The sequence below is a fragment of the Colletotrichum gloeosporioides genome (genome assembly GCF_011800055.1).
Source record: "Colletotrichum gloeosporioides strain Lc1 chromosome Unknown consensus_99, whole genome shotgun sequence".
Taxonomy (NCBI): domain Eukaryota; kingdom Fungi; phylum Ascomycota; class Sordariomycetes; order Glomerellales; family Glomerellaceae; genus Colletotrichum; species Colletotrichum gloeosporioides.
Genome location: NW_025544744.1, coordinates 427,928 through 486,144, shown reverse-complemented (window position 1 = coordinate 486,144; position 58,217 = coordinate 427,928). Strand labels below are relative to the sequence as shown.

The 58,217-nt window shown below is 37.2% G+C and overlaps 1 protein-coding gene across 1 annotated transcript; it reads left to right on the top strand.

Moving 5' to 3' along the window:
* Positions 1–39,534: 39,534 nt before the first annotated feature.
* On the top strand, positions 39,535–41,110 carry GCG54_00015289 (uncharacterized protein; the record flags this gene model as incomplete). The annotated part of the gene is made up of 2 exons (XM_045415097.1): positions 39,535–39,997; positions 40,068–41,110. The coding sequence occupies 2 exons, from the start codon at positions 39,535–39,537 to the stop codon at positions 41,108–41,110; spliced, it is 1,506 nt and encodes a 501-aa protein (XP_045257466.1).
* Positions 41,111–58,217: the final 17,107 nt, after the last annotated feature.

Genomic DNA, 58,217 nt, shown 5'->3' with positions numbered 1-58,217 from the left:
TAACCCTAACCCTAACCCTAACCCTAACCCTAACCCTAACCCTAACCCTAACCCTAACCCGAACCCTAACCCTAACCCTAACCCTAACCCTAACCCTAACCCTAACCCTAACCCTAACCCTAACCCTAACCCTAACCCTAACCCTAACCCTAACCCTAACCCTAAGGGTTACTTTTAGTGCGATCTCTAGATAGAAAAGTGCTTAGATAGCGCCTATTAGGTTACTCTATAGTGTTATAGGTTTTAGCCTTATTATTATTTTAATATAGTTCTAATTATCTGCTAAAGGGTTAAAAGGGGTTTAGGTTTTATTAGTTATTAGGTTTAAGATATAAAGGATATTATTAATCTATTAAAGCTAGAACTAAAGTATAAGTTATATTATTAGTTAGTTAGTTAGTTAATTAGTTAGTTAATTAGTTGCTTAGGTGTTTTAGTAAGACTTATACTATTAAGAGGAGCTAGGAGGCGCTATAGCGTAATAATAAGATAGATTTATTACTTAAGCTTTAGTTTCCTTTTTCTATATATACTTAGCTATAACTGAGGGTATTTAGTGAGGATATAGTTTGAGATAGTATTAGAGTGTAGGTTTAAGGAAGGAAGTGTATAGAAGGGGTAAAAGAGAAGAGAGGAAATACCTAAATAAGAGATAGATAGGTTTTAAAGGTTAGAATATAACTTATATCTTATATCCTACTTCTTATTATTTAATCCTATCTAGATATATTAAATATTATATTACTAATTCTATAGTTATACTAATAGGTAATAATAGGCTGCTAAGTGTTATTTTTTTAGAGCGTTATAAGGTAGTAGGTTAGTATACTTTTTCTCTTCTTTATAAAGCTTAGAGTTTAGTATATAATAGCCTCTAACCTAGATATACTATTAGTTTTAGTAGATATAGTTATTAGTTATTCCTATTTTAATTTAGTAACTACTAATAATATGTTTATTAGTAATAAGAGGTCTCTAAGATTATGCTATATATTATAGTAGTTCTTAATAGAGTTAATATATTAGTCTATATTGCTTTAAAGCTTAATAAGTATTTATTTAGGGAGGGTGTTAGTATTATATAGTTTATAGATCTATTAAGCCTCTTTATAATTAACGTTAGTACTACTATTTACGCTTATATATATCTTTAAGGCTGCTGCTTAATATTAGTTAGCTATTATATCTAAAGGATACCTATTAATAGTAGATTAGTTATAGAATAGGAGGATAATATACTATAGTAGGTTTTTAGTGTTTATGCTTAAGTAGGATGCTATAGTATTTAGCTGCTTTTAGAAGATAAGGGCTTTTATAAAGTTAGCTAGATCTTTATGCTAAACGCTTATATATTAGAACTTTTTAACTAAGTGGTCTAACTACTTTAAAATAATCTTATAGCTATTTATATCTTATGCTTAGCTAAATTATATATCTAAAAGCTTAACTTTAGCTAGCTATAGAAAATATAGCTTTATAGTATATATATATATAAAGTAGCACTTATTAGTATTAATATAGTTTAGGCCTATATTAGTATAGCTTTTAGTTAGTGCTAAGATAGAGGATATCTTAAAAATAATATATTACTTAGCTGCTATTAATATAGTAGGTTTAATATTAGTTTAGGATAACTACCTCTTTTTTAGTAACTAGTTAGTAGTAGGGATAGTGCTACTACTAAGATAGAGGTTAAAGCTTATTAATAAGGCTAGAGTTATATCTCTAGTAATATTAGTAAAAGGTATAATATAGCTAAAGGATAAGCTATATAAGTAGGGATTAAAGGCTAGAGGGTGTAATTAGTCTAAAGATATATTTAGAAGAAAGAAGTATATATATTTAGGTAGATATTATATTATAGATTTTTCTTATTTTATAGCTATATATTATAGGTGATATTATAGGTAGTTATTTCCTTAGGAGCTAATCTTAAGGTAATATAAGTCTATAGAGGGTAATAAAATTACTACTTATTAGTAAAGAGCTTTATTTATATAATAGCTATTAGTGTTAGTAAACTAGTGATATAGTAGGGAATAGTAATAGCTACTAGCAGCTAGTTTAAGAATAGATATATAACTATAAATATTATAGCAATAGGGGGCGCTAAGGTGTATATAGGGAGGCTAGTCTATTATAAGTGAATAGAGGTGTTAATTAAGGTAATATCTAGAAAGAAAGTAGAAGGTATAAATAGTTACTTAAATAGCTTGCTGCTCACTTTATATATATACTATATAGTCTAGGGATATAAAGGGGCTATATTAGAGATGAGAGGGATAATTAGTTACCTATATAGGTTAGTATAATAGGTAGCTATATATAGTGCTAAACGAATTAGAGTTATTATATACCTTAAGTAACTATAAATAAGCTTACTTAAGGCTGTTATAATATATACTTAGTATTAGATATTTTATTATAACACTCTTAAGTTAAGGGTATAATAAGTTAATAAGAAGAAAGGGTTGTTATATAAATAGTTTTATAACTATAGCTGTAGATTAATAGTTAGCAGTAGGAGGTTAGCTAATAGGATAGTACGTCCTTTATTTATTATAATAAGAAGCCTAATAGTTTTATTTATATCTTAATAGAGCTTCTAAGAATAGCGCTAATAAGTATATCCTCTATAGACTATAACTTAGTAACTTTATATAGATAACTTAATAAATTAGATAGTGTTTATAAGAGTTTAGTTAATAGATACTATAATAAATAGAGGGTTCTTAAGCATAATACCTATTATAATTACTATAGATAAGGCGTCTAAAGGCTAGCTCTTAAGTTAACTAAGAGTAGCTATATATAGAGGAGGTACTATAGGTAAATAAGTGAGATAAGATAAGGTAATATAGCTGCAGTTAAAAAGGTATATAAGAAATTAGGTATAAGGTGAGGTGATAAGTAAATAGAAAGGAGAAAGATTAATCCTACTATGCTTATATACCTATTTACGTTTATATATTATACACTTTAGAAACCTCTATTAGCTAAGGGATCTCTAAGTTCTTTAAATATATAGTTTTTAATATTAATTAACCTCTTTTTTATTATTTCCCTATTTATTATAGCGTGCACTATATAAAAACCTATACTGCTATAGTTAGTAAGATTAGGGCTATTAATTTATATATTCTTTATTTATATATACTTACTTTTTATTCTATATTAGGTGAAACTTCTATAATATTATAGAATTTATAAATAACCTTATAGGAAAATAACTAATTTAATTCCTTAATATATACTACTAAGAAAAAATATTAGTTAAGAGCTTTAGTTTTAGTAATTAAAGAAGTATCTTTAGCTTTTAGATATACTTTAGATTTATAGAGATATTTATAATTAAAGTTAGCTAAAAACGTATTATAGTAGAATACTTATGAAATTATATATTTATATTAATAGTAGCTTTATAGGTAGTAAATATAGATAGATGTAACTAACTAGAGGTTATAGAGCTGCTCTAAAAAGGAAAATCTATTAAACTTATTAAGTGAGGTAATATGCTACTTAGGTTTATATACTGCTTAGTAAGAATAGCTATATTTTTTCTAATGAGGATAGTATATATATATTAGGTAAAGGTTTATAGTGATTCCTACTATAAAAGGATGTTTTAAGGTATACTTTTAGTAAGGACTTTAAAGGATATATAATTTAGGTATTTTTATTTAATTATATAGTTCTTCTATAAATTTAAATAGAGAAAATTCTTATAAATAAACTTTAAGGTATTAATAAATATACTGCTATTTAACCTTATATCTTAAGGTACTTTAGGTGAAAAGTATAGAACTTCTCTTTATAGAACTTTACTTAAGGTCCCCCTATCTATTTAGAATAAGCTTTAGTAATATTAGTTATATATAAGAGAAATATCTATTAATATACTTAAGAGCTTACTAGTTTAAAAGCTCCCTTTTTAGAACACTAAAGATAAAAATAAGTAATAGACCTAAAGTTTAGTTAGAGATATTAAAATCTCTTAACTATAATTAACTAGCTTTATACTATACTATATCTTTTTACTATACTAGCCTTAATAGATTCTCTTGCTTTTTATAAATAGCGCTTTACTTTCTAGCGCTAGTAATAGCTAGAATATATTTTATTTAATAGATAGCTTACTTACTACTACTCTTAAGGCTTAGCTTATAGTTATAACTAAGACTACTTATATCTTTAAACCTATTACTTTTAGGTAGTAGTAATATCTAGTTATCTTTATATATATTTAGAACACTCTAGTTAGGGTGCTATTATAGAGATAACGCTAATAGTTAACTTATTTTGAAGTTATAATGTAGATAAGGCTTTATTAGATCTTATTAGCCTAACTTAATGCAGCCTATTCTTTTACTTTATTAGAATTAGGTATAGGTTTAGAGGCTAATAATAAATTTAAGCTAAGTAGGTTTAGTGTAGGTAGAGGTTAAAGTAGTTATAAAAGAATTAGTAATATAGGTCTGCTTTTTTATTATAATAAATACTATTATATTAATTACTATAGGCTATATATAGACTTAGGCTAATATTACTACTGCTATAGCTATTTAATCCTATAGAGATCCCCTTTATATCTTTAATATCTCTAGTAGGCTATTTAGCTAAGGATGCCCTTACTACTAAAAGGCTTTACCCTCTAGTTCTATAGATTTATTATTATCTTTTTTATAAGGTGTTAAGGTGATTAAAAGGTAAAGGTTATTAGAGAAAGCTTTTAGCTAGTTAAGCTTTAGTTCTTTAATAAAGCTAGTCTATAGGGCTAAAGGCTAGGTTAAATATTTATGCGATTATAAAGGAAGTAATAGTATAAGTCTATTTATTTATAGTGTTAATCTGATCTATTATAATAAATATAGCTGTTTTAATTATTATATAACTTTTAGTAAGTAGGGTAAATATTATCTTTAATAGGAGAGTTTATGCTATATTAATTATAGTATAGTTTAGAGTATAAAGTAGATATAGTAAACTTTATCCTCTAGAAATAATAGTTAAATAGATAGCGAAATAGGATCTATATAGGTTTATAGGTTTAGAGGATAGGACTAGCTAAACTAGTTAACTTCTAACTTTAGGAAGAATATAGTATAAACGTATAGGAATAAATAAATATATTAAAAGCGGCTAGGTAGAACTAGTAGTAAGTAGTTATAAAAGGGATAGAAAAGGGTTTCCTTATTTAGATCCTTTTAAGTATTAAAGGAAATATTTTTTCTTTTAGTAGATTCTAAGAATATTTTAGAATAAGATGAGAATAAGAGTACTAAGAAATAAGCTATTTTAATATATTAATAGATTAAATGCTTTAGAGTTACTACTTTTCCTTTTATAAGGAAAGTGCTCTGCTAATTAAAAGTTCTACTTAGTAATAACTTTCTTCTATTAATATATTATTTAAAAATAAGGCTTTATACCTCTATTTCCCTCTCCTATCTAACTAATTTACCCTTCCTATTATTAGATTTATCTCTAATTATTATCTATACCTTTTACTTATTACTATTACTATAGACCTTTTGAATATTATATAGAGGTATATAGATAAACCTAAGAAGCTAAACTACTACCTTAGCAAGCTTTTAGTTAATATAAGGAATATAGCTACTAGCCTCTAAATTGAGGAGTTAGTGAAGGAGTTAGTATAGGGGCTAGAATCTTATAGTATAAATCCTAACTCTCTTAGTGAGCTTAGTTAGTAGATATTATAAACTAACCTTATATTAATCTATAACTATAGTGAAACTTTCCTAAAGGAGTATTATCTTTTATACTTTACTAGTAGGCTATAAGTTCTTAAGTTTTTTGTAGTTTTTCTAGATGTTACTAAAAATTATTATATAATAACTTAATATATAATAGTTCTCTTAGACTTTATTTCTATAGATTTAGACTTTATTTTTATTTCTATAGATTAAGGTTAGATTATATATCTTTATAAGTATAATATAAAGATAGAGGAATAGGATATATATACTAATTACTTTTAACTTATCTATATAGTTATAGATTTTAAACTACTTAATGCTACTGCTGCTCTAAATATTATAGGCTTTTATTATTATATTCTAGAGGAGTATAATAATATTAAGAGAATTGATAAAAGTGTATAGAAGTATAATATAATTATTCTAAAATAGGGGGTACTATAGAGAACTAAAAGGATAAAGTAATTTTAGTAGATATAATTTATAACTTAGTAGTTTTTACGCTATATCTATTAATATTATTAGTAAATCTAAAGTAAAAATAGAGCAATATACCTAGATAAAGCTTCAGTATATTATCTTAAGCCTACTCTCTCTCTCTCTCTCTCTATATATATATATATATATATATATATATATATATAAGACCTTTTATAAAGATAAAATATATTATTTCTATTTTTATTATCTATTATACTATAAAGGAGGGTTGAATTAGATAGGAATATAAGATATATTAATTCTTATAGAAGTTAGTATAGAACTAATTATTTTATCTTCTATAGCTATTATCCTAAATGAGAAGGTAGCCTTATTTAGCTAAGAGGACTAATAGATTAAATAATAGTTAGAGAAGTTTAAGAGTATTATTTCTAATATAGGTTTTTATTTTAGATCTTATAGGTGGTTTATAGCTAACTATTATATTTTTAGGATACTAACCTTATCTTTATCACTATAGCTAAAGATATCTTAAATAGGATATATACTAGGGATTAAGAACTTTATGAAATGTTGTTATATATGCAGGCTAATATTATGAGGGCTATAGGATAGCTAGTGTTTATAGCTATATATATATAGGCTTACTAGTTATAGGATAAAGATTAAAGATACTAAGAAGGTTTAGGAGGATTCTTATAAGAGAGGGCTTAAGGATAGTGAGTTAGATAGTATTAATATAGGTTTTAATACTAAGATTTAAGGCTAAGTAAAGATTAGTAGGCTAGTAGTTATAAACTAATATCCCCTTTTCTATTTATAGAATAATTTATCCTTTAATTCCTCTCTGCTTAAAACTAGCCTCTATTATATATTATAAACTATAAGATATATTATATATAATTCCTAAATATATAAAGGTAGGTTAAAATAGTACTCTTAGAGAGTATAATAAGATAATAATAAAAGTAGATTTCCCTATTTACTACTTAATAATATGAAATAGTTTAGTATAAAAAATATAGGTTAACCTTATTTAGAAGAGTAATAACTTAGACTAAGAGCGTTTTTAGTATTACCCTCTTTTAGTTAACTACTAGCTTTTTAGTTTATATTTACCCTCTATAGTGATAGTTTTAGGTATATTAATAGATAGAGTAATAAAGAAAGCTTTTATAGACTTAGCCTTTAAAAGCCTCTTAGGATACTATATAGCTTTTAGTTATAGTAGGCTAGGTGTATAGCAGCTAGCCTATTAGATATATAGGATATATATAAGCCTTTATATAGGTATATAGAAGCTTAGATAATAGGGGGAGATAAGGAAGTTTAAGGTAGAGATAATAGAAGTATTAGATAAGAGTACTTATTAAAGTCTATAGGTAGTATATATATCTTAGATAGGGGACTACTTATAGGTAGTAATAAAGTGTGTGAGGATAAGTAGGTTAAGTATTAGTATTACTATAGATAATATAAAGTTATATAGGTAATCTCTTATACTTTATATAGTGGTTTATTAGTATTTAATATATATTAGCTTAATTAGAAGGGTAATAAAGAGGGTTAGATAGGGGGAGATAGGTTACTAAGAGTAGTAGTATAAGAGGATTACGCTATAGCTTAGATTCCTAAAGCTTAGAGATATATTAGTAACTCTTTAGGAAAGATTATATATAATATAGATATATTTATAGAATTATCTATATCTAAGTCTAAGCTACTAAAGGATATTTTAGGCTTTATACTTTAAGTAGCTAGCTAACTATTAAGTAAGGTTTTTACTCTAGTGACTCTTAGTAATAGCTAAGAGTAAGTAGCTCTATCCCTATAAGCATTATTAACTACGTTAAGAGTATAAACTAAAGCTAGCTGAGATATAACTACTATATAAGGGGAGGGTGTATAAGGAGAGTATAAGGCTTTACGCTAGTTATTAATATGCTCTATAATAAGTAGGTAGGAAGAGAGAGTAGAAGGGAACTTTAGATATAGCGATTTAGCTCCTATTATATAATAACTTATAAATTTTAAAGGGCTAAGGGATATAATCTAAGATAAAGTTAGAGGGTAGTAATAAGCTATAGCTTTAGTAGAGAGGGTAATGTTATAAGTTTTATATTTCTATTTAATATACTATATAGGGGATAGGTTACTAGAGGGGGACTAACTGAGGATATACTTTATCACTTAAGCTTATTATACTACTAAGGCTAGTGTTTTATATATATTTATAGGCTTTAGTTTACTTAAATAGCAGTTTAGTAATAAAAGGATAATAATTAGGCTTAACTGCCTCTTATTTTATTTTTAGGTGGTATATACTAAATAGGTTATAGAAAGAGGGATATTAGAGTTTAAGTCTAATAGGTTTATAGGTATCTAATAATAGTAGTGTAGGGGTGCTAGCTATAGCTATAGATAGGGGGTTATATAGAGTACTAAACCTAGCTAGTTAGAGATATATTGCTATAGATATTTAGCTGTTAGAGGTTTACTCTTAGTGATTAATAAGTTTATAAAGACCTTTATTACTTTTGCCTCACTTTAATACCTCTTTTATATAGCTATAGTAGCTTACTACTTTTATTAATAATTTCTTTCTATAAATTTCTATTTTCTAACTTTATACTCTTTATTAGATTTTATGAGGATCTTTTAGTTTTAATTAGTACTATAGTGGAAGTTATTACTAACTTACTAAGATATTAATATAGTTAGGTATAATAGATTGTTACTTATATTAAGGCTAAGTTAGGGGTGATTAGTCCCTTAATATATAATATTTAGCTCTATTTAAGCTACTAAGTATCTCTATTACTAGAGATAAGGGTTGAGATAATACTTTAGTTAGAGAGAGGGAATAGGGGGGTAATAGTAGCTTTATCTAGGGGATATAGCTTCCTTTAGTAGTATATACTAATTCTTAAACACAGATTTCTAGCTTTATTTTAGTATTATATAGGAAGGATAGATATATTTTAAATTATAACTTTTACTTTTAGTAGTAATAATAACTATTATATCCTTATATTATAATATTCCCTCTTAAAAAGAGTAGTTAGGTAGTATATAAAGTATATAAAGTAGATAGAGAGGTATAAGTTTTATTTAGGGAAGGGTGAGGTATATTTAATATCTACTATATTAGATATAACTAAGATAAAACATAGTAGTTATTTAGTATATTATAAAAAGGATAATATTAGGGATAAACTATAAAGAGCAGTAAATATCTATAAGATTATAGCTATAATAGAAGAGATAGAGAAGAAAGGTAGAAGAGAAAAGTTATAACTAATAGGGAAAAAGAAGGGCATTTAGTTACTTTATAAATAAGGGTATTTAGATTAGAAAGGTAATAATATAGTTTAAGGGTAATGTTCTTAGACTAAAAAGTATAAACTTTATATTCAGCTATAGTATAATAAATAAGCTAGAAGTAGTAACTAAGCTTAGAATGCTTCTAAGTATAATTAATATATCTTTTATTATAATTCTATATAGGAAGAAGATTATAGTAGGGAGTATAGGTATTATATAAGTAGAGATTAATTTTAACTGATTTTATTAGCTATAAAAATAGTTTGAATAGTATTACTACTTATAGTACTTATATAAGGGTCTCTTCTAGTTAAGGTATTAGCTACTTTAGTAGTAGAAAGGTGTTAGGATTTATTTAGGTAAGTAGGTTTCTAAAATAGTATATAATAAATAAAAATAGTTAAAATTAGTAGCTGCAGCTGAGATATTAAGAATTTAAAGTATAGTAAAGTGTAGTAAAGTGATCCTTAAGAACTTAGTAATAAGGGTAGTAAAAGCGATAACTATAAACTATTTTAGGCTAATAATTTTAGTTATATCTAAGTAAAAGAAAAGTAGGAAAACACCTTGCTATATTATGTTATAATCTATATACTAATTTATTATATTATTATATATTAATTATTATAGTAAATTATATTTATTTATTATTATTAACTTATTCTTAGTAGTTTTAAGTATATATTTGAATAATCTATAGAATATAGCTATACTATATAATACCTACTACGTATAGACTAATACTTTTTTCTAGTAAAAAGTAATTTTTACACTTTATAAGGAGTAGGAATTAGCTGGAGCTTTAAGTAGTATAGTTTATTTATACTTTAGATGTAATATTTATAATATAGACTATATAGATCTATACGAAAGAAGCTTTTTAGAGGTGTTACTATATTAATACTTTTAGATTAACTATTATACTATTATTCCTTATATTTATAACTACTTTGCTTGCTGTTATAAAGCTATATTCCTAGGAGGGTTACACTTTAATACTTTTTAAGCTGTTATAGGCTTTATATAGATTAACTATTATATATATAGCGTATAAATACTACTTTAGGAATTTAATATAGGGCTTATTATATATTATCTAGATATTAATAATAGTGATATATATATAGATCTAATAGTTAAAGTTTATATTATATTAATTATCTTAGTAGTCTTAATAAGAATACTTAGAAGTATTATATATAGTAATACTTTCTAATAATAGGACTTATGATAATCCTACTAGTTATTAGTAGTATTACTAGGATAACTTTATATATTCACTTAAGTGTAATAGTTAACTTTTAAGGATATATATAGCTATACTACTGCTTACTTATAGGATAGAATAGACCTTATAGTAATATAAAGGCTTAATAAAGTTTATAAAATAATATTATTATACTATATAAGCTTTATATAGAAGGCTTATTATACTTATGAAGCCCTTTCTCTTTTTATAGGGGTAATACTTAATAACTCTAGTGAGTATTATATAGGTATTATAGGAATCTATAATATAAATAAGATTAATAACTAGGAGGACTTAAAACTAGGTGAATAATAATCGCCTTATATAATAGAGGTAGTTTTATAAAGTAGTTCTAAAGAGGTTTTAATATATTCTTAGAAAGGGAGGGAAGGGGAATTTATAGTATTAAAAGCATTATATAATATATTAGCTAGTCCCTTTTTAAAATAGGCTTTAATATAAGTTATAAAAAGGATATTAGGATCTTATTATATATACTATTTAATTATATTATTACTATATAAAAAGCTTCCTTATTCTTAAATAGTAAGTAGTTATAAGAGATTTTTAATAGAGAGGTGTTATTAATAGGATATAATAAAGTAGATAGTAAAGTAGTTTGATATATATTAGTAATAGGAGATATAGGATCTTTAGTAGCTACTTTAGGGATATCTTCTATTAATAATAAGCTAAGGCTAAAATCTATAATAATACTAGTTTCTAGGCTATTAATAGGCGTTTTAGGCTTAAGTAAGGGAAAAGAAGAGTACTTTAGATATATATTATAGATAGGTAGGTAGTAAATATAATAAGAAGGGGAGAATAATAGGTTTAGTGAAACTTTAGGAAGTAGTTTTTATCTAGAGGGTAAGGTTACTAAAGGAGGATTAAGCTAAGGCTTCTATAAGTAACCTTATTAAAGCTTTAGATAATAATCTATTTACTCTAGTAGAGGATACTTTTAGGGTTAGCTATATTTATACTTAGGTTAAGGCTTATCCTTAGGCTTTAATAGATACTTCTATAGATAACTTCAGCTTTACTTTAATATCCTTTCTATATTACCTATTATAGTGATATAAACGTAGTGATTTATAAAGGGAATACTTAATATTACTAGTGAATAAAGTAAAGACTAATATAGTATAAGGATAGCTTCTTCTTTAGAGATATATACTACTTTATATAGATATAATAAAGGTAGTATTAGTGAAAATATTTTAGTTAATATATAGCTTAGTAGATATAGTTTTCTAGAGCTAGACTACTATTAGGATTTATATGAGGATTTATATTACTAATAGGGACTATATGCCTATATAAACTAATAAAAACGCTAAGTTGATTATAATAATAATAATTATTATGTAGGTTTAATTATAGGTTAAATAATATTATAACTATTAGTTATATACTATAAATATAAGGAGTAGAATAGTTATAAGACTGTAGTATACTTAATAGATTTTATAGATCTTAGTTGAGGGATTTAGGTAGATAGCTTATATATAAGTAGATTAGACTTATTATATTATTTTAGTTTATATTAGAATAATTATAAGAGGGATAAAAATAACTTAGAAAACTAATTAAAGATAGACTTTATAGTAATAGTATAGCTAAAGCTACTATAACGTATATATTATAAAGATAATAATATTAACTACTAAAGTTAATATAAATAGAAGTATTATGAATATAAGTTTATATATCTAGGCTGATTATATAGTTATATATCTATTTATATATAACTAAGCTTAATATATATTATAACTATTTCTAAGGTGAAAATTTAGTTATTATAACTTATTACTTAGTTTTAGTGAGGAGATATAATTATGAGGTTACTTCTGAATATAGATTGCAGGTAATAGACTGTTTTTACTATAGATGAACTATTTTCTTAGTGTTATACCTTTTCTGACTGGAAACTTAAATTATGCGCAGATTTTTTGGACTAATTATAACTAATTATTAAACTGAATTTAGTTTAGGGATTAGACTTCTAACTATTAGGATAAATAGAAGAAGACTTCTAATAATATAGATAATAGTAGTATTCTACTATACTATAAAATATAACCCTTTAATAGTACCTTAGAAGTATAGTTATTTATATTTAATATAAGTATAATAAATAAAGAAATTTAGCTAAAATAAATATAGATAGAAAGGTTTAAATAGATTTTAAACTTTATTAAGTAATAAGACTATAGGATAGAAATAAGCTCTTAAAGCTTTAAAAGTTAGCCTTAGTAACTAGAAGGGGTGAATAAATACTAAATAACACTAAATAATAGTATTACTATTAGGGAATAGGCTTCTAAGATAATAGAGTTATACTAAGTAGAAAATTATATAAAGGAATATTTTAGCTATAATAAAGCTAAAGATTAGTAAAGTGGATTTAATTAAAGAGAAGAATAATATTAAATATTATAGTAGCCTTTATAGCTAAAATATAAGTATAATATACTATAAAGAATAAAGTAGTAAATAGACTATAGATACTACTAGATAATACTAAATAAAAAAAGAAATAAGTAAAAATAAGCTTTTATAGCTTATAAATAATTATTAGTATATTAGGTTTAAAATAAAAACTAGCTTTTTATTTTAGTAATATAAATCTTTAAATTTAAGTTTAAGATAAAAATTAGTTTTTCTTTTAGGATAAAAATTTCTAAACTTAGGTTTAGGATAAAAACTAGTTTCTTTTTTTAGTAATATAAATCTCTAAACCTAAGTTTAGGATAAAAAGTTATTATAATTTAGGGATATAAATTTCTAAACCTAAGTTTAGGATAAAAACTAGCCTCTTTTTTTTATAATTTAGATTTCTAAACCTAGGTTTAGGATTAAAAGTTACTATAATTAAGGGATATAAATTTCTAAACTTAGGTTTAAGATAAAAACTAGCTTCTTTTTTTTAGTAATATAAATCTCTAAACCTAGGTTTAGGATAAAAATTAGTTTTTCTTTTAGGGTATAAATTTCTAAACTTAGGTTTAGGATGAAAATTAGTTTTTCCTTTAGGGTTAAAATTTCTAAACCTAGGTTTAAGATAAAAACTAGCTTCTTTTTTTAGTAATCTAAATTTCTAAACTTAAGTTTATAATTAAAAGTTACTATAATTAAGGGATATAAATTTCTAAACCTAAGTTTAAGATAAAAACTAGCTTCTTTTTTTAGTAATATAAATCTTTAAACCTAGGTTTAAGATAAAAATTAGTTTTTCCTTTAGAGTATAAATTTCTAAACTTAGGTTTAGAATAAAAACTAGCTTTTTTTTTTAGTAATTTAGATTTCTAAACTTAGGTTTAGGATTAAAAGTTGCTATATTTTAAGGATCTAAATTTCTAAACTTAAGTTTAGGATTAAAAGTTGCTATATTATGAGGATTTAAATTTCTAAACTTAGGTTTAGGATTAATTTTCAGCTGAAAGTTATAGGCTTTTTATTAATATAAATTTCTAAACTTATATTTAAGATAAAAAATCGCTGCTTTTTAGTGATATAAAATTTTAAATCTTAGTTATTATATACTAAAGCTTATAATAAATAATACTCTATAGCTAGAAAGTAACTTTTTTATTACTTAAAGTATATAAAACACTATATTATTTTTAAGGTTAACTATATAGTATTACTCTATTTTTAGCCTTATATATATAGTATAGTTTTATAATAAGGTTATCTAATTATATATTATATAAAGACCTATATAGTATTATATAAGCCTAACCTACTATAGATAATATTATATTATATACCTATAATATATCTAACTATTCCTTCTATATCCTAAAATAACTTCTTTTTATCCTCTTATTACTACTTTTAGACTTCTTCTATCCTTTTATTCTATATATATATAGATTTTAGTATACTATTACTAGTTCTTTATAAATAATACTTATAATTAGTACTTACTTTATTATATATTATCTATAGTTTCTATTTAGCTAGCTACTTTAAAAGCTTTTAGCACTATAAGTAGCTATTAAACTAGCTTTCTAGATATTAGTTTAATATTCTAAAAGCTACTAGCTGCTATATACCTTTCTATATATAAGCTTAAGATTTTAATAGCTAGTTTTTACTAAATAGGATTTCTAAACCTAAGTTTAAGATTCTAATAGCTAGTTTTTACTAAGTAGTATTTCTAAACCTAAGTTTAGGATTTTAATAGTTAATTTTTATTAAGCTATATTTCTAAACTTAAGTTTAAGATTCTAATAGCTAGTTTTTACTAAGTGAGATTTTTAAACTTAGATTTAAAATTCTAATAACTAGCTTTTACTAATTAAGATTTCTAAACCTAAATTTAAGATTTTAATAGCTAGTTTTTACTAAATAGGATTTCTAAACTTAGGTTTAAAATTCTAATAGCTAGTTTTTACTAAATAGGATTTTTAAACTTAAGTTTAAGATTCTAATAACTAACTTTTACTAAATAGGATTTCTAAACTTAAATTTAAGATTCTAATAACTAATTTTTACTAAATAAGATTTCTAAACCTAAGTTTAAGATTTTAGTAATTAGTTTTTATTAAACTATATTTCTAAACTTAAGTTTAAGATTCTAATAACTAAATTTTACTAAATAGGATTTCTAAACTTAAGTTTAGAATTCTAATAATTAGTTTTTACTAAATAGGATTTCTAAACTTAAGTTTAAGATTCTAATAACTAATTTTTACTAAGTAGGATTTCTAAACTTAGGTTTAAGATTCTAATAATTAAGTTTTACTAAATAGGATTTCTAAACTTAGGTTTAGGATTCTAATAACTAGTTTTTACTAAATAGAATTTCTAAACCTAAGTTTAGGATTTTAAGAACTAGCTTTTACTAAGTAGGTTATCTAAACCTATATTTAAAATTTTATAATTATAGTTATTTCTACCTCCCCTAATATAAATTAATTTTTTTTCTATATAGCTAGCTTTAACCTTAAACCCTCAGTAGCTATTTCCTTATATTATAATAATATAGTTTAGCGCTTACCTCCCTTTTAGCTATATAATAAAGTCTCTAAACCTTTTTATAATAGCTAACTTAAGTATAATAAAGATAATAAACGCTACTTAGTTATTCTTTTAGCTCTACTATATATAAAATATAATCCCCACCTTAATATATTACTTATATAGATCTAACTATAGCACTATTAGTAGTATTATAACTACTATTACTCTATCTAATAAGTAGAATACTAGTAGTATAAATAAGACGCTCTTATTACTACCTATCCCTATTACTTATATAATTAGTATATACTTACTAGTAATAGTAAGTACTACTTCTCTCTAGTTCCTATAGAATATCACTAAGTTATTACCTATTATCTATTATAGCTAGCCTTCTAAGTTAATTCTCTTTAGCTTCTTAAACTATTAAAGCCTAGCTATAAGCTATAGCTCTTTATATACCTCTATCTTTTTCCTCTTATAGCTTATAAGACCTTATTTTAACTCTAAATCCTTAGTACTAAAGCTTAAAAACCTATACTACTAATAGCTAACTTAGTAAAACTATTACTACTTTACTATAAAACTACTACTAAACTATATAAGCTCTTATATATAGATTATACTTACTATCTATATATTATACTCTACTTATAAGTCCTATAGGCTATTTTTAACTTTATCTATCCCCTCTTTTAATCTTATATTAGTATTATCTCTACCTAGCTAACTAAATAACTTATTTAAGTAGTAGTTAGTAATACTAATAGTAATATACTACTATATACTTATATTAACTTAGTATCTTAGTAGTCTTATACTAATTTACTATATAATCTACTACACCCTATCTATTATCTATATTTACTCCTCTTTCTATATCTAATTACCTATATTTATACTCTTATCTCTAGCTTTATCTATATTTATACTATAATTATTACTATCCCTAATATCTATATTATTATTACTTTACTCTTTTAATCCTATTACTATATTACTTTCTTCTAAGTCCCTCTATTAGATAATATTATCTACTTATATAAATATACTATACTTACTAGTTTTATATATAATACTTTATACCTCTTATTAGAATAGTAATATAAGCTAGAGAAACTATATAATAAGCTTACTAACCTCTCTTAGAAGATATTAGTAGATCACTTTTACTTACTTAGTTATCTAGTATCCTTTATAGTCTACTATAATAAAGTATAATATTTTATTATATATTATAATATTATAAATACTTCTATTAACTATATTAACTATCTATAGACCTATAAGCTTACTTATTTATACTAGCTATCTACTAAGTATATATAAAAGTATCTATAGTTACTTATAAAATTATTTAAATATCTTATTAAACTCCTATATAGTTAATAACTAGAATAGCTAGTTTATTATCTTATAACTATTATTTATACTACTTAGTCCCTACTATTCTATAGTAGTAAGTAACTATACTAGCTATATAAATAGCTAGCTATCCCTAATAGAAACCTAGCTATTATAGTTATTAATAAGAAATAAGTACTTAGGTTTTATTTTACTATAATTATCTTTAATTAATAACTATAAGATAGCTAGTAGCTATAACTAAATATTACTTTCTAAACTATCTACTAAACCTAAATCCTCTATTACTATTAGCTCTATAAGTAGCTCCTATATCTCTTAGACTAGCTTATATAGTATATCTAATAGCTACCTTATTATAAATTATACCTATCTATATAATATATAATTACTAATCTAGTTAATAATACTAGTTATTATTATATTATATTAGATATATATCTTATATATCTATATCTTAAGAATTTAGTCTATTAGTATTAGCTTTATATCTTTATTACTTATTATCTATATTATAAACTACTATACCTTTATTTATATATATTAAAATAAACTTTATACTATATCCTTAGCTTTATCCTTCCCTAGAGATATTTCTAGTTTAATAACCTTATTATAATACTTAATATATACCTAATAGATTACTAGTATATATACTACTTTAACTATAGCTAAGTATTTTATTATATAGTTTATAATTTAAACTTAGCTATTATTCTTAATAATACCTATTACTATAAGAGTACTAAGAAGAGTACTACTATAATCTCTACTTTTTAGTTAGTAGTTTAATATACTAATAAGTATATTAAGTACTATATATTTTAGCTTCTCTTATATCTAATACCCTATCCCTATACTAGTTACTTCTACTATCTACTTAAATAAGTTTTATACTTCTACTTATAATAGTATTAGTTTATATAGTAGTTACTTATTATTATCTATTTCCTATATATAGAACTAAATATATAGCAGATATAGCTATATACCCTTATATCTTACCTATATATTATCCTCTATATAGTTATTAAATAGCCTCTTTAGTTTAATATATACTTCTATANATATTATACCTTAAATAATATAACTAGCTTAATAGTATTAAATATAGATATTACTTAAGTTTAGTCTAATATATAATTAACTATTATCTATATTGCCTAAAGTATAACTTTATCTTTATTAATAGGAGCTATTATATTAAAAAGTATACTAATATTAAGCTTTTTTAAATATACTACCTATCTTATATAGACTAGCTATAAGCTAAGTTTTAGTCTTTTATTAGTAATATAGATTAGCTTATTATAGCTTATCTTTATATATTCTACTTAAACTTTCTAAAGATCTTAAATATAATCTAATATTAGCTAACTTAAGCTTCTATTTAGAGCACTTTATAGAGATTTATTAGCTATCTATCCTTAAGCTACCTTAAACTATCTACTTATAGCTTATATTAAGAAAAACTACTAGTATAGTACCTTTATTATCTATAGTAAATCCCTAGCTATAGTAACTTTCTTATAAATATCACCCCCCTTCTACTAATTATTCTCCTATCTATATTCTACTTAATAATATTTCTATATATTTTGCATATAGTAGTAAATATAATAATATATATAGTAGTATAAACTATCTATTTAAGGTAGTATAATATAGATAACTAGCTTAACTATAAGGTTTAAATATTAAAATAACTATAAATTAGCCTAGTTATAGATAATATTTAGGATATTACTAACTACTCTAACTACTTTTCCCTTAGCCTTAGTAGTAATTAACTAATAATAGTTCTATAGATATACTATAACTTTATTTACTACTACTATATACTAATATAATATATATATTAAAATTAAATATTATATATTATAAATAAATAGCTCTATATTTATTTATATAGATAGCTTACTTTAATTTACTACTATTAAATAATTCCTCTTATCCTCTCTTTATAACTTTACCTTCCTACCCCTTAATTCTATATACTTTCTCCTTAATCTACTTTCCTCCCTACCTATATTCTATTAGTTAGTTAGGCTTTCTAGCCTAACTAATATCCCTATTATATAATTAACTAGTTTATATAGGGTTTATAACTATATTATAAAAACACCTACTATACTATTCACTAATTTCTAAACTCACCTTACTAAGTATAAAACTAAGAACTAGAACGTTATAATCGCCTTTATTTAAGCTTTAATTATATCTTACTTTCATATATTTTATTAATAGAAATCTTAATAGCTTCTTCGTTATTAGAAAATAACAGCTTCTACCCCCTATCTATATAAACCTACTTAATATTTAGTAAGGATTTTAATAACTTCTACTTAAAGCTGTCGTTACTAGTATATTAGGTATTAAGCTTTATAATTATACTTTATAGATCCTTACTCTCTCTAAATATCTATTAATACTTTTAGCCTTCTATTATATTACTATATATACTTTATCTCTTATTAAGAGAGAGCTTTTTAACCTCCTATTAAGAATTTCTATCTCTAAGGCCTTCCTCTTTAGTATCTTACTTAGTACTCTCTACTTCCTCTTCTTCCTCCTCTTCCTCCTCCTTATAAGGTATATATCTCTTATATAGTAGGTTATAAATAGTATTACTAATTTAGATCTTAATATTCACACTATAGTTATATATATAAAAGGCTAGCTTATAGCATCACTAAAATAAATTAAAATTATAAGTACTAGCCTAAGTAGCCTAACTATCTATAAATTACTACTAGAAGACCTACTACTTAGCTAAGCTTATATACTAAATACTCTTTATCTCTAACTGCTAGTAGGCTTTAACCCTCTCGCTAAGTAGTTATAGTAACTAGAAGACGCTTATAATATATATAGCTAGCTTATAAGCTAACTTAGCTAGTATCCTACTTTTATTTAAAGCTGTTAGTTTTTTATATAAAGCCCTACCCCTAGAGGTTAGCTTATATACTATAAGATATATAATAATAAACTAAACCTCTTAAGTACTAGCCTTAATAACTTTAAATATACACTTAGTAATATTAAATAGGATACTACTAATATACTTTATACTATAAGGTGCTATATATAACTTAAAAGAGAACTTAATATTATTAAAGATAGGCTTATTACTTTTTATAATAAAGCTATATAACTTACTAATAATACTAAAGAAGTTAAAAAAGAACTATAGGAAGAAGGTATTTATAGCCTTTACTAATATGCTACCTTTAATATAAAACTTAAAGTTAATTATATACTTCTCTTATAGTATCTTAATAGTATTAGTTAGTTTAAAATTACTTTAGAGGACCTTTTTAATAAAGTATTTAGCTATAGATAGGTGTGAGAGGTATTAGCGTTTTCTTCTCACTCCTAGTTAAATTCCTTCTATATATATACTTTAGAACCTATAGTGCCTTAAGGAGTAGTTTACTACCTACTTATAGCTAGTCTACTTATTATTACTTTTATCCTCTTACTAATTATTAATAAAGAACTTATTACTATTTAGGTTAGAGGTAGCACTAATATTAGAGAAAGCTTTACTATCTATTAGTAGTATCTTAATAGTAATATCTCTCTTATTAGCTATAGATATCTTAGTATAGTTATAATATAATAGTAGTATAAGCTTTACTATCTATAGTCTTAATTATATATAATCTATATATCAGCTAAAGGATTTCCTATAAAACGCCTTCTATTTACTATATAAAACTACTTATATATTTTCTACTAAAAAGAGACTACTTACTAACTACTTATTTAGTAGGTAGTAAATAGATTACTACTAATTATACTTTATTCTCTCTATAGACTTCACTTACTATACGTATAAGAGGTAGATATATAATAGCATCTATATATATATATATACCTTTTTAATATACCTAAGAGGGTATAAAATAGCAAAAGGAAAAAGTAAGCTAATAGTTACTTAGGAATAGGTTATTAAACTATATTTATAAGACCTACTTATTATAGGAAATAAGGAACCTAATTTATAATATATTTATCTAATAGGTATATATATCTACTAAGATATCTTCTATTAGCTATATCTTATATATATAAAATTAACTTTCTTATATTTATTATCTAGTATATAAGAGGACCTAAAATATACTAATACCTCTACTACTATATAGCGTTAGTTAGTTTCCTAGCTTTAAGCTTTAGCTTCTAGTATAATATTAGTTTCTAGCTAGTAGTAGTAGTTACTAGCGCTAAGGGTAATAGTAGAAGGTACTACTATTAATAAGATAGTAGTAGTAGTAAAGAGAGAGGGGGGATATTACTATAGTAACTAAGTTATACTATATACTAAGCGCTATCTTTATTATTAATACTACTGCTACTATATTAGCGCTAATAAGAGGACTACTTAGTAATAATAAGTATATCTTATATCAGCTAGCTAAAGTTATTAAGGTAGTCTAATATTACTATTAGGGGGCTATTAGGGAATATAAAGTATAAATAGGCGTTAATAAGCTCCTCTACCTTCTACTAGGTAAGCTATATTACTATAGTATCTTACTAGCTAATAAGCTTAAATAAGCTAGTATAAAACCTTTATATAAGGGTAGAGGCTTTAGCTTAGCATTTACCCCTCTTAGTTATACGCTCTATCTTCTATAATAGCTATAATATATAGCCCTCCCTATTAGTTATCTACTATACTAGCTTTAATAGGTATACTTATGCGATATAGTTAAAGTGCTACCTATATAAGCTACTACCTTTATTACTATCCTCCCCCTTAGTAGTTATATTATTATTTAGGAGTAGGAGTAGCTCTAGCGTTTAAAACTTAGCTAAGTTATCTTATATAAAGTCTAAGATATATCTCTATAGCTAGATAGCTATAATTATAAGGAAGGCTTTAAAGGCTTAGCTCCTACTTAAAGTAAGCTTATCTAATATTATTAATAAGTGCTCTTAGAGGAGAGGCTTATTCCTCACTTTAAGCTTAATATTATTAATAGTTTTAGCTTATTTTAAGTTAATTTAGTAGATTATATAATAGAGTATATAGATAGCTATTTAGATCTCTTACTTCTTATAGTAAAAGATATACCTTAAGTTAGGGAATATAAGTATAAGTGATTCTATAATATAGTTATAGATAAGGTAGTAGGTATTATTATTTAGTATTATGAGGAATCTATTAACTTATATAGTGTATAGTACTTACCCTACTTACTGCTCCTTAGGCGTATAGAATATACTTATAATATTAGAGGTAGCTTAATAGGTTAAGAGCCTCTCTTAGTTAGTAAGTGTGATATTATCCTACTTATCTATAGATAGGTTAGCTAGGATACTAAAAACCTCGCTTAAGGTATTAATTTAATACTTATTAATATAGAGGCTAGTAATCTACTTAAAGTATAAGATATTAAAGGTATCTAGCTTTAACCTTATATAGTACTATTATATTATAATAAGTTACTACCTCTAGTGGTTTTATAATATAATAAGCCTTTATATTAAGAAGTGCTTATTACTACTAAAATAGAGTGCCTTAATAATATACTAAGTAGTATTATCCCTACTTAAGTCCTTATCTTCTTACCCTCTTATAAAGGTAATAGATATAAGCTATATCTAGATCTACTTATAGTTATTAAGTAAGCTTAAGTTCTACTAGTTAATATATAACTTAATATTTAGGTTATATAGTAAGTAGTCTTTAGTATTCTATATTATTTATTAGCCTCTTATATACTATTATCTTTATGCTTTTTATATAGTGAACTAAATAGGAATAATAAGGGGTGAGGGGGGGAGGGGGGGAGGGGGGAGGATATACCTTCTTACCTTTATTATAAAGCTTATATACCTATTATAGATTAAAACTTAGTATACCTATCTCCTTAATATACTTATAGAGCGCTTAGATATAATACTAACTAGCTATTACTTTAGTTTTAATCTTATTAACTTCAGCTTAGTATAAAAAAGATAGCTTATAAGGGCTGTCCTTATTATCCTTATTATCTTTATTATCCTTATTATCCTTATTATCTTTATTACTACTATCTTATAGTATATACCTAACTTCTTTAGTACTATAGAGGATAATAATATAGTTCTCTAATATTTACTTTTCTAGCTTACTACTCCTAAATATATATATTAGCTTTTAGATATAAGCTATATTAATTAGCTAGTTCTTTCTAATACTTTAAGCTATACTAAGCATACTAATAAGTATCTTAATAATAGTAAGGAGGAAAGATTATACCTATTTTTATATAGATAAGGTCTCTATAAAGAGTATATTAGCCTTATCTTCTTATTTAGCTTATACCTACCTCTTAAACCTTAATAGTACTACTATAGCTACTTTCTTATTATCACTCTTATTATACTTCCTCTTCTACTAATTAGTAGGTATTTTAGTTATTATAGTAATATATACTTTCTAATAGAGGAAACTATTAGGTTTTTCTATTTTTTCCCCTTTTATTTCTAAAGTAGTAGTTTAAAACTAAGTAGTTAAGTAGTTAAAAGGGTATAGGAGTACTATTAGTGAGATAAGATATATAAATATATATAAAAGGGAAGATAGTACTTAAAAAAGAGGTATATATTTAATATAACTAGATATAATTAGCTAAGACTACTACTTTAGGCTACTAGGTAAAGGTAGGCTAGCTATAATAGTATAATATAGCTAGTAGCTAGTAGCTAATAGCTAGTAGTATAGTAATAAGCTAGCTATAATAGCTTAGGGAATAAATATATACTTATAACTATAAATACTATAGATACTTATACTTACTATTTATTACCCTTAAATAGATAGCTATATTATCTTATATACTCTATACTGAGGATTAACACTTTCTATAGGCTATATCTTAAGTCTTATAAACTTATAGTAAGGTTTTAGTATACCTCTAGTATAAGATAAGTATAAGATAGTAAGTTAGAGCTCTATCTAGCTATACTATATATACTCTATCCTAAGTAGATAACTATTCTAATAGGGAGATATTTAGTATAAAGTTTATTATAAAGAGTAATATACGCTCTTCTAGCTTAACTTAAGCTAACTATTACTATATATAAAGGTATATATAGCTTAGCTAGTTATCTATTTATAATAATATAAAGATTTATTATAATATTAATATAGTATATCTATTAAATATATATACTTATTAGGACTAAATAGTAGTCTTATATAGTATATATTTTTAATATATATCTAAGTATATCTTATAATAAAATATAGAAAAAAAAGCATCTTAATGCTATAATAAGTAATTTTACCTATTTTAACTTTAAATCACCTCTATATTATCTATATAAGCTATTTAATCTACTTTTTTATTAGCTATAATATAATATATAGAACTATTTGCTATTTATATCTTTTAACCTTAGGTTTTAAAAGGTAACTTATTTAGTTAATACTTAATAAGCTTTAATATAATTAACTATTATAGGGCAGCCTCTAGTATAAGGTTATAGTTATTATAAACTCTAAGAGCTATTTACTCCTATCTAAAAGCTATCCCTAAACCTCCCTTAAGGTTTATACCCCCCCCCCTCCTTCTATTTTTATATCACTTAACTATACTACTTTATAGATATATCTCCCTATCTTTTTTAAACCTTTCTACTAGTTATTACTCCTCTTACTTCTTTAGGCTAACTAACTAAACCTCTCTATATATATATAGCTTAGCTATTACTCTATATTTATCTTACTTATTTAGAATAATAAACTTAATTATAGGAGCAGCTTATCTTTCCTCTCTATATAGGGCTTAATATATTTATTTTGCTTCCTTCTAATATAATATTATATATTAATCTACTTCTAATAAGGTACTTACTAACTTATAGCTAAATACCTTTTTATTAAATATATAGATAACTTTACTTCTTCTTTAAGGGAATATACTTTTAGTTTTCTCTTTTCTTTTTTATTTTATTTTTATTTTACTATCTCTAGATAAAATATAGAGGAAAGTAATAGCGCTATAGATATATATATACTACTTAATAGCTACCTATAGATGCTTTACTATATTATCTATCTTTCTCCCTTAATCTGAATACTCCCTATAAAGGGAGAGAGAGGCCTATAGCTTTTAAATAATTAATATAATATATATTACTATAAAGTTTAATAGAAACCTTTATATAGACTAGCTAGCTAAGCTTAAATATAATATTCTTAAAGTAAGATAAGATAAGTAGATATATAAATATTAATATAGCTTCTAAATAAAAGCTATATAGTAGGGTTTAGTTAAGGCTTATAAAGCCTCTAAACGTATAAGTTATTCTTTAGCTATAAGGGTATAAGTTAGATAATATCCTTAGGTATAAAGTATTAGGCTTTTAATACTTAAAGCTTTTATACCCCTATAGGTATATATTACTTTATACCCCTAGGGGTATTAAGCTTTTTATACCTTTATAGGTATATATTATTTTATACCTCTAGGGGCGTTTAGCTTTCTATACCCCTATAGGTATGCGTTATATTAAGCTTTCTATACCCCTATAGGTATATATTGCTTTATACCCCTAGGGGTATTTAGCTTTCTATATCCCTATAGGTATATATTATATTAAGCTTTCTATACCCCTATAAGTATATATTGCTTTATACCCCTAGGGGTATCTAGCTTTTTATACCTCTATAGGTATATATTATATTAAGCTTTCTATACCTTTATAAGTATATATTACTTTATACCTCTAGGGGTATTAAGCTTTCTATACCCTTATAGATATATATTACTTTATACCCCTAAAGGTATATTACTATAGCCTACCTTACTTTACTTAGCTAGCTATAAATAAATCTATATATCTATCTACCTATCTATCTACTTACCTACTTAGCTTAGTAGTATACCTACTTACTTATACCTACCTATATTTACTTATAATCCTATCTATCTCTCTCCTCATACTTATGACTTTGGATCTTGGACCTTAGACCTTTGACCTGCCTACCCTGCCCCTACCTACCTGCCTGTTTTTGCTGCTTCCTAACCCTACCCTGGCCTGACCCGTCCCGTGGGGCCGCGCTACTCACTGAGACTCACTGCTGACGTCACTCAGCAAGCTTCCTCATCCCCACTTCAAGCCCTGCTTGGCGCTCGCGGCCATTTTCTGCACGCTTCCGAAGTTCAGTGCACGCACCCATCGCATGTTCTATCAGCATCTTATCTCCCAGTCTGAAAGTCTTCAGCGGCGCCACAGATACCTTATCCCATTTTGCGTGGGACGTACCACACCTTGAGGGTCACAGCACAGGCCCTTTGTACGTAGCTACCTAAACCTCACGGTGCTTGGGTCTGTCCTGGTTCATTCACCGAAACACCTCTCCAGCCAGGACTGGACTCACCGAACTTGCTTCCTCCCGATTTCGACGCTGGAAACCGGGAGATACCCAGTTTACGATCGCTGCAACTACCTTGCAGAAGATACCTCCCGGTGTCCTGTCAGCACCAAAAATCGGGAGGCATCGACTGCGATTACAGAAGGTACCTCCTGATTTCAGCTCCAAAAATCGGGAGGTATCTTCGCCAGCGCCAGAAGTCCATGGTTGACCGTGACTGGCTTGTCAGGGCCCGTACCATCTTCCCCGGATGGTACGGCCCTTTGATTGGCTGCAAGCTTCCCATGCGCCAATGGTAATGGCCCACTTTAGTGGTGTGCCGCTTGCACATGTGACTGCGCGTACTCGACGCGTCGCGGAGTGCACCCAGCAGAAACGCGATGTGTCCGCGCCACGACTTCCAGTTTGTCATGATGTGACTCCGGTCTCCACAGCGGACAGCGACACCTTTCTTTTTGTCTGTCTTCTCTGCGGCTTGACGCTGCGGATGAGGCGGACTCCCAGCACTGCATTTGCATAACATCTGGGTTCGCGAACGCTCGGCTGTCGCCGCTCAATGCTCTAATCGGCTGACCAGCTGGGTCTCAACTCCCCGAGGAGTGCGTTGAGACAGGCAGACAAGGCGCTCTGGGACTTATTGCCCGAGGATGGACGTGAATGCAGCAATGAATAGGCTATGATTCTGGCTGTGACAAAGAAGAGCAGACTCGTCCCCGTCTTGGTCGATACAGAGATTCTGAGTAAAGATATTGATCGAAGCGATGCAGGCGCTCGGCCGGATAAATCACAGTGTTCACGACCTCCGTCGGCGGAAAAGGTTTCTAGGCCTTTGACAAAATTTCATCGCCATGCTCACCAGTGCCATCTCTAAGGTATGAGGGTGACCGGACCCACCTTGCCGGTGGTTGCGCAGCGTCCGGATCCACTCTTTCGGTCCATCGCCGGCTCTGACCCACTTCGAGATCGGCGTCAGCCACTGCGAAGACAACGGTCTTGTTAATGCGGATGGGATGAACTTCGAGGCGCATGTCTTTGATAGCAGCTGTGTCTGAGACGATCTTCATTGAACAATAATGCAATTGACACAATGTTTTAAACGCGAGCTTTTCCCCAAAACGGTTGGTCGTCGTGGCTGGTTTCGCAAATGCGGTACACCTGGCCGTGACAACCGTAAGACGAGGGCTGCAAGGTCATGGCCCCGTGACTGCATGGTTCCTATCGAGACAGTCGATCTCGAGAATCGATCTTTGTGATTGGTACTGGCTGATCCTCTCCTAGAGCACCTGCACTGTGGGAGTTGGCCAAAAGCTCCCACTCTGGTGGGAGCTTTTGTCCAATGGCCCGAAGAAATACCACAACAGCAACCTCCAGCGTACCTAGCTCGGACCTCCCTTAGGCAACTTGATTCAGGGGTCTGAGCTCTCATATTCAATGAATTTCACGGAAAGAGTTACCTTCTACGGGGTGAAGCTTGTTTGCGGACTGGGTCCTGAAGTGGGTGCTGCTGGTAGGTTCTGCTGGTAAGTGCTTCGCGCGAAAGCAAGAAATTGACATGTAGGAACTCCAGGATGCACATCGGACATTTGGCTCACAATTCCCGAAATAATGGTGGAAATTATGCAGCGCGGATGAGCCTGGGCGCAGTGAGGAGCCAGGCAGTCATGAAGCCTAAAAGACAGCAAATGTTGAAGCTTGGGTAAGCATAGGTAATATGGCCCTCACCCCACTGCTGAAACCTGTTGAAACCTTTATTAGCGTTTGTTGGCCGCGAAACATGCTAGAGTTGGTAAAGTCTCTTCGTTCAAGCTGAGGCATTTAAACTGAAAGCAGACACACCAGAGGGACCCGTAGCATCTCCTCCTTTCCTTGTTGACTTTACCTCTTATCCGGCTCCCAAGCCCTTGAGACGAACCATATATTCCGCTTTCATCAAAGCCAAGAGCTTTTTCACCGCGGCACCTTCGGTGGTGCTATTTGTGAACCTCTTATGCCTTGTCTGAGCCAGCCAAAAGGTACGTATGGACAGTTGTAGTTCCATGGTGTCTGTCACAACGCAACGAAAGGTTTATTCATTTCTTCCCTTCTCCCATTTTCCAATTGCTAACCAAAGAACTAAGTGCATAAAGCCTCAATGCGGTACTCCCCCCGTCCGTCACTCGCACTTCTCTCAGTTGATACACTAACCAAAATCTCAAAACCCAGCTGACAAGCGTCACCAATGTCCCTGTCTAGTTCCACGCTCTCGGTAGCCATGGGTAGCATTGTTCGCTCTCGTTCAAAAGCCTTCCTCAGCCCAAAACTTCGGCGACAATGAACCACTTGGTCCTTGGCTCACTCCATGTTCTTCTGAATCAGCCCAGCGACCTCGCGGTAGCCGTGCATCCAGACAGTTGCCCCGCCTTCCAAGCCCGCCCAAAGCAGATCCTCAAGCTCTCCTACTCAGGCGGTCGACGAAAGCTGAACTTGTCGTCAAGCTCCTCCATCAGGCCATCTTTAGGGATGGTCAGTACCCGCCTGGCTGACTGCTCGTTTTATGGATCTGTGTCATTTATAATGCCTAAATTTACGGTTGAACCAGCCCGGCATAGGCAACGAGCTTCGTCGCGTTGAAAACGCACATCCGATGAAGGATCAGATGCTCAGCATTTTGTTGGGCACGACTCGCTCACGAAGGGTGCAGTTGAGACCGGCGACAGAAGAAACTGCCAAAACTGCTTATTGAGCAGAGAAAGCTTTACCACACGACTCAGGAGGAACCAAGTATCACTCTGCCGAATACGAAAAGTCGCGACAGAACCAGCATATGCTGACGCGCCTGGCCAAACAACCAAAAGCAAAGAGACCGATCTGGTGGCTCAGTGAGTATCCAGACATGTCCTACAAGTATATAAGTAAAACAAGCCCTAAGCGCAACCTATAATGCGCGACCCGACGTTCGCCTTTCCAGCCGCTCGAATAGAAGAGAATGGCACGGCATGAGTTGCATTCTACTTGCTAGATTAACCACTGACACAAAGCGGAACAAACACTCGCAGTACATAAATAGACGAACTTGTAACTCGTCTGTCGGGTCCAGATAGCGCCAAACGGGTGGCAAGGATGACAAGGAGTCTGTCGGCTGTAGGTCTTGCTGGATCCCCCATCAGGCTCTCTAAAAAGGTCCTCCCATGAGTCCTTCAACCCCGGCACTCGAGGCAATGCCGGAAATAAATATGATTTCATCACACGTGTCTATAGCATTCTTCGCCAGCTCAAACTTATCATGACGTTCCAAAGCCACTGTCGGTTATCTTTTCTCAAGCAAAATACATTAGATGTACTTAAATATTTAAAGGGACTCTCGTGCATTAGCTCTTTTCGAGCCGAATGGCTCTCTTTTGATGATCTTGTGGATATCGTCAGAGGTGTAGACGGAGAAGATATCAATTATTCTCTGGAAAACGTTCGTGTCACAATCAAATCGAAGAGATTCCTGAAGCCGGTGTCCCTTACTCCATTAGTGACGAGAAGTTAGACCGAGACTCAGTCTTGGCGCTGGTTGATGTGACTGATGTGGATAGCTTTGGCGATGACAGTGGTAGGCCGAATTCATTCTTGGATCTGACGGCCAATCGTTTGGCAAATTTCAATTGAACCGAGGCGGGTTGAGACATTGGTGATGGATGAGACCTGCCCAGAATCCATTTTAGCCGCGTGTCAGTGATTTCTTCAGGTTGTTTGATTGACCACTCGAGCTTAAGAAATTGCAGATCAGCTATAGATGAGACAGGCGTGCTAGGAAGAGACCCTTTGATTCGTCACGAAGAGCGAGACCGACAAGTACCGATCAACAAAGGTAACAGATTCAAACCATTAGAGAATAAGCAACAACTAGGAAACATCGCTAAAGAGAGTCACTAACTAGGATGATGAACCTTGAAATAACACATCACATAGGGAAAAGTCATCTTCTGCCCACTTCTATTTACAGGTTCATTCTTCGCCAAAGTCGATTCAAGCACCAGAGTGCATCGCAGGAACTCATAAACGCCAGAAATATAGATGCACAGCAAGGCTAAACTGTGATGATGCCTACCCTCATCCTAGGCACTAAAGTGTTTGAGACGCAGACTTCTCCCAGACACCAGTATTCTTTCTATAATATCGATACCTTAAACCTCTGAGCCTTTGGTTAATAAGCCTCTACGATGCGGCGAGCAATTGGTAGTTCCTAGATTCTTGGGACTTTAAGGCATATGGTGCACTGGCAGCGCCCTGAATGTTGTAGGCGATAGCTGAAATAGTTAAGAACACACTAGTAGCGCTTAAAGATGCTATAGAAGCTGCTAATCCCTCTCGCTAGACTCCTAGGGATGGTATATCTATCCTCGACGTGGTAGCAGCGATATCTACTAATAGCTAGTTATGCCTAAGAGGCTACTGAGAAACCTTGCTTCTCTGAGATGCTGGATGCTATATTGTAAGTAGGTATCTAATTCCTATTGCCTATCCTTTCCTCTAAAGAAAGATTATACTAGTAGAGATTAATTAATAGCGTTTATTTCTTTTCTAATAATACTAAGTCTGCTTATATGCTAGCTGGTGACTTTAGCTGTGTCTACTTAATTATAAAAAAGCTATAACTTTATATTGCTGTAATTAATATTAAAACCTTCGCGAAGAAATAGCACTAGAGTATTAGAGTCTGCATTAAGGGGAGACTTTCTGTGGCAATTTTGAGGGTTTGCAATCTTGAGTATTAGAAGGCTGAGGGGAATTATTAAAGCCTGACCACCTATACTAACTGAGAAACGTGAGAGCTCTAGCGCTAAATAAGGTGTTTCCTTAGAGGATGTAATAGAGGGGCTATAGGCTACTGCAAATAAGGCTTAACTGATATTAGCAAGCTAAGATAATACTTAAGTTGTCTCTGTGAGGTAATATGCTAGTCTAAATATTCTAGCTAACGTAGATATAATACTTAAAACTCTACTAAGAGGTTATATGCTGGGCGTTTAATAAATTTTAATAATATCTTAAGAGTGCTCCTGTTTTTTGAAGTCTCTAACTTTCCTTGATTTCACTGCTTGTTAATAGGATGAATTTAATATTAGGGCAATTTAGTACTATTAAAAGTCTATAAAAGTCTTAGAGCTTAAGAGCTTTTTTTATTACTCTCCTTTAATTTCTACTTACTTAAGACTTCTATAGAGAGATTAAGCCTGAATTAGTATAAGGATAGTTTAAAGTGCTTTTCAGTTAGTAAGGACTAAAGTAGTTGCTTTAGTAATAACTAGTAAATTACTAGTGTTCTATATCTTTTTATCTTTTGCTTAAAGGTAGGTACTAACTAACTAGCTTCCCTAAATAAGGAAATATTTAAGGTATATAAGTATATTTATTTTAGCTAGATTATATTATATTAAATTAAATATTAATTACTTAGTTATTCTATCTAACTATATAATAAAGCTATTTTCTCCTTTAGTAGTCCTTATTATTTAAGATATATTATATCTAAAGGCTAAGTATTTATTAAGCTCTATAGGAATATTAATCTTATATAGAGCTATAGAACTAGAAATAAGTTTTAGATATAATCTATATATAACTTATTATTCTATAGTGCCCCTACTATAGTAAATACTATTTACTTAAGCTTTATATATTCTCTTTTTATATCTAAGTAATAACTAGTATTACTAATTAAAACTCCCTTTTATATAAGAACTATTATATTATCTTTTAATATTTTAAGATTACTACTATATATGTCTATACTTCTATTGCCCCCTACTTATCTGCACCTCAGTAGCACGTTTCAAAGAAGGCTAAGTAGAAGCCTAAACCTACCTATAGCACACTAATCAACATTTGAAGCTAAACGCGGATTATCTGACGGAAAATTCAAAGAAAACGTCCTTTAAAGACTGTACCTAGATTACCTACTATTTCATAGGTGGTTCAACAGCTCTCCTATAGCAATATGAGTTCCTAGAAAGCGTAGAATTACTGCTAGTTAGCTTAGATCCTTATAATCTGCCCCAGTAATATTACTATTTAGATCGAGCTAAGATTACAATCTAGCTGATTAAATTACACGCGAAATGTGGATTTTTCAGCCACCTTCGTCTCCCTGTTTAAAGGTTTAAGCAGTAAGATGTTGGTTCTGTCGCGCAGGAGGCAGTCAGCATAGTCTAGAACCCTTATTATGCCGATCCTTTTTGCAAAGGTATTAATACTAGGAGCATCTCTTAAAGTAATTAGAAGCTTCTTAGGAGGAAATCTTCCCACCTGTATCAATATAAATACTAATTAGTACTATTAACGAGGAGATATATAGAAAGCTCCAACCCTATTTTAGTCATCCATTCTGACCTAAACACTATCTATATAACTGAAAGCACAGAAGAGTGACGAGCATATTAGTGGGGTGGGTGGAAAGGGTATTTCTAACTGGGGGTTAGAAATCAGCTAAGGTCGTATATATAACGATAAAATTAGACTATAGATATGCTTTTAGCCGCCATTTACTGGCTATGAATTTGTTTTCCTAACTGAGATAAGCTAATTCACGACTTTTTGTCCTCGACCTTTGCTAAGATATAATGACTGAATCGTAACGCTTATCTTCAAGCGCAACTTCAGAGTTGCCGACAGAACTCCGCGCTAATACTCCAACAGGAAGAGACAAAGCTAAGAGAATATACATCAAGATGGCATAAACCGTCGTTTTACAAGCCGGTGGGATGTTGCTACACGAAGATGCCCCAACATCACACATAAAGAATCAAGACTCAGCGTCTTACAATACTAATATCTCAATGCTATTAAAAAGTACGCACCACAAGCTATGAGAATTTTCGTTCTAAATATCACTGTATGAAACATTTTAAAAAGGATGATCAAAACTTCTTTAGGCGGCATCAACTAGGCACTAAGCCAGGCGTGCGTTCTAGAAGCAGTCTTATACTTACGCTAAGGTCCCCCCCCCCCCCCCCCCCCCCNCCCTAAGGCCCCCCCCCCCCCCCAATCTTATCATTTCAGCAGCTTAAGAACTATAAACTATTAGTAGATCATAACATCTCAGAAATATATCTATTTAATACTCCTATAAATCTTTCTTCCCTTCTAACTTTTCTTCTTTATAGTTTACTACCTAGAGGCACACCTTATTAACTACTATATAACTCTAATAAGGAAATATATAGAGGGTTATAGTATAACCTTTATAGCTAACCTATAGGGTATATAAAGGGGATTTTTAAGCTACCTAGCTAAACTAGTAGAAATAGCCCCCTATTATACTATAGCTTAAATTTAAAGCCCTCTAAGATAAATCTTATATATATCTCCTACTTAATTAATATAGCTCTTATTACTAGTAATATTAAATATCTAAAAAAGACTAATTTACTATATATTTAATAATAGTTTAATTATATCTTTATAGTTAAGAATAATAATATAATATCTCTATACCTCTTTATAATATATATTAAGTTCTTAGAAAACCCTTAGAACTAAGTTCTCTATTAAATTAAGTAGAGATTTAAAAAGATTACTAAGAACTTAAAAAATAAGAATAATATAAGGGAGATTAATAGGATATTTAATAAGAAGTATAGTAAATAGTTCTAAGAACTAATCGCTATTATTACCCTTATCTAAAAATATAGTAGTTAAGGAGACTAACCTAGGTTAGGGTAGAGGAAAAAAAGGGTCCTTATATTCCCTTTAGTTATATAAGTATTCACAAAAGAATTATTCATAAAATAACACTTCTGCAAAGCTGTATCGTGAGAATACTACTTGTGGCTATTGTAGATCCACTTGGACAAGGCTGTGTCAGCGGATGGAGAAATGAGAACTGCCCGAGGACGCCAATCTTTGCACTTCTCCACGTTGATTATGTCTCAAGACAGACTTCGTTTCAATAGTGCCTGGTCAGTTTCTGCAGACTCTTCAATTATCACTGGGGGTCAAATAAGACTATGGTGTTCCGAACGCTAAGACAGCCCAAACCCTGGCTGGAGAGGACACTACATTTCTCGGCCTCTATTCTGAGCAGAGCAGTATTGCATTTGGTTCATGGCAAGACATTTCGCGACTGGCTTTGGGCGCTGCTTCGTCATGCAGGCCATCACTCCCTCCAGGCCTTGGGGTATTGGGACCGATTTCGTCAAGATCGGTTTCTAGGATTTCTACTGAAGGGAATGTATCTGGCGTGCGGTTATGTTGTTGTCAACCGGGGCCTTCCTCCTCCAGTAAAGGTTACGGGACCTTTCTCAGACCCAAGACTTGATGTGACTCGGCTCGACTCAACTCACTTCAGGCGCCAACTCATGCCGAGTCGGTTTTGCGCGGGTCGACTGGATTAGTTCAGCCAGGATCGTCGGGCGCGCCTGGCTACAAAGTGGCGCTGTCACGGGAAGACCCGCGTGAAGACGGGATTTGCGCCGGCATCCGGCCTCGAAAATCGGAATCTATTTCCGTCTCGCACCTTTGGAAACGGCATGCGCTCAAAGGGCGATGCCAACTTAGATACAATGAAGCTGTACAGCCGCGATACGGACTAATGCAGACATCTACTGCACTACTATGTCATGTTGGCAAGCCCTGATGTGAGGTGGTTAGTGGAGTGTGAGCAGGGAAGCAGACGCTGTAGACCACCTGCGTTGCTGTGATTTGGCGCCGAATCAAGATGTGGGGTTCTGGTTCGGAAATTTCAGTGTTCAGCACCAGAAGCTTGGGCCAACTGAGAACGTTGGGGGATCTGGAAAAGGCCTAGCGAGGCTTCCAGCGGGTCGGGCCGTCCCGCGCAGGGGTCACAGTGCTGGATGGATCAATGCGGGTCACCTGTGACAGCGTGGGATGCTGATAGGGACAGATGGACCCGGCACCCCTTTGGTACCATCATCTCGTGATGGTACGGACCCTCAAGTGCCAATACAGCCAATGCCTGGTCGATGCACTAGACAATTCATATTTGCGCTGCGTAGTCTACAGACCCTGCCTGAAAATATTCACGCCGGAGCAAGGGCCAATAAGAAAAATTTCTGAGATGGAAAGAAGAGCCCTCAACATTTACATCGGCGGGGCGTGTGAATAAAACACATGACGGCGTCGGGAGATGGTGGTGTCAGGCTGTAGCCGAATGGAGCGTTTCTGTCCCACCCCAATATGGTCAATTCCTCCCCCGGTCGCAACTTTGCTGGTCTTCCTGTGTTATCGCAGATGCTCGTGCAAGGCGTTGCAATGGCAAGAAAGGGCATTCTTCTCGGAAAGAATTTCGAAGTCTGGCGACCGTCATAATGCATCTGATAGTATAAAGGGTTAATTATGAATATAATAATTATATACCTATACCTTATTAAGATTAATTATCAGGCGCTTTAAAGGAAAGATTATAACCACTAGGTAATATTAAAGTTTAAGGTAGGTGGTAAGTGAAGTAGCAACCCTAGGCAATATATACTGTGAATAGTAGGTTCTCATAATTCTTATGATGATCGTGGCAGCTTTTTAACAGAGCTACCATTCCGGCCCCATATTAATAGGTATAGTACTTATACTCCCACTGCTCGTAACGTCCGCAAAGGTCGCAATCTGCGCTCCTAAGTTTAATATTACTTTGCCTGCTGCTTATCCCTTAATAGAATATTTTTCATGTCACGTGGTTTTAGCTAGATGCAAGGAGCACTTGGTTAGGAATAGTAGTTAATTAAGTCCCTGGGACTGGTATGAAATCATGCGTCACTTCGTCGGCGATGTGTACCTCGTCCCACAGTACCTCCGATTCGCGTGTACTGCAATAGGCACTTACTGAGAAGAACTCTTAGAGACCGGCTCACAAATAAAAAGCTCTAGGGACAGAGGCGAAATGGAGGGAAGCAAAGGGATCTCAGGGTTAACTGGGGACTGTGACGTGGCGTGCGCTCGTACCATCAGGTGATGATGGTACGCCCCTATACCCACCAGTCAGGTTGCACCTGAAGAGTCCCTGTACTATCAAGTCAGCTGGGCTCCTTCTGTGCCAGGTATGGTGATCATACCTTCTGTGCAAGTCGTTCAAATTGCCTGTGCAGCCCAGCTATCCTGCCTGTGTGGGGCACCCGGGCCGGGGCCGAGTGCCCGCCGGCGTACTGGCCGGGCAATCTGGCAGTTATGGCTTGATTGAAGATATTTCTGGGTGGACTTGAAGGGTATCTAGCTAATAGGATGCCTTCGTTTGAGGACTGGAGGCCCTAAATAGGCAGGATAGCTGGGCTGCACAGGCAATTCAACCTGACTCCCTCTGTGCCGCTTGACCTGTAATGTCCCGTGCTAGTGCTGTCACGGAAGGCAGTCGGAGGGAAAATAAAGCTTGTGCAGGTACAACCCTCATTGCCGCGAACCTCCGTTCTGTTCTGGTTCCATCCACTTCATCTCTTGCAACCTGTCTGCCGCCCTCCATCGCCGCATCCAATCCAAGCCGACACCTTCACATCGCAGGCCATCTTGTTGAGGCTCGTAGAGCTGCACGGCGGTTCGAGCCCGAGAAGGAACGCGTGGAGCGTGCTCTCGAGGAGGACTGCGAGATGCTCAAGACGTCGGAGGCGAACGGGAAGTCCGAGGCGAGCAACTTCAAGTACAGCAGTCTGCGCAATATACGCGTTCCACTTTGGTTACGAGACCTTGCTTTGCTTCCACCCTTTGGTCGCTGCCCCGACATTCTTGAAAGCGTCGGGAGTAGTCTCAACGCCCCAAGCTTTGGGAAGTCTGGCTTTCTATCTCTTCGCATGGGTCTTCGGCCACATGTTGCTCGCCCTGGCTCACAGGAATATGTCTGGGTAGCTGCCAGTGTCCCCCGCTTGGACGTTCGCCTCGAAAGGTTCATCGACAACAGCGTCCCAAGGATAATATTGCTCGACAACCTGCTCAAACAACCAAATACGCACCATATTCACCTCATAATTGCGTCACCCGATTGCACGCTTTCGTCGTCGATATAACCTTGAGCCAAATGCGACAATCTGCCAAGGCCAACAATGATTTCACGTAGTTCAAAGGCGAAATCCACGCCGCTTTTGTCTCCAGCTTCCAGTACTCGAATGTCTCGACCATCTTGGTCTACGGATTGATCGCTTCTTTAGAACTTGGCAAAGTCGACCCGTTTGCTGAATCTGGACTTGAATTGGCGCCAATGTCAATCGCAACCGCAAATCCGACGCTCCCAGTGACGGCATTCCCTATGTCGTCATATTTAATGCCTGTCCATCTGTCCCCACGAGCCCGCATTAGAGACACCTATACTAGTTTCTGGTTCCTGAGGCAAGCAAATAAGTGACTTATTACAAGCGATCGTTTTCTTACTGCTGAAGCTAAGTAGCATCCCATCGACAGACCAAAATTCGCCTGCAATGGCTTCGCGCCGCGTGTCCCGAGAAGCGCCAGGTTTACTTGATGATTTCGAATCGATCTGGTCGAGAGGTAGACGAATAAAGATCGATGCCGAAAGCAAAGATTACATGAACCAAACCAGCGCGGGAGACTTGTCAAGTGGCGTGGGCATGTGCTGTAGATTTAGTTGTGTCCCCTAGCTGAAAGATACCCTTGGCTGAAGACATTCCACCGTTGGAGAAATCGGCACCCAGATGGAACAAAGTCGTCTACATGGAATATTTCGACGTAGACAGCATTGTCTCTCTTCCTCATTAAAGTTTTTGTCTTCTCCCTTTAGCCCTCCCTGCCCAAGTCGGGACTACTGGCCTATCTGACTGAGGGTATAATGTAGTTGACGAGAAATGGAACTACGGCGTCACGACTTTGCCAAACATCTTCCACCTGGGCAGTATAGATGAATTTTCCTGTTCCCAGAGTTGAATGTATTTGTTTACTGCATCTCCCAACACCGTACTGCTGATGGGGCTCATCTTAAAGAGTAGCCAAGGTGTCGAGCCTGAAACTGGGTAATCAACAGCCTCTGCCAGAAATTGTCCAGATGTGCCCGTCTTTGATTCATAAGTCGCGTTCAACATGAGCCATTTCTTATCGGGGCGGTGGACGTGATAATTAAAAAGGCAGGAGGGCGGATTGCAGCTATTGCGGTGCATGTAGCGCTGCAGCTAGGAGAGACACTATCCTTCGTACCATCACCAGGTGATGGTACAGACCCCCAAGCGGCAATCACAGCTGCGAGCCCCAGAAGCTCAAAAGCGTATGCTGCGGGGACCTTAATACAACACAAGCTTTCAACAATCAATGTTTCTCGAACCTGCTCCCCGTACACGGTATTCCCTCTAGCATCCTCGCACAGTCGCACCACGCGGGTTCTCGCTCGCGCTGACTTTTCTTCCCAATCGCCATTCAGCCGATTGAATATAGAATGAACGCTTTATAGTTGAACCGGTCGCGCGGAAATAAAATGGAGCAATCAGGCGCTGCTAAAGCCTCACTGTGCCTGCGAGGAAGTGCCCCTCAGCCGGGTGCACGCTCTTAAAGTCGCCAGAAGACAAGTACCATAAAATAGCTCAATTAGTGATGTTTTTCTTATAGTATAACGCAATGGAAATGCGTGATGCAGTGTGTCTTTTGTATCTGCGGATGGCAGGCTTTTAGGTTGCTCTTAGTTATTAGCGCGATGCGTCGCAATCAGCATGAGTCTTACGTGCATTGCAGCCGGCACGTGTGGCAGCTTCTCGCAAAACCTGCCATCCTCAGCCCCACACCCCACGGCAGCACTTCGAGAAAACCTGCCACATTAAGTAGGCAGTGACGTTCCACAGGACCGTTATCTACATCACCTGATTTCGTGTCGCTCCTTCTGTGATTGACGCGGCACACTGCACTACCTTGATACGCGTCGTACCTTCCACGTCTCTTTCCACACACCTTAGGAGTAGCACCTTCCGCGTCTTTTTTCTAATAATGCATGACGTCCTTCCCAGAAACTCTCGCGTCAGGCGCTGTCCCCGCACGAACACTTCTCGATTTGTTTCCCCACTGCTACTTGTCCGCTGTAATTCAATCCAAGCACAACACACACCTTCGTCGACCCGCTGACCGCCCTTCGCTTTTGGAAGACCAAGTTTGTCTTCTCCAGAGACCACCCTCCTCTCGTTATGCCTGTCGAAGAAACTCTAGATAAGCTCGATCCCCCGGCAGCTTCAGCTGAGCAGACTCCATGCTTTCTCTGGGACGCTCTTGAAGCCGATTTCAAGCAAGCCACCAAACTCAAGGAAATCGACTTCTCCCGTTGGGTCTTGTCCGGTGTCGACCGCAATATTCTGAAAAACGCCGCCGATAGCAAACTTGCCGACAAGATTCAATCCCTGAGCCCCGGGTTTCCAAGCCGATACGCCAACGTACTCACAGCGCTTGACGTCTCTCTCGGAATCTTAGTGCAGCTTTTTGGTTTCAAAGTTGTCAATTCCCGCGCATGCAACAGCTCGTTCATCAACTTATGCAAAGCGCGCCCCGACTTGCGCATCGAAGAGCTGTACGACGCCTGGACTACGCAGCCCACAGTCGTCAACAGTCGCCTGATTTCGGAGATAACACGCTTCCAGCGAGCAGCAAACTCCGGTACGTCGCCATCCCCTCCCCTCGGTCGTTCTTTCCGTATTCTGAGGTGCTGACAAACGCCATAACACAGTTGATGCCAATATCGCCTCCCACGTACAAAGGCCGAGAAGAAAGACAGAGGCCAAGGAAATAACTCCCGCCGTCGCTGCATCTATTGAAACTGCGGATCGAAAGACCTTCAGCCGTGCCGCCAGCCGTGCCGCCAGCCCACACACTCCCACGCGGGACGGACCTCCTCCTTCGCCCGACCTGCAACGATCCTTTTCAGACTCTCCCGAAGCGTCGCGTCCATTTTGTCGCGTCCGACAAAGAGAAACATCTTCGCCTGAAGTCGCGCCCTCGCCGCCTTGCAAAAGACCGAAGCCACTGCAGAGCGATCCGCTCAGCCCTATTGATACGCTCAGACTAAGCGCCCAACGGAGCGCACTGGACTTCACCTTCTCGCCATTCGAGCCCGAATCAACAAACGATCGAGATACGCCGCCGGAAGTTTCGTCACTGCGTTCTTTTATGGCCCAGTCCCAAGGTCAAGAGCACGATTCCGACACTTCAGACGACGAATTCGTAGACAGCGCGGTTTACTTCGATATGGACGACGAGACAGAGCAGCCCGTTGTCGAGACGGGGCAGACGACCCACGGTGCTGCTAGCTGCCGTGAAAGCGCGAGCAGCGAGAAGGGGTCCAACTTGGTCAAAATGGTTCTGGACGACATTGAGCACACCGACCGCATCAAAAAGATACGCCTCAGAATTGCCCAGGATGAAACGTACGCCGCCGAAGCATCGCAGAAGAAGAATGATTCGGAAGAATGCATTGCGGAGCTGCGACGCAAGACTCTGGCTCGCCTTCAGGCCATTGAGGACCAGAACGAGGGATCTCTTGACGAAGAAGAGGACTGGTACTCCATTTCCAAAGCAAAGGCCGATGCGGTGGGGCACCAGGAGCGAATCGAAAAGGAGATGGCCTCCTCCGTCCGGAGGAAGCGTGTTGCCGACCGGGCCCTGGTAGCAGAGATGAAGAAGCGACCGCGAGTAGCAGAGGCCGCACAAAAGCTTTGTGACGCTCTTCGAGAGTTGGAGAATGCGGTAGAGGAGCCGTTGCCCCCTTGCTAATGATCTGTTCACTACCAAGCACGCAGTGGGCAGCAGGCCCGGTCTACGGTATTTCTGGCTTGTTGGACGGTCGGGATTAAAGACAAAAAGACCGGTATGTGTTACTGAGATATCAAGGGTACCAAGGGTAGCAGGACCATGGAATTCAGAGTCAGCATGATGGAAGAATCGATCTTACACGAGAAGCTCGTGCCCGCCTAAATAGTGCAGACAGCCTGAAAAGAAAAGGTCGATCGTGAACAAACCATGATTATGGGACTTCGTAGCAAGGACCGCAATGCATGAGACTGGGGGTAAAGGTGGAAACTTCTCTAAGCTGCGCGGAGTCGTGATGTCTACATCTTCGGTACGTTGCAGGGTCCTAAGACCGGCCAGCATGATTGGACAGGCAAGTACCAAGCCGCAAATGCTTGCAAAATTTGTCTCAATGTAGTGCCAGGAAGGTACATGGCCGTCTGCTCAGAATCGGAGCTGTATGGCACGGATTCGCAAGACCCTGAGACCTCAAACGCACAGCGCCGGTCAGCGGCCGACAACTGCTAGCAGAGGTGTTTGACAGAGACACGTGGAAGCCGATTTCCCAACGACCAGGAGAGAGCCGAGCGGCACATGAAATAGAGACCGGCTGGCAAGAAAAGTCATGCTTCCAGTCCGTATGGTTCAACGGGTGAAAATTTATAGACATCAGACGGGCTGGAAGAGTTCATAGCAGATATTGCGCTCTAGACGTAAGAACGCGGGGTGCGGACTTGGTGCTTGAGGCAGCTTCATCAAACCCTCTTGAATTTGCCTTGATGCATGCTGCGCTACATCATCTGCTACTGGTAGGGCTGGGGCACGAAGACTTTCAGCATCATTGCTCGTGTGCAAGGCATGATGAGGCTTTGATGCCTTGTTCCTGTGACGAAGCACAGGACATGGATTGTTTTGGCTACCGCCGATGAACGCTCATAGGAAGGTAACAGTGGCTTCCATTTCCCCCTACCGATTCGCCTGGAAAGTGGCCTGAGTCGAGTGTCTCGTGTGGGACTTCCGCGTAGTATTCATGACTGGTAATCAAAACCTCAAGGCTCTGTCCCATGCAAAGGACTCTTTCTATACGCCCTACCCACAATATGAGCAGTGATTCTTACTGATAGGTGCCACGTATTCTCATGTGTTCATGTCGTTTCCCAGACAATATCGTATTCGACATGTTGCCGATGCTTCTCTTCTACGAATGGAGCGATATTATATGACATTCTACCCTATCCATACTGAGGCCATTCATGTACCTTCTACGCCAACTCTCACAATGTGATCGCCTCAAACTGGCGATCGATTTACCTCCCACCTATACAGCCAGCATCGAGCGATAGCATTTGACGTACATGAGCTTGCACGTAGAGACTCGGATTCGAACATGGAGTGCAGGCAGACTTACGCTGAAGCACTGCAATTAGACACATTCGATGCTGATGGCATCACTCCTCATGTTCATGGCTTCACAGATGGTGATTTTCTCGGCAAGCCCGGCCATTCACACCAAGTATTTTAAGGTGGTCAAGTCCCTCCTGTCATTGAAGCAACGGATAACCGCCGATTCCCGTAAGCTGTCTGGCTACGCCGGGACTAAAATAGTGCACGTAGCATGCTAGCCGGCGACATGTGCCAGGCGGGAAGTGTCCTGACTATTCTGTGTACACTAGATTTGATCGGGAATCGAGTGGAAGCTCAAGAAGAGGGCATCTTGGGATGATAGGGATATACCGTTCATCTTGGAGTTAATTTGGAGCACATGCGGACGCGGCTCAGCTGCAACATGGCGACTAGCGACGTCGTAGTTAATTCCTCCGATGGCGAAGTGGCTAGAGGTGTATTCACAGCCCGAAAGACAACCCCTGAGCTCATTATATAATTAAGTGTTCAGAGAGCTACACGCTTCAAAAGTTTCCTCATCACCAAGACGAAACTGAGCCTGATTGGAGTTAACGGACGAACATCGCTGTGGGCATTGTTCGAGGTCGGAAGCAAGGTCGTAGCCACCATCAGCAAGATTCCATTAAGCTATCATCATCGGCACTCGCGACACTGGTTCCACATGATTTGACCGGAAGTATTGCCGCAAGTAATGGCAGATTTCAGGGTCTCCCCAGCTTCATAGGTCTGTTCGTCCCAGTAACCGTAGCAGGTTGTGATTCGGCCAGCATCTACACATAGAATAATCCTCACTGTGAAGCCATAAGCAGGATCGCTCACAGGAAAGGTTCAGTAAACCTGCATTATCGACGATGGACAGTTTTTGTACCGCCATGACCGACCGATTAAGGGCACGAAATACGCCCTTGAACGCACAGTCGCAGGCCATCGTAAACTGGACTCATGATGAATGAATGTGCTGGCAAGCTTTCACCTCTCGATGGATGAATTGGACTTGAGCAATACGAGCAACCGGGATATGGTCTCAGGAGGCTGCGGAGCCGGCGTACCAAGAGAACAAAGATCATTACACGGGATTATCAAGTAGAGGGAGAGCTGAGGTACTCAGAAGCAGGCATGATTTCATTGGATCAGGTCAGCGCAAGCCTCAGAGACAACCGAGATCATGCCTTAAGCAATACTTCCAACGCTGAGTAGCTTGTACAAGATGTTTACGATGTAAATGAAGTATCAGGAGCCCTCTCATATTTCCTTGGTTGTGCCTGAATCTATCCACGGATTCTTTTACAAAGCGTCTTGGATTGAAGCGTGACATGTTATTTGTGAGATTTAGAGAATGGCGGCAAGTTGCGACGGTATTATAGCTTATGGAAAAGCGATAAGTGTTATTTTGAGCCATACTTACAGAATAAATGCCAATGAATCTTTCTGCTGCATGCCTTCTGGGCTGAAAAACAGGATCCCTAACGTGCTTCAGCGAGGATAGGGATATAGACTTACCATATTTCCGCCACTGCCGAAACAGCTATTGTCCCTTGGTTGTCATTGCTCAACTACATCATTGAAAAAGACGAACTCGGGTTGGTTTTAGTATTGCTACAGCTCCGTAGGGCCGTGAGATTTTCTCTTTTCCAACCTCGGCGCCAATACCATTGCATATTGTCATTATTATGCTTCATTCACAGCGCCTCTTTGACTCGGGACAATTCAAAGGCCCTGAATCGGTTTGCTCACACCTAGATGGTCTTAAACGTGTTTCCCCTGATGGAGATTACGGTTCCAAAGCCACAAGCGGTGGCAGCAACAAATCTTCCCCGATGATTCAATCAAATGGCGGTATGATTGTGGAAGAACCTCAACTACTGTGGACAATGGGGCAATCACATGGCGACTGTAGCGGACTTGGCTGGGTCAGCAACGGGCCTTCATTCCTGGCGCGGTAACCCAGCAGTGCGAGCCACGCAGAAAGCATCCATCGCACCACCGGCTGAACGATAACGGGGATGCATATGACACAAAAGCACGACGAGAAACATCGTCAGTGATGGAGAATAAACCAGTCGGATGCTAGATTGGCCTGGACTGGACCGTCAGGTCCTGGGCCCCAGGGACGTTTCCGCGCTGGGCCCAAGTGCGCCATTTGTAGTGGAGCGTCAGCCGGAGATCTGCGACCATTTCTCTGGGATCTTCCTAGATGATGTCCTACGGCGCGGCGAAAGACTAGTCGGCGGTACCAGCTTCGTGTCGTTCTATTTTGAGAAAGTGGGATCGAGCTGTTGAGTCGCTCGGCCACGCTCGGGCTGTGTTCCACAAAGTCCGTTTAACACTGACCCAGTCGCTCGCGAAGAACCTTTTTCTGTGCAATGAGCGGTCAGGCAGCCGCATGGAGACGGGTGTATTTCGTTGCTGTGGCTGGAGTGTTTACACTTTGGGCACTAGGAATGTAGGTGGCTGCGATGAGCTGCTTGTTACATCCTGCGCAGGCGCGCGGAAGACACTAGCATGTCATATCCGAGCCATGTTGAACGTGGTGAGTCGGCCATTGGTGTAAGATTGGGATCCGATTAATTTGACCGCGAGCAACCGAGACTATCCCGCTCAATAATAACATCGTTTTGTGACTTGGACAACTGCGCCCGACTGAGGAGTCTGATGAAGCCATTAGCAGTGTTTGCTGCCGTGAAAACCGGATTGATATTTTTGGAACGAGGTAAAGGTATTTATGTATCTAGAAGTGACTGTACGTATACCAACATGTTTGAAGCGGCATGAGAACTTCAATTTTGACATGGAATCCGAAAGTCGAGATACCAGCCATGAAGCGTGCCCAACGATGCAGAGCAGGTTTGGAAGTTGCTTCCCGGATTGAATGTGTTTTGTTTTTGTTTGTGACCTCGCCATTGAGAACCAGGAGCTTGGTTTGAGTTCATTCGTGGTTGCACAAGCGCTGGTTAGCTGCGCAGGAGTGATGCATGCCCGCACTCGTTGGATGAGTGTCCCTGGAGTTGTCGCTTAGGCGTCAACGCCTACACGGGTGTCAACCTAATAGACCACTGCATGGATCTAAGGGATGGATGATGGTGTAAAAGAATGAGTTTGTTTTGTTATGAATTGAAGGCTGTAATTACACACGCAGTTGCTGTTGGACATGGTGGTGGTCGGACTCACAGAAGGAGACACCAACAGACCAGACGGATCCAGACAGCAAAGTCCTGCGTCGAGGGATACAGTCTGTTGTATTTATGCGGACGTCGCAATGTCATCAGCAATCAGCAGGCGACTCACGCTCGCAGAACAAAAGTTATGGATGACACTGGACACTAAATGACTACAGAGACGGGTTGAAACATTGCGGACCAATGCCTTATGAATTGCCGTACGTGGTGGAGCTAAAGCTTAGTCTTAGGAAGATCTAAAGCTCTCAATAAGAAACAGCTGAACAAGAACGAGAACCATCTCGACTACAAATCCGCCAAGCATCAAGAAGATGCTTGGGTCTTTTCTGACTAGTTTAAACCCAACATACGTTGTACCACACTTCTCTACTGCAGGTTGTAACAGGGCATACGAAGGTATCAATGAAAGTAAGAAGGGCCAACAGACCCATATTCCCCTAGTGTGTCAGTTTCTGCACGAAAATGATAGCTCGTCGTATGAGACGTTGATGTTGTTGCCAATGATCCCCTGAGTGAAACTTCTTGCCCCATTTCTAGCATCGTGACCATCGCAATCCTATCGGGCGCGTTGAGCAGACCAATTGCACCAGGCAGTAAGCCAAATGGCAGCAAATGCGTGCCCATATACGCAACAACCCACAGATTTCTGTTCCGGGCTCATACGCAAGATTGAAGACAGGATTCGTGAGAAACATGGGGCGGGGCCTCCGTCTGGCTCATACCGATCACTTTGAGACATACTACTAGCAACATGATCCCACGTTTCAAGAGAAAAGTAGTAACGAAGGAGGGAAGCCCAGCTCCAGCATAGTTAGGTTGACCACGTCTAATGAGGCGGTTTCTCAGTCTTTGCAAATCCCTACAAGGCATTTGGTTTCGAAGCATTGAGACCGGGGCCACAGTCCCTAGCCAAGGTCTCGGCGGTCCATTGGTGGCGTGGAGAAGATGTGGGAACTGCCTGGTAATTACAGAGCGTCGCATATGGAGAGCCGATCTACCTTGGATCGTGGACAAGGGTCAATATAAGCACAAGCTCACTTGTGGTTCATCAACAACACAAGTGGATATCTAGATGCTGCAGCTGGTTACCATCAAAAATAAAGAGACCTAAACATGAGCTTCCAAGAATAGCAACATAATACCTCCCGATGTCACGAATGGAATCGACATGGTTAAGTAATAGAAGTTTGGGTGTGAAACTGTGAACAGTTCCCAAGTGCAGGGGTTGTCAAAAGCCTCAGGTCTCAAATCAATTACTTCCTTTCATTTGAAACATCCAAGAAATTCAACTGCTGTCTGTTTTCAAGCGATCCTTTGCCCCTTGTAGCGGCTGCAGTAAAACTCACGGCCCACGATATATCGTTTAGTGGAGTTGTCATCTCGTGGTCATTGCCTTCAAGTTCGTAGGTGTCTCCGAGTCCAATACCGTGACTGTCATGGTACAGGTTCCACCTCAGGTTACCTAGAATAATGCTTGGCATGATGTTGACCGCATCTGATTGAGACAAGAAGCCCCCGGAGGAGACGGAAGGCTAGCTTTCCGTGATCATGGTTCTTGTCTTGATCTACGGCGTTTTCCTCAATCCGTTGCAGCTCTGTGCCACGTTTGGCTTTTACACATGCGCTTGTTTTCGTTCAGAATTTGGTAAAGCACTAATGTTCAAGCACTTGTCCTCTTGGTATTGCGCATACTCCTGGGGCAAAACTTTTCCCCTTGGGGCGTTTGAGACCGCTGGTTCCCGTGCTAGAAGTCAGTGCTTTGAAGCGAGCTCACCAGTGACTGTAGAGATTTCTCTAGCCCAGGCCATCCTGGCCCTCGAATAGTTCCCCGTGAGAGTCAAAGAGCAATCAACAAGGTGCGCCTCCAGGCGGTAAATTGCGAAGGAAAGATTAGAAGGGAAGAAAGATTCACTAGTGACTCATTACACTTCTCTCATAAAGCCGATCATCATGCCGCCCCGATCCGAGGACTGATCAGTGGATCGTTGAAGCGTAGGGCGAGAAAAGCCAATGCCAGGGATGGCAATCACTGTGGGCCAGACCATAAGATATGGAAAAGCATGTCCCTGTCTAGATACCAAGTATTTGCAGTCAAGAGAGCTTTCTTTCTGGGATGTTGTTTCCGTCTAACCTGTTCCCGTCACCATGTGCCTCTCGCTCACTGCCTTTGGAGCTCTGTGTCTCTTGCTCCTAGCGTTCTTAACACGGAGGGATTGCTTAGATGCTTGCTCTGGACTCAGCTTGACCTGGAGCGGAACGCCCTTCGGTTTTATTTCTCCACTCATGCTATGATCCCACATCAAGAACACAGCTTGCAAAAGGTCAAAGTTGCAACTTCAGTGGCGAGAAACAATGAAAATACTTTTTTGTACTTGCACGCATGGGAATAAGTTTCACTACTTATTATTATACAGAGTTGCTTTCTTCGGTCTTGTCTGTGTATCTAAAAGTATCTTAGCCTGAGACGAATGTAAGAGACTAAAACGCATGTATATAGCAGCTAATCATTTCTGGGACTAAGGAGCAGTTTTCCCTTTCTAGTGTATAGAACCGCAGGTGTTAGGCCAGAATGGAACCGTCAGTTTCAATCGTCCAACCTTCTCTGCCCATGAATTTCCAACATCCAGATAGTAACTAATGATTCAGCTCTAATTTTGGACAACCGCAAAATGTAAACACATACACCTAGTGTAGCATTTGGGGCTATTTGTCTCTTCTGAACAAGTGCTTCCAGCGTTTCATGCATTACCCCTCAGCCACGGGAACGACCACCATGCTTTCTCCAAAGTCCCGATTAGAATGTGAATGCAGTCCTTGATGCAATTCCTTTGAAAACGGAAATGAACGAAATCAATCCACAATTATCACTATCTCGTCGAGAATAGCACCACTCTTAGTCTTTTGAATGAACTTAATCGAGGCCTAGAAGTCTTAATCATCAGTCCTACTTCCAAGGATGACGATAGTCTGCTTAGTGTATGAGGCTTGACAAGCAACCGTCTGTGAACGAGACGGTACCATTCATCTAGAACCAACGACGTCTATAATGGGCGTATTTCATTCAAGGCTTGATTTTGCTCAGCCAGCATGGCTCCACCGTGTCGCTGAGTAATGAGAACTTTCATGCTGTTTATCCGGTCGATGAATTTCATATTAATCAACTTGTTCTGTCACTCACATTGACCTAGAGGCCACATAAAGGCCCTCTTGTAGTCATTGACAATGTAGTTGTCAACTTTTGCTGCGGCCGGGGTTCTTTATATCTGAGATGCAGTTATGAACACAGAAGAGGGTTTTCTGTGGTCACTACAAGTGACAAATCGGTCAGAGTGATTCAAACCTTCAGATACCTTAGGGATGTTTTAGTTTAAGCCGTTCTGGTTATATCAAAGCGGTCAGTGTCAACGAGCATGAGGATGTTATAGGTGTTAACGTCGTCCAGAGGAGGCAATAGCACTATTCTTAGGAGCAGCAAGGCCATAAATATCATGCTGATATAATTCTCAATTTTTGTTGTTCCTGTTATTCTTCAGGTGTATTGTGTTGAAGCTTTGAGAATCGGTGCGGTTATGTAATAAACAAGTGGGCTGTCTTGACGACCGGTGATGCTCGTCAAACGGTCGTCGACTACGGAATAGATAGAGCGGGATAGGCAGAGCTAATTGGAGAAGATTTATTGAGGGTAACGAAGCCAGATCATTCTCTAGATGAATGCAATGTCCGGATTCTGAGACTCTAGTCAATTCTCGAGATTAACCATGACACAAGGCGGGAATCCTCGGGAACGGATATCCTAAATGCTACTACAATGGCTGGAAGTAAAATCACTGACGCATGGAATGGCCTGGTCCGAGGCACAACAACAAGGTGCATTGCTTCAGCCTCACGCGACGAGCCGGGATACCAGTGCCATTCTTCTGCTCAAGCGCCCGCCGAGGAGGCCAGGCCAATCCTGAGATTTACAGAATACCACAGTACTGTTATAGTTAAATTCAACCTCAAGATCTTCATATGTGCCTTCACGGGAATCATTCGGCTCAGAAGTCTAATGCGACAGTCTTAAAGTACCCCGTCTCAAATTTCTTTCTCGCTTCTAAGCCTGAACTAAGTCCTGCATTAAGGCATAACATTTTGAAATATGACCTAGGAGTACTGTTATCTGTATCTACCATAGTATCTCTTCTTAATCTGACACGGTTACCTTGCCAGTTCTTGCTGCAGTCTCGTTATTACAATTAGACTAGTTTATGGTCGTCCGCCTTGCTCCCCTTGGCGGGAATAGTGTCAACTCCAACAGATGTAAATACACCAGGGAACCAACATGACATGAATCCCTTGGCCTCTAGGTGGCTCCTTGTTGTTTTCCGGGGATGGATGATACATTATTGTCGATGAAGGAGGCGATGCCCTCATACGCCGACCCACACTCAAACTATCTATTCATAGCTTAATCACAGCCAAATGAATCCGAGACCCAAGACTATGACTGTTGAGCCAATCATTGACAAAGGTCTTTTGCGTCCTACAGAGGCGTGATGAGCTAAATTCCAGCCGGCGAGATTTGCATCTGGGAAGTGACCACGCCTTGGTCCCAACTCGTTCATCAGTTACTGCCACGAATTATGGATACTCCTGACGAGGAGTAGGTGACGCGCAAACCCGGTATATGATCACCTATCCAGTTATCCTGACGGCCATATTTATAGAACGTTAAGGCTGACTTCCGCAGGACGTGAAGCGAATGAGATTCAGACACAAACTTATGAACAACGTGCGTTATATTGGGGCAGTGATCTGGAGTCAAATCCCCCACGCTGTAGTCGAGAACCGAGATATCTCCTATCCGTCTATCTGCATGTGTCCAACCCTTTTCGCCTGAGCTCAAGAGCTGCTGACTTACGCGTCCGTGGCAAAAATCTCTTCTTGCGTCGACCGCTACTTATTTTCTTCATAGGAATTCTTTTTTCTTCAGGCCGTTCGTTCATTCATTCTTTTGGCCAGCAAGTCAGTCAGCAGTTCAATCATAACTTCATCATGTCACGTACGCACTCCTACCTAGGTGTAACCATTACTATCAGAAGATGCTGTACTTCTGTTCCCAAATATCAGCAGCTTAGCCATCTCTGTAAGTCTGTATTTGATCCGTTTGACCGATTCCGCAACAGACCAGCTCAACTAAAGGTACTATTGGTATGTGGACTGGACGTGTGAAACGCTTGAGTCTAGCCTAGCCTCTTTAATATCACAGTGAACCCAGACATAACGCAGATAGATACGTCAGCTTCTCAAGACTGAGAAGTTCAGGCCTGCTCCATTTCCCTTGGGAGCCCCTGAAAAGCGGCTCAATCGACAATATGAGTTCGAAATGCGCTCCATGTCTCCGCAACCAAAGCGCTTTGCTTAACGGAAACAATCATGTCGCGATTTAACAATCGGGGTTTTCCAAAGATACTTGGACACAGCGGACAAGTGCAGATTGGCGGCCATCTTTCCATAGGTCCGCATGTCCAACGCGGGTATTTGTGTCAGCTTGGCGGTAGGCGAACAGAGAGCCATGCTATTTTCCAACACCCTTTTGTACAGTAGGTATTATCGGCAGCCTCATGGATAGCAAGAACGTTGTTTAAGAGGCTTTGTCTCATTGGAAAGAATCAAAAGGCCCCAGTCACACATCCCACTGCGCAGTAAATGACTGTGAAGGCTCTGGGACATGAAGAATTCATCCCCCACAAGCCAACTGAATGGATGATTTCAGAAACACAAAGGCTGTCTCCGGAAACAGGAATTTTGACGCCATTTGTCGCGGGGCCTACTGCTGCGACGAAATAGCCGTATTGGGCGACAAGTGTTGCAGAGTCAGTGCCCCATAGAAAGTTTTACACAAGTGGCATGTAAAACTCCTGTAGCCCACCTAAGCCCGACCAGCATTTCAGTCGACCCGAAGGTGGCTTTTCAGGTCGTAAATTTACAGTCCAGCACACTCTACATGTACATACGTCCTCATATCTCTGCCCGCTCACCATCATCATAGTTCGGCCAAAGCCTGAGACCATCAGATCGTTCGGGATTGCCACTCAATGGTTGACAGAAGGGCTCCCCTCAGGGCAAGAAGGCGTCATCCTTCAGTCTCCTTTCAAGTTTAAATCCCTCATGTTGGGCTCCGGATGGATCCCGTGTTCACCCACTACCTCTTCATGATCCATGCTGGTATGCAATGCGAATGATGATTTGACGACGTACTCGTCAATCGGTCAAACAAGGAACGTCTAGGGACGCAGGCAGAAAATTCAAACCATTTCAGAGTGCCGAAAGCGAATAGATAGAACATGTTTGACCGTCATTTAGATTGTTGGTATCTCAAGCTGGCCATGGAGAATAGTAAGCGTACTGTGAAGCTTGCCAAGATCCCCCCTTTGCACTGATAAAACACCTCCGAGTTTTCGGCCTCTGGGCATATTTTGCCCCGTCTTGTACTTTCCATTTGTCTCATCCCGAAGTCTGATGAGTGATACAATTCTTCTATAATTCATCGACTTCCACGAGGTTATAACCTCCCTTGGCAGCTTGCAATTTCTCGATTTCTTTGTCCGGAAATGAGTGTCCAGATAAGTGATATGAAAGGATCACGTCTTCAAACTGAACTTACCATCACGAGATGGCTATTTCATCAGTCTTCGCATACGATGGTTTATCTCTTTCTGATGAGTTGAGAAAACGGTATCGTCTCGACTCTCTGCCTTTGTCTCGTGATGGAAAGCTTCTGTTGTCCTGAACATGTATTTACGAATTTCCACGCCAACTTCCCTCACATAACTCATTCGTACCCCAGAATTAGCCGTTCATAGCAGTACTATCAGTGGCGGCAACATGTCTTCCATGATCAAGAACAACGACACCTGCGCCTCTGTCGCGGAAAGGGAAAATGTCCGTATCTCTGACAATGTGCCATGATACATGGAAAAATATTAATAGCGGCTGCGCTAACCTTGGTTCTACAATTGTTATCTTGACATTGTTCTTGTTAGCAGTTGCTCGACTTTGCTGCGAACCACGGCAAGCTCCAAGGCCACCCAAATGCCACAGCCAACGTGTCATGGCATCGTTGCTAACTGCAACAAGTCCTACTTCGTTGGCAATGCTGACGCCTATGAAACGCCTCATCCCACATAGTACAGCACAGTTGTCGGCTGCAAAGAGTTCAAGATTGTCGGTTCCGGCGACACATGCAAGATCTATGGATACTTGCCAAGCGCAGCGGCGTCGCGGTCTAGTAGCTGATCGTTTGGAACCCGTCCATCGGCGGCGACTACACGAAGCCTTGTGCAAACACCCACTCTTACATCCGTATCTCAACGGCATAGGACCTTTGTCTTTTGTGAAATGCATGGTCAAAAGGGTGAGGGGTGAGGGGTGATGGGGTTGGGGTTCAACGCGACGCAAATATTCCGCTGCGACTTTGGTGGGTTTAGACAGGTGACTTTACCAAGAAGGGTGTCTTTCTGAATTGAAACTGAAATTCCCTAGGCCCCAAAAGCCAACTGAAAGGACAAGTCATATTAGACACAATGAAGGTGTCCATGATGATCTCATAACTGTTTCAGTTCCACACACAGCGATACCAGCGCACGAGCGAGACACCGGCGAGTCCTCCGACGCAGCTCTCATGGGCCTTTTCTGTGCATGTCCTCACTGCGGTAGTTGATGACGACGCAACGTTAAATGTCTCGAGCCGCCCGAAGATAGTCATTGGCCTTTCGGAATCAAATACACATGAGGGTTTGTGGTCAATCTAGCATACTATGCTCCCCAAAATAGACTATCTATCTGTGCGACCATGATGAGGCGTGTAGAAACTTTGCATTCACTCCCCATCTGTCGTTAAACCAGGTTTGGCGTCACTTTACAAAATACTCGCTTGAGAGCATCGGTCATTTTGGAGCTCTGTTGTCTGCGGGCAAGCTCACAAAATCTATTAGCGTATTGCTAACTAACGGGCCTGCGACAAACTTCCCCGTCCATGCGTCAATTCTTGGGAGGCTTATTGTCCATTTGACGTCCAATTGCGCTGAGAAGTTGTAGTGATGATAGGCCGGAGACTACTTCTTTTTGCAGCGGACTGCTGGCGTAGTTAATATGATCTGGACCTAGAGTAGTGGGCCCTACGACGGGACAGGTTTTCTTGTTCATATTTGGGCCTTGCTTAGTAGCTCAGCACGGTGGATCTCGAAGAGTCCATTGGTGACATTGGTATGCCGTACTTTCATATCCACGGATGGGTGATCTACGCCTCTTTGCTAAAGACCAAGTCGACAAGGCCCGTTGGACTTCTGCTACAGTCAGCACTTAATAACGCCATGATGACCATGTCTTTGCTGCATGAGTCGGCGGCGATTTTGGTGACTCTGGGGGCTGTACTGCAGATTCGTCCTCTGAAGTCGTTTATGTGGGCGACAGTGGATGAACCCGCAGCTATGACGGCGAGCTCTTCGACGAAAAGGATGAGCAACTAAACCGCCAAGGCGATATCAAGAACCGAGGCTTTCTCTGTGCTAGATCTTGCAGCCATTCGTTCTGGCCTGCTTCACAGACCTGATCGGTTTCGTCAGCAGGAAAATTGGTAATGAAAGCGCCTGGGGCATATAGCCGTTGCTGGCGTCCCAGAAGTCTGGGAGAATACCACGAGACATCGGTACGCATCTCAGTGAGGCTACCCTGCTAGTTTGCTCGACAATGCTGTTCGGGTCCAGGAAATCAAGATTGAATTTAAGGTACAGATATCCGGGTTCGATAGGACCAGCAACAAGGCCCAGGATTACAGTTAACTACTTTTGGTCTGACGTGCAATCTTTGGTGATCTCGTTCTGACCTATGTTTTCATTAGAAGTCCCGATTTCAAATCATCCCTAGATAGTACCCATGTCCTAGCCAACAACTTCGCGGTATCCGACCGGGGCCCACAGCGTGAGCTTGGTGGTTTCTTTTGCCCGCGATGGCGAGGTGGGCATCTATTTGAAAACAGGGGCTCGGCCAGTCCGTCAGTGTAAACACCGTCCGCCATGATACCGCAGTTAAGCTATTCTAGTGCGTCTCGCTGTGGTGACTGGTGAACTTGGTTGTGGTCTACCGAACTAAGTCCTTTGCGATGCGCAGACTGCGAAATTCTGATGTACATATTGTCTATGTTGTCATATATGGCTAGTGATTTGACGAGCATCTCTCTTTGATCACGACCGTGATCAAACTGTTCCGCGATATGGTGCGATATGTAGATAAGATAATTATCCACCGCACATATATTTTGATGGCGTAATCTCTGACGTACCTGCAAGAGGCTGGTGTTGTGATTTAGCCCTCCTTGCTGTTCGGTGTCCGTTTGATGTTCTTGCGGAACTCGAGAGAAATGTTGCCGTTGTTGGGGTGGGCGCTTGGATCGTCTTGCAGTCACAAGCGTCAGCATAAGTCCAGTTAAATTTAATGTCGTCGAGCCCGTCATTACTGCCCAACTGATTTCTATTTGTTGCCAGGATGGCTTGTTTAGCCGCCAAGACGACGTCGTAGAGGGTTTGACTAGCGTTGTCGCCAGCGGAGAGGGCATGTATTTGATACCAGTGGATTTCTTTAACAGATTGAACTGTTTCTCCAGCTTGCCTGTGTCCATTTTGAAGCGAACTGGCGGGAGACTCGGGACACTGATGTAAACGTGATTTTTCTACTTGGTGCCGACGCTCCTGATGTCCATGATAACATATCAAGAGAAAATATTGTAGAAGCTGGCCCGAAATTGATGATCTCCGTGCTAAGGCTGGGGATGCAGTTGTTCTTTTCGGGCTGTGACACGCCAAATGCGCTCGTGCTCGAGGGCCAAGACACAGAAGCTGCTGCCCATTCCGCATTTAATTCCAGATATTACAGCAGACGTTGAGAGGCAAGTGGCTATGTTCATGAGGTTCTTGCAGCCTCAAGAATCACCGTCTGGATTCTAGTACAACAGAGGGCGTCGAAGTTGGGTTTCGACATGAAAGTGTCGCCTTTACACCGAAATGTCGCTGGAACTTAGTGAGGGCGTTCGAACAGATCTATCACCTGTTATTCCGCAAGAGCAGACGGCTTTGGGGAAATGTCAGCGCGATGCATCACGCCACAGCATAGCCGACGGACACTATCTTGGCAGTATTCAGCCAAAAATGGTACAGCGATGGATAACGACAAACATGCGGATGTGAGCATCCCTATGACTCACTGCGGTGTGTTGGCCGACCGGACGGGTGCGGTTTGCATGTGTCTAAGCACCGTGGGTAGGTCAGGTCTGCACTGGGTCTGGGCAACAGTAGATCAACCTCATGATTTTGACCAACACAAAAGGTCCTGGTCCTCCGTGGCAGGCCCAGACACAGCTTTCATCAAGTCCACTCTGAACCAGCCTACGGCTTTCTGTTTAATCAGGCTCCTGCCAGATTCTCAGTGCCAAATCAGCATGCAACAACTTCCAAGCGTCGTCCAGGTTTTGGGGATCGGTGCCTGGAGATGCTTTCCGGTGTTGGCCCGCCGCCGATCTGACAGCACAGATTGAGGTGTGAATGTGATTGGCGGTGGATGCTGTGCGAATCCCGCCGTATGGTGGTTGAATACAGAAGGGTACCTCTTTACCCCAAGGGTGCACTTCAGCTTCTATCCGTACAGGTGCAAGCAAACCATATGCCTCATCGCGGAGAGACACCGACGAATTGGTCAAGCCATCAAGCTGCTTGGGGTAAGGTGAGTGGTGCACACACCGTATGACATGATCACAGCCCCTGCACAAGTACAACTAAGCACTGCATCGCTGGGCCTTGAAGCCCTGCCCTCCATGAATATTCTCCAGTAGTACAAAAGTGAAAAGGCCCAAGGGCGTCATTTGCAGGCTAATTCCTTGTACCTTGATGGCAATGAGTTTGGTTGCAGGAGTTAGCAAAAGTGGGTCATCGTACTAAACGGTTGGTACAATGGCCACACCTGTCTGGGTGGCACCGTATGTTGAAGTGAATCGACCCACAGCCATGGCTGGGGCCTGCGATGTCGGGCTCACCAACCAGACGGACCAGACCAGACTTCCAAAACCATCGACAGTCCCTGCCTTGATTACCTACCTTATTCCACCTTACTTTGTGAAGAATGGACGACGAAGGATTCATTGGAAATTATTCCACGTTGGTGATTTTTGCCCCCCTGCACCGACATCCTTCGACTTCAAGATTGCATGGTTGGCTTGATCTGCCGACCTTGTTAGTTCAACAACATTGTTCCCAAGCATCTGCCTCCTCATCCGGCAGCCGATTTCCAACCAGCTCAAGCCCATCAAGGTCATCAGTTGGTCGGGGTGCTCCGTCGAGCTTCCTTTCCGCCCTGCTAATCTTCATCATGACCTAGATAAACCCTATTCGACTTGGTGCGCGCAGTGGAGTGAGGAGGTACCTAGGTACTACTACTGCCTCATCCAGTATCGTCGCGTGACGTGATTTGCCCAGTCATCTGCGCCATTCGATCTTGGCTGCAGCCCCCTGCTGTAACGTCCGCGCCAACTGCAGCCCCCTCCAGCATCTGTACCTCGCGTTGCAGCGTGAAGTCAGGTCTATGAAGGGGTGATGAAGGGGACGCTGGAGTGTTGCAACAACAATTGCAATAAGTCTCGGGAGGAACATGGAACCAACGCGCATCTCATCACCGTGCCGCCAGGCGTCGTGCTGAGCGAATCCTAGGCAAGGCAGGTTTAGCCGAGCCATAGTGATGCATAAATAATGCATAAGTCTAGGTAGATTTTCTCTGCAGTGGATAAAGCGGTGCATACGGTGATCACTGACAAGCCGACCAGAGTCTGTTTGCCGGATAGCCTTCTTCAACTCGGTCGGGATCTCACTCTCGGCCGGATCTATCTAGAAAATCAGAATCAGGCCCGTGTCCTTGCCGTTCCCGTCTGCATTTCCATACTTGCGGCAAGCGAGGCTTCTGCATGGGCACTCACACAAGCGCTCTTGTCACATCATGGTTGTTGGTAGGCATACGTGAAGGGCGAATAATTCGACTCCTAGTTGGTCGTTGTCGTTGATTTGTCCCTGGAAGGTGAGTCGAAGGGACGTGTATTGCTGTGGGTGGCTACGCGGGCGAGTGCGCGAGGATTATCGTCACTTGCGTTCAGGGCGTTGAAGGACAAGTTAGACATAATATGCTTAGGCAGCCATGTGGCTCGATTGGTGCAGATTGGGAGGCGACTGATCTCGAATGCCTCAAACAAGAATGGACGCTACGAGGAAAAGATCTGCTGCTAGTGAACGGACACTTGCATTTGGGTGGACTTTGAACAAGCAGAAATGAGACGCAACACATGCAGGCGCGCATCTTGTCAAAAAAGTCAGTTGGTTCGCGCAGAGAAGCGGATGGGAAAACTCGACCAATCCGCATTCTGAGCCTTAATATCGGCTCACTATCATCCGCGTGTGCAACTCACCACCAGTCGATTTAGTGAGTAACCATACATC